General features: G+C 41.9%; 1 protein-coding gene across 4 annotated transcripts; it reads right to left on the bottom strand.

The window, feature by feature from the left end:
* Positions 1 to 34517: 34517 nt before the first annotated feature.
* Positions 34518 to 53673, bottom strand: tle3a (TLE family member 3, transcriptional corepressor a). Of its 4 annotated transcripts, none has more exons than XM_044356517.1 (21): positions 52991 to 53673; positions 52285 to 52447; positions 51674 to 51774; positions 51478 to 51541; positions 50010 to 50054; positions 45847 to 45909; positions 45509 to 45583; positions 41714 to 41918; positions 41304 to 41311; positions 39653 to 39775; positions 39513 to 39563; positions 39264 to 39416; positions 38662 to 38794; positions 38374 to 38546; positions 38160 to 38233; positions 37821 to 38070; positions 37030 to 37277; positions 36757 to 36904; positions 36495 to 36645; positions 36195 to 36271; positions 34518 to 35893 (listed from the first exon to the last, which is right to left on the bottom strand). In XM_044356517.1, exons 2-21 carry the CDS (start codon positions 52306 to 52308, stop codon positions 35786 to 35788), a joined length of 2274 nt encoding a protein of 757 aa, XP_044212452.1. In that variant the 5' UTR covers positions 52309 to 52447; positions 52991 to 53673; the 3' UTR covers positions 34518 to 35785. The 4 variants fall into 4 exon arrangements, with proteins under 4 accessions (XP_044212452.1, XP_044212450.1, XP_044212451.1 ...); XM_044356515.1 differs by having other exon boundaries at positions 45479 to 45583; positions 52991 to 53672; XM_044356516.1 differs by having other exon boundaries at positions 38374 to 38549; positions 52991 to 53669.
* Between the last annotated feature and the right edge of the window lie 18416 nt (positions 53674 to 72089).

Genomic DNA, 72089 nt, shown 5'->3' with positions numbered 1-72089 from the left:
CTATAAATTGATACTGCAAATAATATACATAATTTTCCATTTTTTAAAAGACTATAAAATTGTTTTTGGACATATTTGTGGAAACTAAAGCTTCAGGCTTCTGAATATGTGTTTTCCATGGCAGCAGCTGACTGACATTTAAGGGGCCGTGGTCTTATGAGACGCGCTGTCAACTTCCGCGGTTCGTAACCATGAACATTGATACGAGACGAGAAAAAAGGGTTTTTCCCCTTTTTCAACAAGCCCACATAGTGCTGGTTATGTGATTAAAGACATAAGAGTGAACCCATTATGGTACTAAGTTTGTATTCCACTCAGAATGAAAGTGCAAAGAGGAAGCTAGTTAACATAGCTTGCTCATATGATTCCCACTAGATGCTACTTTTGGTTCATGTTATTTCAACACCTGCTAAGTCATCAGCAGCTCCCACACACTTACCTCCACTTCAACCAGCTACAACATTAAAATGCGGCTGATAACAAAGCATTTCATACATGATAATTTTAATATTTTTCATAATGATTACTTTCACTTTTTGTTGATAATACTTGTGCATTTTTACACTACGGCATTCCAACTTTAACATATATGTATGAATGAATGTATGTATGAATAGCTCCTCACCAGCTGCACAAAACAGCACATGCACAATGCACATTAATATATCATAGTGGTCTGTTCGTGCAATTTGTATTCAAAGAGTAACTGATGGCTTTGGCGGCAGATGTAATATGCACTTGTAATGAAATGGAAAGGCCTCCTTGAATTCCCCGGTGTGGAGGGGTCTCTTCGTTTTCTTGCCTCTTGCACCTCTTGCTCTCATGTTTATATAACAGTATAGTCTCAATCATTCTCTCCAGCTGGTTGAAGGTTAGCAGGGGCAAGAGGGGTAACAAATGGGCTCTGCGCACCATCTGAGAGCGAGCAGGCTGAAGGCTGGATAATGGCCTGTCATAATGGACAATATAGGCAGAACCCTCCTGAGACCAGGAAACCAAAGAACAAGTAGGCTGAATTATTCATGGTTACCATGGCGGCCCGCACAGCTGCATTACATTAGGCTCTTCATTAGCTGTGCCGTATTCTACAAAAAGCTTGAAACTAAAATATGACCAATATTTCCCATCGAGGGAAGACATTATCATAAGCTCTCAAAGGGGTTTATTCCTGCTTAAATGTGCCTGAGTGCTGACCTTCCTCACCACGGTAGGTGGGGATTAAAATGCGATTCTATCCACGACAAGAGCTTCTCATGCTTATTCTAATGATAGCTGCACTGTGACAGCTTGGGCTCGTCTGACACTGCAGTCATTTTCCACTAATAAGACACTTAACACAGGGCCTCTCGCTCCTCTTCTCTCTCTGAACACCGCAATGTGGTAGACATAAGTAGGAAGGAAAATTGCACTCAGGGTTATATTTGCTTTTCACCTATGTACAAATCCTTCTGTCATTCAGATTACATTTAGAAGATAATGTGGAGAGTGGTATAACAGTGCCCGTATTAGAAAAGGTTGTATGCTTTCTGTATGCATACAGAGGGAATGAAATCAGGTTTTTGACATAATTTTCACAAAGAATGAATCCAGAGAGAATCACTTTCTAAATTTGAAAGTGAGATTAGGCAGAGTATTTTCAGTCCTTTGCAGGATTTTATGACAATCTTTAGTTTATATGTCTACAAATTTCAGCGGCTCTCAGCCAATTGTCTGTACTCTATTTAGTTGTTTTCGCATTTAAATCTGAAGACTCATCAATGGCCTAAAAAAGTACTCCACCAGTTCTGCACTCCTATATTGTCAGACTCACGATGGACAGTTAAAAAAAAAGATCAAAATCCATGCAGCAGAATCAGAGATACCATTTTTTATTCCATTTTCTTTCTTGTCAAAACCTGACACTTACATTACCCATAATGCAACTCGACCTCCAGCAGTTCAGTCAGAGATTTGGGTGTATGTGGCTAATAGCAGCTAATGTAGCCTCCAGCAGCTAGCCTTGAAAAGAGATGAGAAGTGGGCTACAGAGGTTTGGTTACCACACTTTTTCTAAAACCACACCCCCAGATTTTTTTCATTTTCAAATTTATAATCTTCAGCCCCAACCGGCGCTGCTAATTAACCAGATTTCAGGCAACTACCTCTGGAGCCACCAAAGTCTTTATATGGCTTTTTAACCTATATGCTCTGCTTATATAACCAACCCCCAAGAGCATCACCCATAAACCTCATTCAAGAATTTTGATTTTCATGCAAATACACCGCCACTGCCTCAGGACAGAAACTCTCCTCCCACAATGATGAAAAACCAATGTGGGACATTTATATAATTTAGTCATTTGTCTTTCAAGAGATACAGAAATTTCACTCCGTGGGCCCAAATGTTTTTGGAATCTATCGATGGCTACATAATGAATAAACAGCTTATATGTTCATGAATTAGACACATAACATGTAGTTATAAAGAGCAAAACCCACAAAAAGCTAAAAACTTGCAAATTCAGTTTTGGGCCTTTCGATAAATAAGAACGTGATTATGACATCTTTGAAATTATTCTGATGTCATAAGTTTTTGTTTATTTGTAGAAAATTTCCCAGCTCCACTAACAATTTATGCAGTGTCCCTGGTCCTCTACTCAAAGATTTACACTAAAGAAGTGACACAGCTGAACTTTTCTTGGAAGAACGCCATGCTTTAGAAATCAAGGTGATAAAACATATTCAAAGTGAAGCAAAGCTGAAAAAAATGACCTTAGGCTTTGATTTGATGACATATGTCATACATCCTCTTACTTACATAATGTACACTCTGCTGCATACAGTATGTGTATTTTTTTTTTTTACGTAAACTTTTTCATCAGTTGATCTTGTTAAAGTGAAGTTGTGTGAGCAGCTTGCACCTCCCAGCTGCTGAAACAAGGGAGAGATGAATTCAGTAGCACGTCAGCAGTGCTGCTATTCCAGTCATTGAACGTTGCACACACAGGCCATGATTTATTCATAAGGGGCAGTCTGTCAGAACAGGCTGGATCATGTTGGCCACTGTGCCTCTAAACCTGCAGCTCAGGACCATTGAACAGCCAAACAGGCAGTTAAAAGCTTCGTATGACCTGGACAGTCAAAGTGACAGGTCAAAGTCAGGTGGCTCTCAATTACCAAAAGTATCTCGTTTTACAACCACAAAACAGACTGTTTTAATTTAAGCAGCTGGTGGGATATTTGACAGCAAGACTGGGACAATCAGTCATCTAACGTCTGATTCAATTCCGTAAATGGGACCCAGACACGTGCACACACAACAGAGATGCCATGTGGAAACATGACCTGTCATACGTAAACAAACGCACACATTCAGACACAAAAAACCCAGCAATCCTTACAATCACACACATTAAACAAAACATATGCCTTTTGTCCCCATTTGGACAAACTGTCCCCAATTAACTGATCCTCAGTCTGAAATTTGTCCCCAAAAGTAGCCTATGACAGACCACACACACACACACACACACACACACACACACACACACACACACACACACACACACACACACACACACAGAGTTAAGGATCCATTTTCAGGGGAAGCAAAATGATTAGCACTGCTGAAACATGAGCGGTTATTAAAAAGTCAATACATTGTCATTATAAGTGAAGATTGTTCCCTCAGAGTGAAGATATTGATCCATTCATGTGCTTACTGGTCATCGATCCGGCCAGTAATTTGCTCCCAAACAGATTTGAGATGTGAGGTTTCTATTCCATGATGGCCTGTATCTCTGTTACATTCAGCTAGAGCTGAAAGGGTTTCAGTGATTCAATATAATGTAAATATGTCTGAGGTTAGAATCCCACATCTAAGTCAGAGGACCAATCACGCACTTATGGCACGTTACTTTTTCAATTCATTTAATTATTTACTAGTTGATGAGAAAACAATCTCACCTCAAGGTCCATTTAGTAGCTGTTTATGCAGGTTTTGATCCTATCACATAATCTTCATCAGCAAAGTCTGCCTGGTCGTCATGGAGCTGCAAATGTACAAATTTACAAATTTACATCGACATCTACAATCCCACGTCACCAGGGTTAACTCCATTTGCTGATGAAGATCATATACTATGATCAAGAACAGCTACTAAATGGACCTTGTGGTGTGATTGTTTTCTCATCGGCTGTTTCGAAGATCAAAAACAAACCTCAGTTATTAAATTTTATTGGTTACTGCAAATTAAAAAAGAGGAAAAATAATGTAAGTTGTAGTTTTCATAGGCAATGACTGAGTCATCTCAGTCAATAAGTTAGAAAAACTAAAGTATACTACATATCACTAATACTACTCACCTTTTATGTATGCATTGATACTTACTACTACTTAAAGGAATAGTTTGAGATTCTGACATTGAAAATATGTGAAGTATGCCAAATATGAGGCTAGAGTCAGCAGACAATTAGCCTAACTTAGCACAGAAACTGGAAACACTTAGCATGGATCTGTCCAAAGCTAAAAAAAATCTGCCTACCAGCACCTCTAAAGCTAAATAGTTAACATTAAATATCTTTGTTTAATCTGAACAAAAACTGAGGTGTAAAAACGTCAACTTCTGGTTTTACAGGTAGTTAAGTGCTAGAGCTATTTCTTGGCCGTGCACAGTGACTTCCTGGTGCTGATTTTACCATTGAACAGAGCCATGCTAGCTGTTTCCCTTGATTCCAGGCTTTTTGCTAAGCTATGCTAACAGTTTCTTGGCTCCAGCCTAATATTTAGCGTACAGACAGAGTGGTATTGATCTTCTCATCCAACTCAGCAAGAAAGCAAATAACCGTATTTTCCAAAATGTCAAACTATACCTTTAACTCTCCTTAAATACATGTATTACCAGACCCCATTTGTAAAACAGTGGAACAGAATAAAACTCTGCTGGTTGCCCCAGAGGAAAGTATACACTACACAATAGACCTTTCTCAAGGTAAACACTTTCACTTCGTAACAGCTGAAAAAGCCTGGATGTAACTAAATTATATTAAAAAAAATATATAACTTAATTCTATTTAGGTGACCCAGGAAGCCATATAGTGAGTGTTCATGCTCATAAGCAGGTTTGTTACAATGACAAACAATGGTAACCATTGTTAATGTTTTCTTTTACACCTGTGGTTTTCATGCTGTGACTTGTCAAAACGTCTACCATGAAAAAAAAATCTATTGCAGAAGACTGTCAAACAGAGCCGCGTTTCAGTTGTTTTTCAAGCTTTGATTCCAGATCCTCAAATATGATGATTTTCTGTCATCGTATTTGACAGTAAACTGAATATCTGAAGGTTTTGGACTGTTAGTCAGACAAAACAAGCAAATTGAAGACATCACTGTGGGATTTGGCAAATTGTGAATGCCATGTTTTCACAATTTTTGAACATTTCATCGACTAAACAATCAATTAATTGAGAAAATAATTGGCAGATTAATCAATAGAGAAAATAATCATTAGTTGCAGCCCTACTCTTAAATTAAACTGTTAAATTAAAAGTGGAGATTTCACTTATACGTTTCTACAAATGTTTCATAATGTTTACAAAAAAGAAAAATGTCTAACTGTACTCATATACAGATGTATACAGTATATAGTACCTGCCCATATATTCTCATATACTCAACTGACAATTTTGTCTTTTGTTGTTTTGTTTTCTATTCAGATGAATGTCACTTCAAAATAGCATGTTAGTATTTAGAACACTCAATGAGGATAAAGTGTACTATTTGAGGAGACAAAGCTTTTACTCAACAATTGTGCTGTCTTTCAAAACTCAGCAAAAGGCTCCCGAGCTGTTTGATCAAATGAATCCCTCTGCAAATCAAAGCGAACCGATTATCTGTGGACTTCCACCTCCTGTGCTTTCACTCAGCCTCTGTGACAGGCCTGTTTGTCTTAGAAACAATGCATTATTTAATTGGATATTATTCAGAGGTGATTCAAATGCAGTCCTCGTCATGAGAGAGACCTTGGAAGATTTATGTTTGCCTAATCCTTTGAATTTGTGTGTGCTATGTGATTCAGCAATGCACTGGAGCAAAACCCAATCATTTGAAAAGAAAAAAAAAGCCCTCTTTAATATTTATAATCCCTTTTGAACTGTAAACTCCATCTGTAGTTTAAAGTGATGACTCATTCAAAGCATAATCTTAATCCTTTTTTACGCAGCTTAGTTCTGAAACCAAAGGGAACTGGGGAAATTGAAAGCTGCCATCAATGCAATAAACCAGAATCAAATACAACCAGAAGGGCACAGTCTAATTCTCATACAAGGGCACTAATACTGTTCATCTGAGTCCCTCACTGCAAAGCAATGTATTGTTACACAAGCTGAAAACATATCCAGGGTCTCTGCATTAGAGCATCAGTTTTAGTACAGTTCTGAATGACGTTAAGAATCCAACAGACACAAACCATAAAAGTTTCCAGGAGGTTATTGTGTTTTTACCTTCCTGCTGTTTGGCTTTTCCTCAAACAGTTGTACTACTTTTTATAGCCCAAAGGAGACACTGGATCATTCAGTTTGTTTACATGCACTATAATAATATAATCCAGTTGTCATGAAAGTAATCTACTTACATTAAAGCCATCGTAAGTGTAACCATGATTTGATTATCATGTTTAGATTATGTGGCAATTTGAAATGAATTCAAGGTGATGAGGCAAAATGGCTTTTATGTTACAACACAAGTCATAGAGCTTGTAGATTAGGGCTGCAACTAATGATCATTTTCATTATCAATTTATGTGTCGATTATTTTCTCCATTAATCGATTAGTTGTTTGGTCAGAAAGCGTCCGAAAATGGTGTCGATCACTGTTTCCGTCCCAAGATGCAATCTGAAATATCTTCTTTTGTCCCGACCAACAGCCCACAACCCAAAGATATTCAGTTTACTATCATAGAGGACTAGAAGAAAACATAAAACACATAAACACATTTAAGAAGTTGGAACCAGAGATTTTGGCATTTCCTTCTTAAAAACTGACTAATTTTAATTAATTTTCAGTCGATCAACTAATCGATTAATTGAATAATATTGCATTGTTGATAACAAGTCCTATAAATTGATCAATAAATATAAATTTACTAATACTACTGGCAAAATGTAATAAGACAACCACACATCCTTCCCAGCATCAACACGACTATCAAACTCATATACTGTATATGCAGGTTGTTGGGGAAGTTTGGTTTCTATGAATGATGTCAAACTAATGTCATTATTCACAACAAATTAGTCATTTATTTAAATGTAGCAAATACTATGAGTGTTCAAGGCTGGAGTTAACAACAGTTGTAATATCCTTGTGCTAACCTCTTCTTCCTTTGGATTATCTTCAAGGATCCCTGTGGGTCTCTGCACCACACTCCGGGAAAGCACTGCTGAAATACTAATGCAGGTTTGCTTATTGTGGTCGTTGTTATGCCGTCTGATCATTTGGGAGGCTCGTGTCTCTTTGTGGTGATGAGTGGGCTCAGTAAACAACACAGGTGAAAGTCATAAAGCCGTCAAACAGCTAAGAGTTGACTCAAGTCACTACGTCTCATATGAGACACAAAGTTATTTTTGAACTCGACATGAATGCAAATGAAGCATGAAGGAGCCTTGAAAATGAGCAATGACTTTCTAAAGCACAAGTAGTGTCTTGTATCCGGATTGAAAGCAATCAACAGCCGCTAACAGCTAGCCGGAGAGTGAATCGCACTCAAACATTGGGAAACTGAGCCAACAGGAAAACGCAACAAATTTATCATCTCATCCACTGATTCGGACCAGAGTGAACAAACTATAGATTTAAAAATGCCCTCAAATGCATCTTGAATGACAACCTGTGACTTTACTTTCCTGCTGAATATGCAAATAACCATGTGCACCGCAGAGCAGAAGAGTTGACTGAGAGCTTCACAAACAAGGAGTGTATTGCTGCAAGGTTGTTATGTCAGATTGTATCATATGATGTATGTAGCTGTTTATGTTCTGATTATCTCATGTATGTGGTCTTCTCCGTTCCTAACACCTGACCGCTTCCAGCGTGATTGAAGAGACTGGATTCCAATGTGTGACCGATCCAATCAGATCACTCTAAACAAATTGCACCAAAAAGTAATGACTCATCTTTTACTAAACAATAAAAAAACAACTTTGTTTACTATAACCTCATCTCCATGTAACTAACCTGAGAGACATTAAGCAGGTCTGAACATTGTGTTGTCTTTATCTGTGTCTGTTTTCACTTTGCTTTGTGCGGTGATGAATGGAGCGCTGGGAGTTATGGATGGGTTAATTAGCAGTGAGAGCTCATCTCATTAGACAGTGAATGGCATCGGTGCTGAGTCTACAACATGCTGTCAGAGCTCTGATGACACATTCCTCCACAGACCTGCTGCGGCAGCTCTCCGTGTTTATTGGTCTCTTTATAGACGGTGACCACCTCATCACTGAGACACATCGATACATCTCCGTATCTCTTGTCTGCACTATTCTATATCTTCATTTACAAAATGACTTGATGTGAATGTTTGTGACAATTAATATTAGTATATTCCTGAAGGAAAGACTTTATCAGTTTACTTCAAGGCTGTAACAAATAATTGGCTTCTTTTATTGCGTACATATCCTAAAAACTTTCAAAAAATACATATAATGCATGAATAACACTTGAATTGAATGGGAGCAGAAAATGTCCCAAATAGGCAAATGATAAAAAATGATACAGAAGGAGCCACCAGTGAGAGGCCTGTAGCCTTGATATAGGACACTGTGGTTTTGTGGTTAGATCAGATTTATAGCAGGTTGATGTGATAATAGTATAGTGAAGTATAACAGTGTAGTAGTCTTACTTTAAGTGGCATCTGGGCTTTTCTACACATATATTATATCTACAATCACACAATGGGGGAGCATTGGAACATAGTTAAGACTTATAAATATCAGATTATATACATCACATCTTCTCTTTATAACAAATTGATGAGCAGAGATGTTCTTTCCAGCTAAGCAAAGTGAATTAGATGTACACAGGTGGGAAGTCTGCAGCAAGACATGAAAAGAAGTCCATGGCACAACACCATATCAAGGACAAAATGGCAAATGCTTTGACAAATCCTTTAGTCCACAGAAGGAATGCCTGAAATCTGCACAGTGAATAGCTGAAGACTGAGTATGAATGTATGAATCTCACTCCATGTCCTGTAACTCCCACAATGTGAATGAATAGGTTGACCATGTTTTAGATAAAACTAGAAATAGGAGCATTTTTTTATATATACGTACATTTTATACAAACACACATATACACACACACACACACACACAGAGTATATATACAATTACTTAAGAGCCAACACCAGGATAAATATATTCATTGCTTTCTGCACTTCTGTTGGGTTTTCTCCACTGCTGAGTCCACTAACATTTTATAGTAAACTCATTTATATCTGCCGCAATATATAAACACACTTACAGGGACCTTGTGAACATGCCTCGCCACATCTTTCGCCACGCCGTTCCACTAAGTAGAACATCAAATTAGAGCCAGATCTCACAGGAAATCTTTCTTTTTCTAACTGGAGGAAACGCCATTTTTCACATCATGTAAAATATGAAAGATTTATGTGGACTTACTGACATTTTCAAGTTGGTTAACTACAGCTAAAATCTTATCCTAATCTTAATTTAGATCACTTTCTCTAACAAAATCCAAAATATTGTAACCTAATCTTAATCTAAACAAAACTAAGATACAGCTGAATAAACATTTAACAAAAGTCATTTAACTGAAAAATAGGGGTGTCACTTTTCATTGGATATAATTATAAAGTGGTGGTTTTCACAGGATGAGTTATACAGCCTGAATGATACTGTATGTCGATTAATTGATTAGTAGTTGATCAACAGAAAATTAAAAACTACAATACCTCAGTTACCCAAAGACTCAAGCACTGAGTCTAATGGCCGCATGTGTTTTCACTGCAACCTTCTGTTCCCTCTGACTGATTTTATTTCCACAGATAAATTCCGGCATAAATGGTTTGATATCAGAAGCAAAATGTCTCCAATTTAGAATGTAATTAAGTTTGATCTGACTGAGTCATGGAGCAGGTGTTAGTCCCTCTCCCTCCACACCATCTGCATATTTTTGACACAGGAAGCAATCCAGCACTAAGCCACAGTCCACATCTCCATAGCACCTCGCTAACCATTTACACGTCTTAATAATTTAATGATTCTGACAATTGGACATTAAAATTTCTTATTTTGTAATCAGGAAAACCACAGGAGCTTTCTCCATATTGGTCAAACACAGATCATTTGACAAATCATCCCCCCTAGCAGGCTTAATGTCTCGTGCATATTCATAGCTTTTTCAGATTTCCAATCAAAGTGGCTGGCAGGTCTCTGGTGTGAGCAGCGCCTCTCGCTCCTCTATGAATCATTCATACTGTTTAGCTCACAGTTGTTTGGGTGCATCTGGCTCTGGGAGGTATGGGGTTGGCCAAATGGAGAGGCCACATGGCGGCTCCAGATGTTTTGCTTTTGTATATGCACAGCTCATCAAAAACAACAAGCAGTGCCACCCTAGAGTCCCTGCCATCTGGGGGGAGACCAGACAACAGCTTCTCACGTTCCCTTGTGAATTATTGGAGAGCTCTTTTGAAAAGATATGAGCTATTTTCAGGCAACCTCCCTAATGCCACATTCAGTATCTATGTAGACAGGAGCACCTAGTGTACCGTTGATAAAGTTTGGGCAGCAGGTTGTTAATTTGAAGACAGTTCCTTAGCTGGAGGGCCTGGACTCAAGTGATAGCAAGCACCAGACTGCTTAAGTGTACTTGAGCAAGACAGCCAATCCCTGACAGCTCCAGAAGATGTTTTGTAGCTGCTGTGTGTCTGACCTGCCTGTATAAAAGGGGGTAAAGCAAATAGACTTTGCTCCTCTGGGATCAATACAAAAATGATTAACAGTGCTAACTTGTCTTTCAGTTTTTATTGAATTACATATAGTAAATCAATCAAAGCAACGAGAGAGATGTTTGAGACCTTAAGTTCACTTTTTGCACAAAGTTTCTGAATATCTGTCAGGTTGCATTATTCTGAGTGCTGTGTGCTCTGTTCTCTGCAGGCTCTTTGTGTCCAGCCCCCTGTGCACATCACACCCGTCCCCAGATCCCTGCCACTCTCAGTAAAATCATTATTTAGTCCTTTTGTAAGCAAGCAGTGTCCCAGATCACAAATTAATCTTTCATATGTTTCCAAGATCTAGCCTTCTGTAATCCCATCTGTATGAGACACAACAAAGCACAGCGAGAGAGCGCCTATGAATTATTCATTCATCTCTCATGAAAGGCTTTCGTTATGTCTGTCATGTTTCACTCTTGCAAGGAAAATCCATTGATCCTTGCCTTTTCTCTGACAACAAGAACAAACAAGCGACATCGCATGGCTGTACATTTTCTCACACTCCGACAAATAGATCTGAGAAAAATGCACCGACAATGAGGCAATGTATAATATGCATATGTGGATAATGTGTACACACACACATTACAAACGCTCACTCACACATACTGTATGCGCACCGCATTAAACACATCTCCGTGCTCTTAACTAATAGCTTCAAGTGCAACCTCAGGGAAAATGTTTGAACTAGAACACAGCGAGGCACAGTGGATTAAGTCACATGTGCCTTGCCAGTAATCATTTATCTCCAGTAGTATTATAATCTAATGGGCATGTCTTCTTTCTGACAAGTTGCCTTCATAATTCAGTGCAACAGAATAGAGAAAACAGCATTGTTAACAAGAAAAGGCTTTAAATCACAAGCATGGAGTACATTTCCTGTGAAATATTAATGTGGAAAGTGTGTTTGTGTACAAGGAACAAAGGGCAGAGTGTTGTACATCAATGGGCTGACAGAGCTGCAGGCTCCACAGACCGGGCTCTGCTTACTCCAGCTATGGCACACTATGTATAGGGGGGGCTGGTGCACAGCAGGGAGGAAGAGAGAGGGTCATTTATAATGTATAGGCCTCTTGGAGCGTGAGGTGTTGGGTCTGCTTAGGTTGTGTGCATAGCTCTGTGTGGCTGGTCCTCACTCTGAGCACTTGCCTTATTTACTTTAAAAGCTTTCCTCTGGAGCCTTGTTTGAAAACTTGGGAGGCTGGCTGGATAAGACAGATCCAATTCACTAATACCTCCATTTTTACAGCAATGAGCCTATCGCCTTACAAGATTTGGGAGTAGGCACAACTCTCCCTTTGAAAGTTGCACAGCCTTGTAAATCCACATTAGTGTCTTGTTACCTGTAATGTAATGAGGTTAGTCGGGCGGTTGTCTGCGGGGTGCTCCGGTAATGCTCTTGGCTGCGAGGACGGAGGAATCCGACTGGATCCTGTTAAGAACAACACAGTGGCTTTATCTCCATTCACAGCAATAAACATCTGACATAAAAAAGCCTGCACATTAACTGTAGTGCACCTGTAGCTTGCTCTGTTCTTGTCACTCATGCTTATTTCATAGCACACTGCAGCTCTGATATGACAGGTTGCTGGTGCTGATTGTGTGTACTTGACTATGTAGATTATACAGCAGCTTGCAGGATAAGAGTGCTGTTGTTGGCCCAGGCAGCCTCCTCCCTGCCTGTCAGCGCCAAGCGGAGATGAGCTTGTGGCCCGTTCTGTCTGCTGTTAATCCTGCCTGTTCTGCTTTGTCAAAGCTGCTGTTTGAACAATGGAGCTGTCTTCTTGTCTGCTAATTTAGGAACAAACATTTGCCTGCGTAGCAAACAAGCTCTCCCAGGAAGTGCTATTAATAGGATAATTAAGCAGACGGTAATGAGCAGGATTACTGCTAATTATGACAAGATTTGTTTTGGCATTTGCCTGAGAGGCAGCGGAGTGTTAAAGTCTGCACAGGAGTTCATCACTGCACTGAGCGAGCAGGCACCTGAGTAAACAGACTGAGACACACAGGGGGCGGTTGGGGGGGAGGGTGCGCTGCGTGCATGTGTGCATGTGTGGGTGTTTGTGGGGGGGATAAACAGAGGGGAGATAATAGCAAAAGCACAACAATTCTAGCACAGGATATCACTTTGCAACAAGGTTAATCCAACCTGCCCCTACGACTTTATGTCTATGAGGGGCTGCCAGCTGACCCTGCACACTGTATCCATATCCTAAAGTTAGTGACACATGCTCATCACATTTCTCCAAGTCGCAGCTGACGTCTTCAAATGTCTTGTTTTGTGAGTCCAACAGTCCAAAACCAAAAGATATTCAATTTATAATATTATAACACAGAAAAGCAGCAGATTCTCACATTTGAGAAGCTGGAACAAGTCAATGAATAATGTAGTGTTTAAAGTTTTTAACTGTAGTCCTTTGTTTTATTTGTCTGACAGTTGCTGCAGACACACAAGCAATTTCCTCAAGGATAAAAAACAGCAATAAACTGATTCATGTACAACTGTTTTCCCGCAATAAAGACCTGTAAAAACAGCAACACGCGATGACAATGAAATCTGATTGACAGATAAATACGGAGTAAAACAGACAGTAGACAAACTCAGACACTGTCGTGGAACATCTGTTTCAGTTTTCATCATCTGTCAAGACAACATCTGACTATAAAGGATGATTCTAATTAAAAATAATCTGTACTGTTTACAGTTTAGGTACATTTTTTTGATATGGACACTCACATTGCAACCTTTACGTTTTCATCAAGATCACATCATCGCTGCATTCGTAAAGGTAGATGCCTGAATTAAGGAAGAAGGTAGATATGCGACCTGAATTTCAGGTTCTGGCTGTATAATCATTTTACTTGACTTTGTTGAGGCTTTTGTTCTTCAGAATAAAAAATGTCTCACTTGAAGGCGACAAAGAAAATGTGAGCAAAGAAGCCAATTCCTTTTTTCAAATGACTACACAGCAGCATTTTCAAAAAAAAAGCCTTGTTAACTAGCCGTTTTTCTGCCATCAGATGCTGAAGAAGTGGTGTCATGTTTGAAGAAAAACGTGATTTTATTTCATGTGTATAAAATCTCTGATAATTTATTTGTATCTAAAGTTTTGCTGCTTTTCAGCTAACAATGAGGGCTAAAAGGCTAATCTTTTGTCTTATGCTAGATTAAAAGTTTGATTATTTCTTAGTGTTTTATTGTATTATTAGCAACAGTAGTATTGTCATTCTCTCATATGACAAGAGATTAATTAGACTTTTATTTCCTGGGAAAGACAGTAGTCAGAAGAATTAAACAGTGGGGTGACTTTAACCGAGATGAAACCTTAATTCACAAGATTCAATCAAAAACTGACAACAAACAAGCCTAGTTGAGGTGAAGGGGAATCTTAATGCGATTGTAGCTAAAGCTCAGACAGTGAGCCGCCTCCATTAAAGCATGCCACACGGCCCAGCAGCTCCAGATAAGACAGCTGAGTCTGGGATTTAGAGCTCCGGCTTATCGTCATCTTCACACCACTGTCTCACAGAGAGCAGAGAACACGGCCCCCAAATCCCCTCCGACTGGGAACCAAGTTTGTCTTTGGGTTGTGGGTGCAGTCCAAGTCGGGCACAGGTAGGTTAATGGGTTCTAACTCTCAGATAGGACCTTGATCTCTTAGCCTCCTCAAAACGCACACCAGCTTTGGCACGCCATCAAGACTTTACATTCTGTGGCAGAAGCTGGGATAAGATTATAGAGAGGGAGAGCTGTGTGGAGTACTGTTTCAGAAATAAAATTGCTTTTATTCCACCCAACATGTGTTCAGTGAGATTAAGGCATAATCTTACAACGTTTAATAAGAGCCGGTTTGTGGCCTTCCGGCTGAGGCAGAAAAAGTGGAGCATGCCTGCTCTACTTTAAATCCTGTTTATTGAATTATAAAGAACCTTAAAGGATCAGGAATGTGAATCATACATTTAAATATTTTATGGTATTTTCATGTCAAAGCACATCATCAACTAAAGTATGCGCTATTTAAAAAAACTTTTTCTATCCAACAATTTAATTTTCTAAATATAGTTGAACTGCATTGATGAAATAAGAACTATAAATGGAATATTTTGGGGAATATAATATCACTCATTTTATGTAAATTCATGCAAAGGCACGGTATCAATTACCAAAGGATATTGGGAAGAACATGAGTAATGATCCCTTTATTTAAGATTCAACATTAAGGAGACAAAATGATAAAATATAGAACATTTGCCACCACAACCTACATCCAAATCCCTCTTTTTTTCTCAAACATAAGGCCATATTGGAAATCCCTAACCTCAATTTATGTAATCCAAAGCCCTTGCATGAACTTCAGCTTGAGCTCTGGCTTTCAAGAGGTATTTGGAAGTTAAAGTCTCAGATCAGATTTGGACAGATTAGAATTAAGAGTTGGAAGTCTGGGAGGGGTGGATATGAGGATTTGCACTGCTCCACGAGACGGCCTTGTCAGTGATAAGTTATACTGAGCCACGGGTAAGAGGATTGCCCAGACTAATCCGAATCAAAAGACATACCATGTGAATTACATCCCGAAACAGGTTCGCTTACAGAGATTAGGAGCCTGCATGTAAATCCTGTCATACTCTACTTGGCGCTGGAAGATGAGCCTGAAAGAACAAACACAAACATGTGCTTTGTACCCTGCTGCAACTGCTGGCACCAGGTCACCAACCGAAATCGCCTGTTTCCTTGATTACAGCTTTCTTTTCCCCCTATTCTTTAGAAGATGTCCATTGGTGAGACTATCTAGGCCAGGCGCACTAATTATTCACAAAACATCTAAGAAAGTGCTTATACTGAGGGTTGAGAATAATGCTCCACTAGTGAACTGACACCCACAGACACCCACATAGCAGCCTGCTCAACCCTCCCTCTCTCTCTCTTGCTATTCCTCCCTCCCACCATCACTAAGCTAAGCTCTAGTTCAATGAAGCATTTATTTCTCTTCCTGTTTGACATGGGTGATTCTATCAAGGCATCTGGCAGCAAGTGCTGTAATACAAGGCTTTCTGTTGAGATGTCAAAGAATGTTACTCTCCGCCGTAGTGAAAGGGGGAAAAAAAATAGCTTACATTTTTCTCTCTTTTTTTTCCCTCCAGAAGTACTGAACAAACAAGACTTGTATCCCTGGCCCAGAAATGCTTCAAAGAGCACATGTCTGCTGGGACTGGCTGTGAAATGTAGAGCAGTGTTGGCTGCTTAGCTTTGCATTTCAGCCAGAGCAAGCTCATAGGAGCACTGCAGAAATCTGGGCAGATCTGTAAACCAGCGAGAGTTGAGTATGAGGCACAACCTTTATCTCTCTGCAACATCTACAGAAGGAAACGTGGAAACGTGTTACTGCAATAAAAATAAAAAAAACTCCTGCAGTTTCATAACTTATCCACTGCTCACATATTTCACACACTCTGGACTGCACGCTCATTGCTGCAGAAGCCGCTGAGCTACACAAGGTCAACGGAAGGTCAACGACGTATAAGGATTTTCAACAGGTCAGCTTTAAAATAAAAAAAATAAGAATATTACTATTGCAATTGTTCAAACATTAAGAATATTGTGTACACATAAATTCATTTAAAAATTTTAAATGAAGTGATTTTAGTGTTTTGTCATCAAGATGAATTGGCCTTGGTCTTAAAAAAATGTCATGTTAAAATTAATTAATTTCCTTAACATGCATAACATTTTTTACAAGTTCTCAGAAATATTAAGTGTTTAGAAACAAAGTATTTGCATTTCTTTTGAGTTTTTCTGAATAATGATCTCATATTTTTGTCTTAAATGTAGTTAACTGATTTATTTTTCCTGTAAATCACATAAACTGATAAAAAATATTTAAAGAATACCATCGTTTAAGCATACTGTATCAGTGATTCATATTTCAGCCACAACTATTTGATATTTCATTGTGCATTGGTTGCACCACATGATGAGTAGTTGCTCCAAATCACATGAAGACGTCATATTGTTAAAAGTCTATTTAAAGAGGTCAATAAATTTCATACAAAACAATAGATTTAAACCAGATTTTATTAAAATGTCACAGATTTTTTATGAATGCAAACATTTCATAAACATTTTTTTAATAGAAATTCTCATCACAAACATTTATAAGTGTAGGAAACATTCACAACTTTATTTTGAACAAACATTTCATTTAACTTGAAAATGAAATAAATCAATTTTGATTATCAAATCACTTTGATCAGAACCATGTATTATCTAATCATGTAATCATGCCTCATCACAAACAGCTTTCATTCATGGGCTTGTTGTGAACAAACCTTTCATTAAACTTGCCAATCATGATACTGCTGATGGATATTTGGAATCTGAAAGTGGGGCACGTGGTGTTAAATGCAGGTGTTTCTTTAACCTCAAGCATTTCTGAACTTTGCCAAATCTTGGCTGCTCAACTTAGAGTAGCGTTAAGTTGCTGGTTCAGGTTCTGAGATGACAGCATGGACATCTTTCTTTTAGTAGAAAATGACATCTGGAGTTTGTAGCAACATGAATAAGTTTTTTTTCATCCAACTGCTGCATGGAGCTAACCTTGACTTCCTCTCCCACAACCTCAAGGACTTGGCCTATACATGGAAGCTCATCATAGGTTACAATCACAAACTTGCCACTCAAGTCTTGAAGACTAGTTTGTTCCCTTGGTGGCTAAGGAGTGCTTGAGGGATCCTCAGTGTGGCACAATGTCTACTTTTACTGGCTGGTAATGTGGGCACGTCTTCATTCCTGCATACTTGCAGACGTGTATCTTTAAGGTGTCCCTCACAGCTGTCAATTTGCCAGGAATCAGTTCATCATATTGCTGAATTCTCACTTTGCTTACCCAATGGTGAGTAATAGTTCATCCTGATTTTTTGGCCAGCATCTCATACAAGTTCAGTGGAGTCTGCAGCTCGCCTCCTCGCTGAAGGTAGAGATCTGCATCCCTCTTTACAATACCAGCAATGCCATCCTGGGCACCCTTTCCATGGGACTTTTCTGAATAGTTCCATGTAACATGCCTGAACCCAGAAAGGAAAGTAACAGTGCTAAGAAAGTAAAAGTTTGCTTTGTTCCTGTACTGTGTAATGGGTCCATCACTGATTACATGAAGAACTGTAATCTGCAGGCTGGTTGCCTGAAGCTCTTTAAGTATGGGCTGCAGGTGTGCCCACACTGCCCTCTCATCATGGCGGAGGATGTCTGACAGTGTTGCATATGATTTGGTGCCATGGAGTGTGTAGAAGACAGTAGTGTGTATTGTGGTCTGCTTTCGTCCTCCTCCAAAATGATAAGCTTGTTCTTCTGTACTCTTGCAGGCATAGTTTTCTGAAAAATCAATGTGAAGAACAGCTTCAGATTCAGTGAGATTTTGTTTTAGGTCACAAAGCTGTCATGTTTGGTGGATCCAGTTGAATTGATGTATGACTAAGGCTTCTAGCTTTTTGTGAAACAGCTCTTTTAAGTCCGGGATTGTTCCATTGTATGTTTGTTTGAAAACATTTGCAAAGATTTTCTCTCCATTTGTTGAAGTTACCCGCTCCCATTGTTCCCACAAAACCCCAGTACAGTCTGTCGCAGGAAATTCAACTTCATCAAAGCAGAACTTTGGACATACACGATCCATGCATGCTTTGTTTTTAGGGTCACACACAATCATACTCATTAACTCCGAGATGCTGGTTGTCTTCAAAAGCCCTGTCTTGGCGAGTTTGTTAACAAATAGCCAGATATTCTTATGTTGCACACATGCACATGTATCTCTATCCTTAGTCTTTGGCTCTGTGATATAAAAAAGGCCGTTTTCTGGCAAATTGTCTGTAAGACATGGAGACATGCTGCTCCAACTCTGTTTGATACTGTGCATGGAGCTCAGTGAGGGGCTTTGTTAGAACTCTTCTTTGCATTTTCTGTTTATTTTTGGTGATGGTATCTTTTTTTCCCAGCTAAAAGACGACCGTTTTCATCTCTGGACAGAAAATTGATAACAGCTTGTTTTCTCTCTGCTGACAGTTTCTTGCACCCCCTTCGCTTGAATTTTTTACTTAGGCCTACTCTTTGTCTTGCCGTTAACCTCTTCTCACTCTTTCTGAATTTATGTTTTAGTTTTCTCATCTCTGCTAGCTGAGATGTAAGACCTGCTTTTTCAGTTTACACTTCTCTTTCTGCAGTCTTTCTGCAACATTTCTCTGCTTATGATGTATTCCTTCTCTGATCTCTGTCTGGTGTGAAGGACACTGGTGGATTAAAATCCTCAATCAGAGGTATGGTGTTTACCACAGCTTGACCTGCATTTTCTGGCTAGTCCTGTGCTACTTCTACATCAACCAGAACTGGTGAAATGTTGTCCATAGATGGTGGTCATCTTTTTCCTTTTCTTGTAAACACTGGATGCAGCCCTCCATTTCTCCCTGTTTCTTTTTCTCACTCTTTGGCAGCTCACTTCACTTTACATGTGGAATCTGTCTCTGCTGTTTTCTTCACTGGTAGCTGAAACAGTAATGTAATATAGCATCATGACATAAATCTATGGTGTATAGTTTATTTTATTCTTGAGTAATGATAGCTGACAGTAGATGAACATTTAACAAAAAAATGCATTTCCTCAAGGTATGAAAAACACACAAGAGCAATCTGTACTTCATGTTGCTTTGTTAATAGTTTACATCTTTTAACATACTTTTCTCTTCTCTCCTAGCAAGGTACAGAATTAACTTGCTGTCTATGGCGAGCAGTTTTTAATTTGCTTGGCAGTGGCATCTGGTAAAATAGATCAAAACAGTTATAAATGAATGAATAAATAAATAAATTAATTAATTAATTAATAATAAATGCATAATTACCAAAGTGAAATTACGTGCTCTGAATTTTTTTTAAATTCTTCTCATGATATTGTACAAAGATTAAATATAAACTGTTGTTTCTGAAATATTAGAAAAAATAACTCAAATTGCATAAAAATCTATTACAAATAATACTAAAATAAAGTACTTCATGTATATAAATCACCAATTGAATAGAAAAGCACAAAAACTGCCAATCTAGGACCAATATTGTATCTATCATGGAAAACACTCTGTAATGGTCGCACCACAAGAAATTCAGTCAAAATTTACAGGCACAGAATGGGCCACCTAAACCAAACAAGCAAGCTTCCCACAAAAGGTCACTAAGAAATTTATAATCAAAATATATATTTGTAGAAATAACTTAATATTCATTGTTTTGTGAGGTCATACCACATGAAATCCAAAGGTGGCAACTACATACCAGCTGTTAAAAAGGTCATTTAAGCCAGGCTCAGAGTAAAGGAGTTTTGGGCCGATTTATCCCTGATTCACCCTCGACAATCAGATGAGAAATCTGGACTGGGACCTTGGTCAGCACTGATGTTCATCCCAAATTATCTGGTGATGTGAGGGGTTTACAGATCCACTGCTTGCAGACTCATCGGGTCGCCCCAATAATTTCAAACATGTTTAATATTTAGGATTTAAAATCTGGATGATTACGTCACTTCTTTCCGAGCAAGACCACAATAGCCAATAAGAGAGACAAGTCCACAAGGAGACGGAAGTGAATGAGAAGACTTTTGAAATGGCAACCGCGAAGAAACAACAAACTGTTGTGCGGATGTGTTGGACAGCTGAGATGGAGGGAAGGCTTGTCGACATGTGGAAAGTAGACTGCCTGTATAACATGTCCTCCAAGACATATCATAACCGTACGGACAAAGGGAAAAGCTTTACTAAAAGAAACTGTTGCACCATGTTATTCTCCATTTTGTTTATGTCTGCTTCCCCATGAGATCACGTCAGGTGGTGCATTGCTCTCTGGCTTGATAATCTTAATGATGCAGCATTATTTTCAAATCTTGTAGCATGTTTGAGATTGGAGAGAAGAACATCTATGAAGTTTGTCCTTATGTGTGTGACGCAACCCGATCTCAAAATCAGTTAGTATTATAAAACTCCTGTAGTCTTAGCCCAGCTTTACCAAGCCCCCAGGAGCAGCGCCAAGCTTTGAAACCAATTTGACATAGTGGCCAAACAGTGTAATTACTTCCATAGACGTCTTGTGATGCATGCTGGCCCAAAATAAATCAGCGGATAAATTTTTTTGAGCATCACAACCCCTGCGAAATGATTTGTTTTACTATCAGAATTTGATCCATTTGGTCCGATCACATTTGGAAAGTCTAAAAGAGCTGCACGATTGAATTATTTTAACCCCATTTAAGTTAGCAGAAACCAGAAGTTAGCCGGCTCAGCCAGTGGAAGTCTCTGGTGCTTCATGCACCACTGAGTAACTTTCATAGGAATGAACAGGGCCCCGCCTTCGACGCTGTATCCAGTTCTCTTTATACATCTATGGGCTTTGCGAACCTGCTTGCTGCTTCTATGGATCTTTGGAAAACTGGTATATGATGCAACTTCCTGTCTTTGAATGGATTTCAAAATAAAAGTCCTGAGGTGGTCGTTTCTTGATGGTTGTTTCACAACATGATATTTCAAAAAATGGACATCATCAGACAAAGTTTGTATATTACAGTGAAATTATAGATACAATTGTTTGCAGTTTCATACAGAACTACAAAACACTTTGAAATCATGCCAAATAGGGCAGAAAATAAATTTGAATAGATTTTCAAAGAAGTTTTTAAAACTGCTGTCATGGCCAGATGGTCGCACCACATGATATTTTGACACTTTAAATAATGAGAAAATTACAAATAACTAATGGTTTTTGAAAAGTTAAATTGAGTACATATATGGGAGAGGTACTACACAACTGGAAAAAATGCAGTCGGACAGAAAATTTAGGCATCACATCATTGACCCAGGTACATCCTACTGATAGAAAATGATGAATAATATCACAGCTTAAAGTTGAAATTAATCTGTTGAGCCTTCATGTGTATAGGGGAGATATACTATGGTAATTACTCTACACATCAGGCCTTGTGAAAAATGCAGCAAAGCAAAGCTATTTTGTTGTAGATTGAATGTATGTAAATGCTTTAGGGCACAGTGTAAATGGAAAGCACTGAGACGAAAGCAGTGGGAGACGGCATAAGAAAAACCATCAAGCAGTGGTGCAAAACTCTCTGCAGCGCTATGAAGCATGCCGAATAGAGGTCTCTCGCTGCAGTATAACGGCTCATAAAGCCGCAAATGGTATTTCCACTTCATTCAGTCTCAGGGCCAGGTTCCAAGCAGCTCCTCAACGACGGAATTGAACCCATTAGCAATCGATTAAAGAACCAGCAGGCAGTCACTACTCTGCCTGCAGGCTGACGGGGTCTGGCGGGGGCGGGGGGGTCTGTCGGCCAGCAGAGGCTCCTGGGGATTGAGGTCCAAATCTTTGTTTATGTAGAAATAGTGGCGAGCACTTTAACCTTGGATCCCACCCCTGTGGAGCAGATTAAGACGTGGGAGTTTTTGATTGAAACGTGATGTCACTGATGCACAAGGTACAACACATCCCTGAAATAAGACACCTGCTACTCCTCAAGAGATGGTGGGTTACCAATTTGATGAGCATATTCATAAGTCCTATTGAATGTTTGAGCCATGGATGTTTATCCAGACCATGAGACATGAATGATGAACAATTTGACCTTTGGCAACAGATTAGAATTTCAATCAAGTGACCACAAACCAATCCATAAAACTATATAAAAATGGAGAGCGGTGCCATGTAATTACCTCAGGCTTAAAACATCTTCAAATGTTCTCTCGGTCATTAAAAGCCCTTTTGGCACATAGTGAGCATACATGTAGAAAGATCTAAATTCACACAAGTGTATAAAAGAGAATTTATTCTACTGTCATCCTACTCTCCTTGCCCCAGCACTATATATGCTCCATACATAGCAGCCTGTCAGCTTTTATTCTTGGTGCCGACCTTTGTCTGCACAGGCCTCATAACTGACATTTTCAATTACACAGCAAACAACTTATCAATATGCATGGATTTCCCAGCCAATATCAGAGCAAACAGAGTCGTTTGGAGAGCTGAGTCTGTCAGGGGAGAGAAATAGGGCAGACATGTCAAGGTCAGGATTTTGTTAATGAGGGACGGGCCGCTGAATAATTGAATGGGCTGAGCAGTATCGACTGTTGAAGCAGAAGCGTTTAAAGCGTTGGCGATCGTTAAGGAAAATCCTCCCAGCACTTTATGTTCCATGGCAGTAATTTATGCACGGGCATCCAAGCGGGTGCCCTATGGTTCACAGCACTGAATGCACAAAGCAATGAGTGGATTAGCCAAGCACACTTTAGAAACAGCAGCCAAGCGTGCAAGTCATTCCTGTGGATGAAGTGATGGCTCTGGCAGTGCAATTATTCAGCTGTGCATTTTAAATACACAGACAAATGGCAACGAGAGAGGCGTCAAATATCTGCCCTGTGTACCTAGCAGAAACATGGAAAAATAGCTAAACGTGAACAGAATGTCGAGGCCGTAAAGTAATAAATCTGCACATTATGTGTCACATAAATCACACTCAAATACAGAATAGCTGCAGCACTGACGGAGGGCGCTCCATAGGAAAGCAAACGTAACATGTGATTGTATGCTGTGCTCTCTGTAAACATGTTCCTGAAGGGAAAAAACTGTCTGACAGACAACTCCCGCTAAACTGATGACATCAGCTGGTGCTGCCGGATTCTCTGGCAGACACAATTGTGATATTTGGCTGCAGAAAACAAATTCTGATAATTGTGGGATCAAAGCAGCAGATGTAAATGCATGTAAACATGCTAAGTAATACTACTTTAGCCAAATGCCCCCTTTTGTTTTGAACGCAATCTCAGCCATTTTTTAATCTGCACCAAGAACTGCTCAAGCTGTTGTTGTTGCGGCAACATACTCGAGCAGTTCTCAGGCCTTTAAGCCTCCACCCCTCTCTCCTCTCTGCAGGTTGGGAGCTTTGGGGGGGCTTCTAATCCCTCTATGTAATTACTGCTCCCTGCAATGGCCAGACCATCTCTGTGTAAATCAGATTAGCTGACCTAAATCGCTCTCGTTTCTCTCTACCCCATCAAACAATTCCTTATCTACACCCAGAGAGCTAAACAACACACAGACACCACTCCTCCCAACCTCCCGCCCCCAAAAGACATGGCCTGTTTATTTGATCAGTGCAGGAAAGCAAACAGTTTCTCCATGATACACAAACAGGCTGGGCTTGGCCGGCCCTGCTGGGTGGCCGGAGAACGAGGGCAGGGCTGAGTCACTAGCTGGGCTGAAGACAAGCAGATAACCACCTTCATCACGTCCACATCTTCCATATCGGGGCCATTAAAATCAGAGGAAGTGAGGCAGGCGCATAACACAGACAACGATGTTGCTCAATGCGTGGTAAATAAAGGTCACCGAACATGATAGAGATGTATTACTCCTCTCGGTGCTGCCTCCTTCCCATCCAATTTATTCCTCAGGTCATACATTTACAACTTTGAGAGAGTGGGAGGAGGGGTGGGGGTGGGGGTATTGAGAGGAAATGCTGCTCTTCAGTGGGAATAGAGACAGGCTAAAGTAAAGAGGGGGAACAAATGAGGTCTGTGATCCTGCCTGTCCCCTCCTCTACCCCCCTTTTTTTCCCTCCCGAGCCCCAATCAGGCTGAACCACTGCTCTCAGCGCGACAGCCAGGCCTTTGTTGCTGTCTGAATGGAGGTTAAATATCCCTCGAAATCAGAGCTCTTTGGCTTTCTGGACGCATAGTCAGAGACCCAGTGCCTTTCACATGCTAATGCCCGTGTTTTTTATTTCCTTTGTAACCATGGTTAGACAGCGGTATCATGCTAAAGGGCGATGAATAAAGCAGGGTGAATTTGTTTTTTTCTCAGCTTCTCTCTCTCTTCTCTTTTCTCCCATCTATCCCCCCCCCACCCCCTACCCCTCCTTTTTTCCCCTCTCTCTCTTTTATCACCATCTCTCCGAGCCAGCCCACATTCCATCCCCCTCCTGCAGGGGTTTAAAAAAGCACAGATGGTCTCTCCTGACCTGCTATTCATCATTGTGTCAAAAGCTTTGTCAGAATAATGCTCCCCAACAACAAGCTGAAGGATTTTATTTGTTTCTATTGATGAGGCCCGTTAATTTCACAGACGTCTCATTAGGCTTAAACCACCAATTAATTTCTTTTGTTCTCATTAAATGGCTAATTCTAAACATGAACCGCACTGACAATGAGTGCTGCTCAGAGCCAAAGCCAGACAGCGCTGCTCCCGCCACGGAGCTACTGGAGCGTGAAGCAGGCAGGTAGAGGGAGAAAATTGAAGAGCAGGAGGGAGCGTGAGATGGGGGGAGGGGAGGAGGGCAGGAGAATGAGAGAGAGAATGAGAGAGGGAGGGAAAGTGGTGGCAAGAGCAGGAAAGAACGAAGGAGAGCCCTGACAAAATCCTCTGTTAATTTGTATACGCCCTTAACACTAGGCATGGATGGCAACTCATTAACTGCTTGCAGATTTTTTTTTTCCCTGTCGGGGGATCAAGTGGCCCTCAGGGGTAAAGGTTGCAATCATCTGTTGGTGGCAGCAGCCAGCACTCAGCTATGAATAAAAAACGAAAATAAAAATGATAGCAGAATAAATCAAAATACAAATGGGAACAAAAGAAAAAATGAAAAGCACAGACTGGGAACCAAGGTAGTAATTTTTCTATTGGAAGTGTACTCAAAAGCTATCTTGTGCCTGCACTCCATTATAGCAGTGCAAGCTGTCATTATGGCCAAGGATATATGGAAGCCTCATAATATCCAGAGATTGGTAGTTTGTTAGACAGCACTGTACAATTTGCTGCAGCCTTGAAGGATCCTTGAGCCTCTCTTGACAATTTACCGAGGGAATTGCCGGAGCGTTGCCTTTTGTCTGCTGGAGACACAGGGGCAATTATCCAGCCTCCTGTAATGTTTCCCTGACTTTAATCTCCTGGCTGAGAGCGTAAAGCAGAATGGGTAAGGTTTCAGAGTGCCTCTGGGTTCTATTAACACACAACTGCTGTTTCTGTTCAGGCCAGGCAGCCAAGAGAGGACTGCAATCTGACAGACAGGCCTCCCCTGGGCTTTTAAGGAGAAAACATGATTATGTCATAATATATTTTCGAAAAGAGATCCATTTGAAAGATTGCCCCTCTGTCTTTTCAATCTAACATGGCTCTGCTTTTGTCAGGCACAGTGGGAGCACTGGGAATGACAGATGCTTCAATGAACCAAACAGGAATAGAAATAAAGTGTTTTACCAGAAAAAAAAGACACCAGAGGCCGGAAGTAAGGACAAGAAAATCCTATTTCACTAACAATTTCATCAAATGGAGCTCTCTGGTGTCAAAATTTACAGAGGATTATTCAAACGTATTTTTAAAAACCCTGCAGATCTGCGTAAATAACTCTATATAACAAAATATTACTTTACACTCTTATGTAATGAATTACTCCAGGTCCAAACAAGACTAAAGCCCCATTTAGATGGGATCAACGAATCAGGGGAAGGTGGGGAATGAAATATTCACTGTTCTCCTCTGTAATTTAACTCATCACTCTGGACGGAGTTTTCACCATCACAATAATAGAATATAGTCTGTAATAGACATGAACATTCAGCAGGACAAAGCCAGAAAAGAATACTGGTACTTACTAACCTGTACTGACCTTATTACAACAGCTTATAGCTCATTTGGTGATCCTTCAGGGTCTTGCTCTCCTGATGGCTTTAATTTTTTCCATTGTTGTATTGGTTACCAAATAGGCCTATATGTTGGTGCTAGCATGTTTGTAACACAAACATATATCAGATTAACAAAAACATTTTCGACCCCTCTCATTTTCACACAAAAGTCAAAGTTCACCCTGAGCTGATAAAACGCAGTAGAAGGAAAAGCAGCTCTTGGTACAGAAAGGATGTCGCTCTGGATGGGTAATTGCAGTTTATATTATTATATTTTTAATTGAATTATTATTACACATACACATTTTGAACTGGATTGAAATCAATGACCAGTGCAGGTAATGATATAACACCAGCCCCCCTGGAGAAATCAATCCAATCCAAATAGGGTTTAAGCATCTACAGCCATGTAGCGGCTCTGTGAAGCTCTATAGCACAGCGGTGCTATGAACTAATGCTAACATCAGCATGCGAACATGCTTACAGTGACAATGTTAACATACAGATGTTTAGCAGAGATAATGTTTTACCATGTCCACCATTTCAGTTGAGTGCGTTAGCATGCTGAAATTTGCCATTAGCAAAAAACACAAAGTGCCGCTGAGGTTGATGGTAATGTCATTAGTTTTGCAGGTATTTAGTCAAATGAAATGTTGAAACTGAAATGTTGAACAGATTATGGCGCTAGAAGACGAGTTAAAGGATCACAAAAATTATTAAAATTTAGCCGGGGGAGATATCGCACTCAAAACGACAAATGTTAACGTCGCTACAGTCATTAGGATATATCGTCTGGGAAACATGAATGACATAGAAGGGGTGCAATGATATGCACATCATGTGAGTGTAGGGCTATAAAAGCAGGCACCAATGAAAAAAGAATAACGCCCAAACAAAATGAAAAAGGCACATTTCAAGGTCACATTTTGACCTGATGAAGATCTGACTTGGATTGAAACATTGCTCTTTGAATTAAAATTAAAATTGCTGCTTTAGAGTAGCAAGTGCGGGCGTTACTTTTTTCCCCAAACATTAATGTCTGAACAAAATTTCATGACAATCCATCTACTAGACAACAACAACTACTCGTTGAGATATATCAGTCTACACCAAAATGGTGACCAAGTGAACCAACAGACAGAGAGATGTTGCCATCCATAGAGCCATAGCGCTAGCATGGCTAAAAGCTGTTTAATTCCTGAGGCCCAGTGTAGGTGTGTCAGTCCACTCCACTGAATGATAGCAAACATATCACTTTGAGGCTGAGAATAACACTTGAGTTTCACAACAGAGTATTTGGACAGGCTGAGCTCTCCAGCATAGAGATCATGCAGCCTCTTCACTACTTATATGTGTAAGAGCTTTACAAAATGCCAAGAGACAAGGGGGGGCTATCTTGTGATCAAAGTATATGCCTTTTAGAGTGTAGGCGACTCTCTGCACCTCTCCAGTGATGACTATAGCGCACTACAGCAATACTGGCATGAGAGTATTCGCTGTGAGGAAAGTAAGTCTGGTGGTTTTTGATAGAATATGAGAGTGTTTTCTTACTCAAATAATGTAAGTGATCTTTCCCCCGCACTAGTCAATGGACTGAAGTTCAAGCTGAGAAGTGACTATGAAATTATAATTAGGATATGTGTCCTGAAGAAGAAGTCTACCAGGACATGGATAACTTTCCTTCCTTTCTATGTTGGATGTGACTAAAGCTGCAACAATTTGTCGATGGACGGAAAATAATAGATAATAAAGATCATTGTTTTAGTCATTTCTTAAGCAAAACGTTGTTGTAGCTTCTCAAATGTGATGAGTTAATGCTTTTCTTTGTCATACATGATAGTAAACTGAATATCTTGTTAAGACTTTGTTTAGACAAAATAAGACATTTAAAGATGTAACCTTTGACCTTGGGAAATTATAATGGGCATTTTCACTACTTTTGGACATTCTATAGACAAAACGACTAATCAATTCATTGAGAATATAATCAGCAGATTAATCGATAATGAAAATAATCGTTAGCTGCAGCCCTAGATGTGAATTTGCAATCAAGACTTTAAGATAGGATTACTTTTGTCATGTTTACGTGGCAGCAGATAATCAGGGCCCATCATTTTTGGTTTTATTTGAAAAAAAAAAAAGTCAACATTATTTACAGGGGAAAATCTGATGAAAAAAACTAATTAATGCCAAATTTGGGTGGAAAGTAGCATCTGCAGGATACACATTATTTAGATCAACTGTATATTGTTTTCTTTGAGAAAAAATCTTTATAAAATAATTACTTGACTCTGGGGGCTGATCTACAGCTGTATACACAGTTATTTTGTGTTTTGTCTCATCGGTTTCTATTACCCTCATCAGGAGAGGATGCTGTTTACAGTAAAGTGCAGTTAGCAGCAGAAAAACAAACACAATATGGGATTATGATCAGATTATGATTACTATAAACATGGAGAAAATCTGTTTAAATCATTTGGTGTTTTCTTCTGTGAAAATAGGTTAAAAAAATGTTGAGCAACATTATTTTTCAAAAGAAGCTGAAACATGAAACATTCAATACTACTTGGGATGTAATGAACTGCAGCCATCATCAAATATTTATAGAGGTGCAATTATAAGTCCATTGTTAGTCGACAAGAAGATTAATTGCCAACTATTTTGATAATCGATCAATTATTTTAAGTCATTTTTTAAACAAAAAATTCTTAAATTCTCTGGATCCAGCATCTTACAATATTTTCTATTTTTTTTTAGTCTTCTATAACAGTAAACTGAATATCTTTCTATGTATTCAGACTACCGGCGACAAAGCAACAGGCTACAAGTCATTTTCATTGGAAGCCGGCGCTCGTAATGTGAACACCTCATTTGGGTTGTGGACTGATGGTCGGGACCAAATAAGACACTTTGGGGCGTTTGGAAACGGCAATCGACATTTTTCACCATGTTCTGACATTTATTAGACCAAATGACTGATCGATTAATTAATAAAGACAGTTCAAACTACTTTAAAGACCTGCCAACATCTATCATGTGATGAAAGCAATGTTGTCAGGAGTAATTCAAGGTATCCAATAGAGAATTGATCTGAGCAACACCAAATCCATCAATCTATTGATGTGATTGTTGATTTGACTTGAGTCAAGAAATGTTCAGTTCATCAGTTTGCTTTAAATGTATCTGGAGACATTCAAACGATCAAACACTCACCCTCTGAAGGTCTGTAGTTCACTTCTTAATGGACTCAGTAGTGGTTACATTTAGCTAGATGTCGGTTACAGTGGATCCCCTTATTGGTAACGGAAAAAAAGCACCAAAACATTCAGAGAAACTCATCAAATCATCCCTGAAGCACAATCCACTTCTCCACTGTCCATTTGTGTTTTTTGGCTTGTCGCTGGTAGTCATTGTTTTTGCCAAAAAATGGCTAAATACACCATTTCCACTTACAGGAGGCAGTTAGCTCGACACAGCTAGCTCAGTCCATAGCTGGAACATTTGTTCTAGCCTATTGACAAGATAAGTAATGTTAATAGAATATTCAACTCATATCTTATATAAAGGCTAAATGGAAACCACAGCTACTTAAATACTTATCATAAAACTTAACATAAAACTTTATAGATACTTCATTTATTTTGCTAGAAAGAAGTCTTTCTTGGTCACCAATAATGTTGAGCTGTGCATTTTTAAGATTATTAATAGTGTGTACATGTATTTAAAATATTAGATACTGTATGTACAGTATAGGGCTGTCACAAAACAGAAATTTGTACAGCATATTTATCAAACTAAAGAACTTTGGTCATATTGAAATTTAATCTATTGAGAAGGCATAAAAACATTTTTTTAGCCAAAATATTATAATAAGTACTGGTACTTTATGAAAGCCACAATGTGCCAATATGTAGTTTATCTTATGTAGAAAACAGTGATGGTTGCATGTTTTCCATTAACGTTAACTCCATAAATCTAGAAGAACCACCACACAATACTCCACAAATATATCCTGCATTACCAGTGGTGGAAGAAGTATTCACATCATTTACTTAAGTAAAAGTACTTAAGTCAGCAAAATGTACTTAAAGTATTAAAATAAAAGTAGTGGTTTGGTTGATATTAATACTGAAGCATCAGTGTGTATCAGCAGCATGTTGCTGTTGTAGCTGCTGGAGGTGGAGCTAGTTTGAACTACTTTTATACAGTTAGCTAGTTTAGTCCAGTGGTTCCCAATCTAGGGGTCGGGTCCTCCAAAGGGTCACCAGATAAATCTGAGAGGCTATGAGATGATTAATGGGAGAGGAAAGAAGAAAAAACAAAGTTCTGATACACAAATCTGTTTTCAATTTTTGGACTTTTTCTCTAAACTTTGATTTTTGGTGAAATATTGAATCATTGTAACATTTATTGAAATGAAGCCATGTGAGAAAGTTAGAAGGAAAAATCACTATTTGGTGGAGCTGTTAACAACTGATAAACATCTGAAATGTGACCCCGACTACACACTGCTGTAAGATGTCAAAAGCAAAAACTGTTGGAAACCACTGGTTTCATCTTTAGCAATGTGTTGTATTTTAAAAGCTTGTTATATTATCCATTGTGTCAAATATTCATCTGAAAAGTAACTAAAGCTGTCAAATAAACATAGTGGAGTAGAAAGTACAATATTTACCCTAAAAATGTAGTGGAGTGGAAGTATAAAGTAGCATCAAATGAAAATACTCAAGTAAAGTACAAGTACCTCAAAATTGCACTTAAGTACAGCACTTGAGTAAATGTACTTAGTTACTTTTCACCACTATCCATTACATGAACAAATGAATACTGTTAAGTATGAAGGTAATGCAGAGAGAACAACAGACCTAAGGTACCATGTAGAGTCACCTGTGGAGTAACTAAGTTGAGTCCCTGACTGTATTTAATTACATGGTGTTAAATCAACTCAAACAATATTAACTGACATAAACTGATAATTCTGTATTACCTATTTAAGAAAACCTCTGATATAAACTGGACAAGCTTTTTCTAATCCATAGTATGTGATCATGTTGTTAATCAGCTTAATAAAAATAAAAGATATCTTCCGAGTAAACAGGCAGAAGAAGGGGCCAAAGGGAAATCCCGCTCCTACCACTTTAGCTCAATACCACCATTTCTTCTGTAATTAGTCATGTTGCTCATACACCTCCAGCTGTGCCTTAATCAAAGAATGTGTGTGGAAATATAATTAGCATGTTAGCATAATGCACATAATAAAGGAGTACTTGTAGTTGTCTTGATCTCAACATCAAAGAGCATGTTGGTTCCTTCTTAGGGCATTAGCATCATACAAATCTAATTACTCTGGGTATTGAATTACTGGATTTTAGTGGATACTTGGAACAAATACAAAGGAATGTCCCAGAAGTACCCTGGCCTTCCAGTGAAAAACAGCCATTACCAAAAGGGCAGACATGAGAAGATGGTGAAACAGCATACTGATAATGTGTATTCCAATTCCTCAGGACACATCAGGAGGAATTTAGTTTTGCTGGCTTCACAGCCCCCCAGCTGCGGTGACACAAACCTGCGTAGTGCAGACAGTCCCTTGACCTCAATATCTAAAATAGCATCCAGTCCATTACTGCACCTCTGACTAAGCTCTGAGACTCCACGGGGTGAAGTGCAACATCAAGTTCACATGTAGAAAGTCCTGTGAACATCAGTAGTCTGAACACAGCGGCAGCAGCACAAGCAGCAGCTGTGGCGGTGGCGGCAGCAGCAATCCAGCCTAATCCAAATGAATCCGGGTCTCCCAGGTTTGTTCATCCTGGTTGGAGGGTGATGACTGCTCTGCTCTGCTGGGGTGCTTATCTGCTGTCAGTGGTCGGTGGCTGTACAGGCCTTGTGTTATCAGGGCTCAGCCTGCTCAGGGATTGGAGGGCCCATGGAAAGTAAACATCGAACCTGTCCTTTGCTTATCTATCCCAGGAGGGAGTGTGTATCTGTGTGAGGGAAAGAGAGAGAGAGAAGCTTGTTTCCATGGCAACCTCCTCCTTTAACCCCCACCACCACCACCACCCCTCCCCTCTAGAGGAGAACCCTGGTGGTCTTTGTGTAATGCGATTCCACTAGAATGCACTGTGGATTAGAGCAGCACTGCCTTCGGGCCCTAGGCAGGGCAACAGTGAAGACATTATTACCCAGATCAAATGCTGTAATCACTAGGCACTGGGGGCTTTCACATCCATTGCAGATAAAACCCAGGACTGGCAATACTCAGGTGATTAGGGGATTATTATTCTGCATTTCAGCACGGTGCCAGTCCCTCGCTGTTGGAGAAAGAAAACCCAGATTCTCTGTGTGATGGATGGGGGGAGGGCAGAAAACAGAATGCCAGCCAAAAGAACCAGCCAGAATTCTGGTGGACTGTGATCAATGCCTGGCAGCTAAAACTAAAAAAAAAAAAAAAAAAAAAAAAAAAAAAAAAAAAAAAAAAATCCCATTCACACAGTGGTTTGCATGTGCAAGCCCACATATTGGCATTACAGACCCCCCTTGGCTTTCTGTAGAGTCCTGGCTCCAACAATCCAAGCAGAAGTAGAGAATTGGACTATTTTCTTATGTTTAGAGCTGCTGTAAAACACTTAGGCCACTCTAGTTTCTTAGTCTGCACTGTAGCCCTCCTCTAAATAGAACAGGGCAGCATGGGCTTTCGCATGAGAACCTGCTGAAAGCCTTCCATTGAGAGGTAGATCAGCGGAAGGCGAGACAATGACCCCCTCAGTGTCCAGCAATAGGCACTCAGAGGTACAACCTTTCATCTGCAGATATTTTACTGTTTGATTAAGTGAGGAAGAAAATTCTACTTGAGCAAGGAGCTTACGCTACAAATGCACACAGGAAGTACACACTTCAGTGATGTGGGAAAAGAAAGACTATAGCCTTTAACAAATGAGCCCGTGAGAGCGGAGCATGGCGGCTGGCTCCATGCTGAAAGCATCCGGCCCCGCTTTTATAATCTAACAACAACATCTCTGAAGAGGCAGCCATATGAAGGGCTCACAGCTTCACGCACAGAGTCCTAGAAGAGCCTTGCTCTGGAGTGGAAGGACTGGGCCATTCACCCCATCCTGCCTAAAAAGTACTCAACTACCAAAAGACCACTCAAGAGAACTCAAGAGCAGTGTTTGCGTCATATTTCTGAAGTGACACTGCATGAAAAGTCTGCCTTATTTTATCACTTCGAGACAGGCTTTGTGGTTTCAGTTCTGCCTCTATACAAGGATACAACCCTAAAAAATGTGGAAGCTGACAGTGACCACAGTTAGTTACAGTACACTGTGACTCTGAAACAAGTTCATCCCTCAAATATTAATGCTAACTCAGTAATTTCTGGGTTAAAGCTGCAGCCAGAGGCCTCTAGCAACTTCTCTAACAGCACCCAGAATGTCTGCAGTTCTCCTGAGACGGTTGTCAACTCCTGTCTGGATGCATTTACAGCCATTTACTGATGTACTTCCATTTACTGTCAAGAGCCTATGAATAAGTCTGTATGTACTGTGCAGGTAGATGCAAACTAGAGCAAAGAAGAGCCCTTCCCAGCAGCACACAAGATGAGGAAGAGTTTGAGGCCACAATTTTGGTTTACAGAAAAAAGCTCAGGCAATAAAACTCAACAACACTGATTAAACCAGTTCACACTCCCTGTCCTGATTACTGCACAACAATTAATATTAATCAGCATCTATAAATCTAAAACTGCCCAACACTTCATTCATGCAAGAGTAGCAAGGCACCAGCACTAGAGAAATTCAGTCATGATGATTTTTATATAAAAACAGTTTATTGATTTATCAACAACTGTCAACTGTACAATCCTTAGGGATAATGACACGTGTATGCTACACAGTCTAATGTGTTTATGCAGAGACCATTCCTGTCTATGAGAAGGTTTGTAGTGGAATATTATGAAATACTGAAGAAAGCAAACAAAGCATACCCAAAATGTCAGATGTGGTACCGGCTTTGCCTGCCACCTTTATGAGTAACTGTGTCAGTCTTGTATATCAGTTACAGACAGTCAAACAAGAGAGGCAATGATGAGCTCTTATAGACTGATGACTAAAGTTTGATGGGTGAAGCAATGAAGAGTCATACGATAGTCGAGTCAAAACAGGCTGAAATCAAGTCACAGCTGCTTCTCCATGAAACCCATCAGTCCTCAAGTTGATAGTTATCCATTTTCATGTTGAAAGCAGCCAGTGTTCAGGGATAGGTCTTCATCTCAATGTTGAATTTCTGCTGAGCAGGGCCAAAGGGTAGATGTAAGTGGAAACCATGATTTTCTTCTTCTTCCAGTCTGAAAAAAGAGCATTTCCAGAATTCTCCACTGCTAAAATCCATGGGACAAACGTCTGTGTTCTGTGTTACAGCAAATAGCGAAAAAAAGGCCGTTGTCAAGGAGAAAAAAAAATCCAAATTAGATTTCCGAAAAGGTCATCCTGGACAACGAACATGAAAAAAAAGCAGAGGAGGGAAAAAACTGAAATAGAATATCCTCTTACAAAGTCCTAATCTAATTTCCATCCCCAGAGGGGACAGAAAATCACGGAGAGAACAAGAAAGAACCATCACAAGCGTAACTGGACACCAAAATATAAATCTATAAAAGGCCTTTTATTACTCCATTATGTACACTTTTCACAGGACCTCCAAGGAGAAGCTCCAGAGCGAAGCGCCGCTTCTAGTTGTGTCATGGAACTTTATCTCCACATTAAAAAGGACGAATAAAAAAGAAATATCCAACAAACAGAAAAACAGCAAGACATTATTTTCTTCTTAGTGCCTTTGGGAACTGCACTCGCTGTACAAGTGTTAGTCGTATGAGTGAGGAAGGGCAGAGCCAAAAGGACACAACATCCAGGGCCACAACAGCGCCAACATCCATTTCAGTCTGGCACTGCCAAACTTCCCGCCCATCCATCCCGGGGCTGCAGGCAACATCCATGCTGTCTGTGTGAGGGAAGGTAGATGGAGGAAGAGTCTACTGTTCCTGAGCATCAGCATGCTCCGATACAAAGCAGTCTGTTCTAGTAGATCACTTCATATACAGTGGCCTTCTTGTCACCAGAGCCTGTCACAATATACTTGTCGTCTGTTGAGATGTCACAGCTCAGGACAGATGAGGATTCCTTGGACTGTTTGGAGAAAAGAAGATTAAAAAAAAAAACATTTTAGTCTTGGAGGCAGTTAACATGCTCAACTACATTTGAAGTTAAGTGGGGAAGATTAGCTGACTACAGGGCAAGATTAGATTGCAGTGACATCAAGTTCTGGCCTGATGCCCCTCAAAAAGACTTCTTTGTCAGGTCAATAATCCAGGTTCAGTTTTCACTGATAGGAGAATCCTGTCAGACAGCGGTCGCTGTGCCCTTCCTCTCAGAGACAACTGTGCATACTTTTGGACTGGCTGCAGACAGAGAGTATTGATCTGCATACCTGGAATATGCTGGCGCCATAAGGAGTCCTCCAAGCATTCAACAGATTGTCCTTCCCAGTGCTTACAAACCATTTACCTGCAAAGAAAACAACAGTGCAATCAGGTCTCCTTGGACTAATAAGTGGTGGAAGAATACCTACAAATGAAAGATTACTATAACCATGAAAGCACAATAGGCATTCAGACTGTAAAAAGCGCACAGCAGTTTAAGCACTAAATAAAATAGGAGAGGCAGAGCCCCTTTCAATTAAGTAAAGTAAGCATTCTCTTCTCCTTTCTATGTGTGTGTGTGTTCATACCACAGTAGGCGAACTTGAGGGAGAGGACGCAGCTCTCGTGCAGGTGGAGCTGATACTTGTCAGGCTTCGAGTGGTGTAGCACCTCCACATTGCTGCTCTCCATGCCCACAGCCAGCCACTCGCCAGTCGGACAGTAGCCCAAGGAGAAGATCTGGGAACAGGACAAAGCAGTAATTACTGACAGTTCCGGTACTCATGTGAATCCGCCCTCCACAGTACGTCTGTGTTTGTTGTCCATCATCTCAATTTTACATGGTTGTACCTGTGAAGTGAAGTCATGCTGCTGCAGCTGTCGACCCTCCCTCAGATCCCAGGAGCGAACAGTGTTGTCGAGACCGCCTGTCCACAGCTTGGTGCCGTCATGGGATATGTCAATGCAGCTAGCACCATCCGTGTGACCCTGGAATTGCCTACAATCAAAGGAACAGAAGGCATACGAAAATTATTGACATCCTCTTTAAAATTACTCACACAACATCATTCCTGTTGTGGGGCCAAAGCCCACACACACTGTGAATAAGTGTCTTCTCCCAACCTAACGAGAGTCTGGTTGTGGAGGTCCCAGACGGCAATGTTTCCATCGCTGCAGCAGGAGAAGCAGACTTTGGCGTCGGGGCTGATAGCCAAGGCGTAGCACGCCGGGGCTGAGGAGGTGAGCTCAGCCTTGATGCGGGGTGTCTGAGAGGCCAGATCCCAGATGGTCAATGTGCTGGCCTCGCCTCCAACAATCAATGTGCGGCCATCAGGCAGCAGCTTACAGGAGCGGATGTAGTTATCCCTGTTCTGTTGCACAGAGGACAAAGCAAATCAATACATGTTTCAGGGCAGTGGAGCTCGAGAGAGATTTAGGAACAAGTCGGTGGGAAAGAGGATGAAAATCCTGCCATCATAATAAACCAACCAGAGGGCATTTTCAAACCTAGTCTGTTATGTGATAAACACGGTGAACAAGGTTTGTAGTTTGTTGAATTTACACAAACTTTGTTATGTTTATATTTCAAGCCAAATGTAATTTATTGGAAAATGTCGTGTGAGAGTTATTGTTTCCTTCCTTGGTTGGAACTTTGCTGCCAAAAGTACTTTCATCTACTGTACACAAACACTGAGTAAAAGCTTCAGCTGCATTTGTGTACCAGTGCATATGCCGTCAGACTGTCAGTGGGGTGTGTGCCTGTTGTGGTCCACATGTATAACAAAGGATCATCCCATTGTTATTGGAATGAGGTTTTGTATCAACAGTTCATACCTTCCATAACAACCACACAAAAACAACAAGGTGTAAGAATATTGTTGATGAGTGAAACATGAATCAGCAGCAATACTCACCAGACAGTCCAGTTGGGACACGGGGCTCTTGCTGCCGGGTTGGCTGATATCCCAGATTTTGACACAGCCTTTGCCACCAGTGTAGACATGGCGTGTGGGGTTGCTAATGGTAACAGCACACACAACCTCGCCGTGGCTCAGCGTGTTGATCTGACGGGCGTGGCGTGGAATACCGGGGCCGATCAGAGCATCGGGCGGGAAGGGCACGGGCTGCATCTGGCCATCTGCGCTGACATGGAAGGAGTAAGCCCTGAAGGAAAAGACGGAGCCATGTTAGTGTTTTGTATCCTTGCTGTTTTTAAAAATGTATGAATACAGCACATTAGGTGAGATACTTACGGTTTGCCACCAGAGATAGATGTGAGGCTGGCTGGGAGGCCTGGGGCTCTCATGTGGGTGTGAGGATCAAACCCCTGAAAGATGACAAAACATCTGAATAACAGATCTGCTTTTGGCCAGCACTCACAGTCAAATCCACGTGGTATTCTTAACTGTACTGTGCTTTCAGGTGATCCTTTATACAACCACATAAAAGAACAGGAAGGGGCGTTACCATAGGGGAGCGTCCGTAGGCTGCAGCTGCTGCAGCACTCATCTGAGGAGAGATGTGTAGACCAGCATACACACCAGGGCTAGTCAGGCCTCCGTTCATTTCATGATGGCTCATCATGGCAAAGGGGGTAGGGTAGGATCCTGCGATGGACAGAGGGGTACGCAAGGCTGGGGCTGCTACAGACAAAGACAGGAAAACGATACTGGTATTTAACATAACAGTAGATCAGGGGAAACGGATGGAAAAAGATTATCTCAGTTTCTAGAGAGGAAAGAGAATGGTACCAACCAAGAGCCTCCATGCCTGGTGGTTTGCCCAGGATGGGTCTGAGCCCGGGAGTGGAGCTGGTGCCAGGGGTTGGGGCATCGTTTCGTGGGGTGGGGGTGTTTGACTTGAGGCCAGGCGTGGAGGATTTGTCGTTCTGTCGAGGGAATGAGAGAGCAAGCACATTCACAATCCCGGAAAACCAGGCACTGTGCAGACTGACAATTTGAGAGCAAACTGAACTTAATCCAATCTAATTCTGACAACCCTCATAGTCCTGCAGAGCCATAAACTGCTATTTATTCTAAAACCTATTATGGCCACAATGGAGATGGGGCCGTTTTTATCCCCTTACTACTTTGCCTTTAATCTTTTAGTGAGGCAGAGGGAAAAAATCCTGGAATAGTTAAATACATTGAGCTATTAACAGAAAAGACCTGACTGATCCTGATGCGGGACAATATTATCCCTGACGTTTAGTCATGCACTTAAAGCACCGACAGCCATTCCTAATCCACTGCAGAAAACGTCCTAGATTTATTTGCACATATCCCTTTGCTCTCTCTGCCATTTTCATTTAAACCCCTTTCTGGCCTAGTTTGTTCCTAACTCTCTTGGTGTCTTACATGACTGAGCTCCTTGGCCTTGGAGGACGGGGTGCTTCCAGAGGATGCCACTGATGCAGGGCTGTTGGGTGTGTCCTTCTTTGGGGGGCGGGGCTTATCAATGCCGTTTTCAGGAGGGGAGTGGGCTGGGCTTGCCCGAGGGGTGGCGGGATCCTGGAGAAACACAGCGATAGATTTGGATGCTTATGTAACAGCTTCATCAGAGCGCATGTCAATATGCAATTTATGATTACATGTTGTAACGCTCACCTCATTAGACACATCCACCACCAGGTCATCGCTCTTCTCTCCGTCGCTGTCCTGTAAACGTAATTAGCAAATGAGTCGATCTCTTTAATGAAACCTTCAGTCTTTGTCTCAGACCACAGGACGACTTATCAGTGACTCACATATCTGCTCATGCTGTCCTTTTCCTCCACTTTACGTTTCTTAGAGTCCAAACTGTAGTCAGAGGAGCTGCGGTGCTTCTCACTGGCTGTGCGTAAGCTTTCTGACGGGGATATGGAGTTATTCTGCAAAGAGAAAACCAAACAAAGGCTTTATTACCATTTCGTCTTCCATCGTAAAAGAGAGCAGTGAGTCATTCATCTGTTACAAGTTCACAGAGAACACACTGTGCCAATGCAAACACTAAAAATGCCTCATTCACACAACTATAGATGCCGCAGACTCTTAAAATGCAGCTGTAGGACAGCTCCAAACAGTACCCTGACACCAGCCAAGCCCAATCTCACACACAAGCCTGTCCCTGGCCACACAACAGAATGGGCCGTTATCTGAACTGAAAGGAGGAGGGCTTGTTTTCTAAGCTGGGCTCCCTCCTCCTCATAACTGGACAACAAACAGCCTCACAGGGACATGAGCAGTGTGTTGTGGCTGAACAGAGGGCCTTTTCTCCGGAGTCAGTCAGGCTAAGCGTGAGAGAGAGAGAGAAAGAGAGAGAGAGAAAGAGAGAGAGAGAGAGAAACTGTATGTTGTGGGCATTGATTGCTGTAGCGTACTTGGGCACCATGTCAGCTCCGGCTTTGAGCTCTGATAAAGAAAGAGAATCTATATCCTGCCAGTGGGCACGGCAGCGTGGGACAGACTGGTGCTTCTTCATGGAGCTTGCCTGGCCACACAAGCTGGGACAGCTCACTCCAAACGCCAACAGAACGGGAGGAACTGGGCAAGTGTCCAGCGGCTTTCACAGGAGTTTGTCATTTGCCTGTAAACTGCCAAGTCCTCCTGATTCCCTCTGTCCCTTCCTCTGAGGACCAAAGCAACAACGTGGACTAAGTCAGCGGCAGCCCAGAGTACTGAACAATGGCCGATGGACTAGCAGCCTGGGCAAAGGGCCACTGTCTGCATAATGGCTGACCTTTAAAGAGATGCTTAGCGTGACTCATTAACCAAAGTCACCACTCTGCTATCAGATGACCTGGGACAAGAGCACAGAAACAAAACAGGCCTGCTAATCGCCCCAGGAGTTCCATTTCTTCAGACATGACTGCACCCATTCAGCTAGCCCAGTCTACAGAAACACAATCTCACGGGCCCATCACAAGCCATCAGAGATTGCAGCCGTTCAAATAAAACGCTTTAGCAGGTCCACCCAGACAGGGTGGAGAAGAAGAAAACAAAACAATTCTCCATTTGTGATCATAAATATTCATCACATGCCAAGGAGGAGAAAGAGTGAGCTGGTAAACAAGCGAGACAGTAGAAGGGATCAAATAAATCCTTTAAGAAGGGGAAGTCCAAGTCTTTCTTTAATTGTGATGAAATTACAAGGCTTCTAATCTCTCCAGCATGATACCAGTCATTTCCCTTCTGGATTAAACACACAGGACTTATATTCCAAATCTCATTTCCCATTAATCATTTTATTGAAAGCTGATTACAACAGAGCATGAATTTGGTGCTAGCATGTGGTTAGCAAGAATTTTTACTTGACGTTTGCAGTGGAGATGAAAATGTGATGATAAATTATGAAACCAACAGGCCCTGCAACAACAACAAAAGAAAAAAAAAAACAAGGTTGCAGGTTTGGTCACTTACTGTGTTTTCTGTTTCGTAGACATCACAGTTGCGGCCGAGGTGATGATGAAACCGAGTGGAGCAAGGAGAAAAACAAGTCAGTTAGCATATCATAACAGATGCTTGTGGCTAAATGTGTGAGAATCAACTGTAGGGCACAAGGCCCCTCTTATCACCGTGTGTTAGAGCTGTTGAATAGCTTATACAGTCATGGGCTGGGAATGTACCAGCTCATTACCCAGACAGAATGTGAACAGACAGGATGAGCTCCTCACCTAAGGGCCCTACGATTCTGCTTTAGAGACTGAGAAGCATGTCGCAATAAATTGTTTTTTCCCCTGTTTAACATCTATTCTATAGTATTCAAATGAATATCAATTTTTCTGAATAAACGGGGTTAAGCAGCAATACGCCTGAGCTTCACTCCTCACCTCTGTGTTCCAGATCATGGTGGTTCTTCTCATCTTTCACTGGGAGGTGGGCTTGACTGCCGAGGGCACCTAGTGCTAGCAGGCCTGATCCGGAGCCTGTCACTGGGGGGATGCCGGGCGGCTGCAGGCCTGAGGGGTGAGGGGGCAGCTGTACTGGAGGCCCGTGAGCAGCGTGGGAGAGGTGCTGTGCCTGGAGCTGCTGCTGCTGTAAGTAGACAGGGAAATGGACAGACAGACAACAAGTGGGTTGGAGGGAAAAGGCAAGGAGAAACCGCGCACTAAACATGAGGCTGATCAGTTAAACCCCGGATGATATTAGCACATTCACACATCTATTACTGTCAGGATCAGACAGCAATCCCCCCCTCCATGCTATTTCTATACCGGGCCAGGGTGGCATAAGCCCTAGATCTGCTCTGAGGAGAGCAAAAGTTATGACTAACGATCAACTGCTCAACACGTCTAATGCATGAGACACAGGGATCGAGACACTCAATCATACAGCACTAGTAGTGTATGTGGAGTTACATAATAGGACTATTTATCATACTGCATTAAGGACAAACAGCAAAACTAAGTTTGATTCAACCAGCGCTTAGTACAGAGGAATCATTTCACTTCAGGTAGTGTATCACAAACTGCAGCACCACAGCTCTCCTGTGCCATCAGTGAGTTGAGCAATCCTCTTAAGGAACATGAAGCTGTGTAGGAATCTGTCAGCCTGTGGGCTAAACAACTACCTGCTTTCTAAACGCTTCAAAAACACAACCAGCGTCTATTTACTCCTCTCATATTCACATTCCTGGATTAACAGAACATGAATCATTTGCACAACCCAACTTAAAAAGACTGAAGGAACGCTAAGTGCCAGGAGCTGGCACTCCTTCCCTCTCACTCTGAATATTTGAGTGTGTGTTTGTGTGCGTCTGGAAGGCTGCTGTGGGAGCCAGGACCAGGGGTCCCATGCTGGCACTCAGTCAACCCTCCAATATTCACTATCAATATTTGAAAGGCACAGGGAAATGGATGGGAGTTAAAAGGCACTCAGCATGGAAGTAAGCAGTTTAAAGCAAGGTTAAATAATACTTAGCTAGACACCAATAAAAACATCAGCAATTTATTACCCGTCTACGAGCCAGCTGAATAATTCAGCTGCTGTTACAGCATGCACCTCCTCTCTTTTACAAGATTGACTTCAATCATTGACCATTTATTGCCATTTGAAGAATATTACACATTTGTAATGACAGAGGAGGTGGAACAACACACACTACACTGTGGTGGACGTGCCTAACACACATGGTTAAAAATACATTATTCATTCAGATATTCAGTCACCAGCCTTACAAAAGGGCACACACTACCACAATGTGTCCTTAAAAATTCTGTCTGGAGGGGCTTTATAATTGCTTCTATCCTTCTGGATTATCTGCCCTGTAGGTAGAGAGGACTACATTGGAAAAATGGTGGACAGGATTTTAACTTACAACCTTGTCCTTTGCTCCATCGGGCAGATGTCAATCCAATTACAAAATGTACCCAGGACAGAGAGAGAGAGAGAGGGAGAGAGGGAGAGGAGAGCAAGAGAGAAAGAAAGTGTGTTATAATATTGTGTCCATGAGGGAAATTAAAGAGCCAGTTCATTGGCAGGGGAGAGCCATCCTTGCTCATTGTGTTTAATGAGGCACTGATGGGTAATATGCATGGTTGATCAGCAAGAGCCCTCATTAGAGGGCCATAAATGAAGACAATAATAAATAAAGAAAGGAGTCTGGCCTATTTCCTCTAATTTAATATTCTAAGATAAAGACCTACTCTTTGCCCCTTTTTTCTCAGACCGAGTATAGCTACAGAAAAAAAACACAGACACACAGGCAAAACTGAGCAAATGTATTAGAGTAATCTCCAGCGTACCAACTAAACTAACTACAAAGAAATGCACAGCACTTAGGCAGGAAAAGTGCTGTGCAACACGCACAAGCCCTTCAAACCCAGAAATCCATTGACAACAGCATGCTACATACAAAACTGAGCCAGTGTATGATATTGATATTTGTGGATGCCACTGACCATGACAGCAGGGTGGGCAGCTTGCTGCTGCTGTAAAAGAGGGCAAAACGTGGTCAGGGCTACAGCTGCCCTCTCTCCATTATTATATGCTGTAATTAATGGTGTAATGGACAGAAGAAATCCGTTTAACACTCTTTAAAAAGCCATTATGAAGCCTTCTCCAGGTGGCCACTCAATGGGCGATGGCTTATCTGAACTACTTCTCGGTCGACTTCGATATTTTGTGTTTTTTCTAATCAAACAGGAACCGCCACCAGTCAGGTTCATCTCAACACATGCAGCTGCCCTAGTTGCATCCTATTAATGGCCCTCAGCCCCATCAATAAGACATGCAGCTGGCTCCTGGATGCTGCCTGTCTGCCTGGCACGCTCTTTCACCCCACCTTGCCTTACAATATGCATGAGGATTTTGGCATGCCTACAGAGCTTCTCCTCGATGAATAACTAATGGAAAGGTATTCGTAAAACATACAGTAGCTACATTTCCACCTCCTCTGACATGAGCAACCAGCGTGACGTGGGTGGAGGTCTCGGTGTTTCATAAAATAGGTCAGGTGCCAAGAAGGACCACACTAAAGTCATGAAAGGGCCTGTCCAATATTTCATAAAGGGTACGTTTTTTAATGCTACTAACTGTTAATGAGAGACAAAAACCAGCACACAGCAACAGTGAAAGTATCAAAGCCAAAAATGCCAAACGTAGAGCAATATTCCAGTATTATACTGTTTCAAATATGGAAATCCCACACGCACACAGGAAGGAGCCAAAAATCTGATTTGCTTTTCTAAAGGAACAACTGCTGCTTGCAGCTGGTCGGCTTTAGTCAATGTGTAATAAAGCATCTGCTTCAGTCCAAAAAATAAAAAAACAAACAGCTCTCCATCACCTCACCTACTCAGACAAATTATAGGGAGCAATTATCCTGGAACAAAAGGTCACCAAGGGGGCATTAATTGAATTCCAATATGTGCCTCCAGTCATCAAGTCAGCCTTTAGCGCCGGCCTCTTACGCATGTTAAAGACTCTGCGATAGCATGAGCTTTTGGATTGGAGAGTGAAACCAATCACTTCTGTTTTAGGAGAGCAGCTGATCAATGAGGAGCCGTTGGTGTTTTGAAGCAGTGATGAACACCAGCGTTACACTGCTGTGGTGTGCGATGAGAGCTGCGCAGCAGAGCTGTGATGGCTGACTGCTGTCTGTACAGCCTCGGCTAGCTTGCAGCGCTGCCTGTGTTCTGCTCACCCTCAGCCTTTTAATTCCCACAGCTATCCAGGTCAGCAGTGAGGGATGAGGCTCCTCGTTAAAACCTTAGCCAATTAATGCAATACAGGCTGCGAAGGGGATTCTCAAGAGCTCTCAGGCTTGCATTTATAAACACACAACAAGGCAGCGAAGATGCCACTGAGACCAAAGCTGGAGCAACAGACCAGCTCTTGAGATCTATACTTTCTGTGTATATAGTTTGAATTTATTGCTTAAGAATATATGAGAGAAATATATTAACACTTTTATTTAAGAAGAGGCAAATCTGCATTATTACTTTATATCACATAAAAATATAAATCAACAGTTCAGACTACTCGGTGCATGCAAAAGACAAACTAGAAAAAACATATTTAATGCAAGTGACTATCTTGAGAATAGGTTTACCCTAGACAAGGTCAAATAAAGGAATAAAAGGGGGTATACACACGGTGAGAGGCAGATTGGGAAGTCCACGTACCCCGATGATGGCATTCAGCTCGGTCATAGTCACCTGCTTAGCCCGCTCCACTGCCTGAGCAACCTGCTGTTGGTGCTGTGGGAAGACATTTACAAAAAGAAGATTGGAACATCTATCACACACCCACACTCACTTATCTGTGAATTTCACACTTCATTTTCATAGCACTGCTGTAATTTTAAAAGTGGGGGCAAATGCCACACACAATTACTCGAAATTGCTTAACCTGAACATTTTTTTTTTTTTTTAAGTAGTATCTTTAGAATTCAGGCAACAATAAGAGACTTTATTTTAGCACTAAACTGTGACAGTGTTTGGGAGCCGCATTCACAACTCACCTCTTGTGACAGGAAAGGCATAATTTGAGCTAAAATTGCGTTGAGCCGTTTGGCAATCTCCGTCTGGAAAACAAAAGAGGAGCAAAATGAGATGGTAAAGTATGAAACAGACAGTGACTTCACATAACCCCGCCTTTAATGTTTACACCGATTAAGTCAATTACTGCAGCAATCAGAACTGCTTGACTCAACATCCTCTAAACAGCGTGATATTGACATTTGAAATATTTAAAACATTAGGAGAGCCCAGGGGGATGGAGCACAGCTGTGCTGAGAGTGCACTCCATGCTAAACGGATATGAGCAGGCAGAGTGCTGCTGTGTTGAGAGGATCTTCTCTCACTCTGCCCTCCTTCCCCTCATCTGCAACTGTGCTGTCCTGCAGTTAACCTCAGAGTTAAACCACACAACCACACCCCAGGAAGTGAAGCCCACTAACCAGGCATGACTGTTTACTTACATGTGACGCTGTAGGCAGTTTACATTTAAAGGTTATAACTGTAGATTGAGCAAAGACTAGAAACCAAAATGACCTCAAGGTTAACACACCTCAAATCTGTGATCAATACCATTAGAAGACAGCCCTTAAATGTTACGAGTGCAGTCTGCTACAGCTCTGCCTTTCCAAGACTGAGGCCTGGGCACATTACTCTCTGCAATCATCCGCCCAACCCACCACCCTCCTAGCCTCCCATCCATCCACCGAGCCCTGCCTCCATTCTTCTGCTTGTCTACCAACTGCCATGGCAACGGCTGCAGCCCTATCTTGCTGGGATCATTATGCAAATGGCACCTCTGCTTGACCGTAACAGGCTTTAAAATCATATTACGTGCTTGGAGGCAGGTCATTAAATTGAATTTTCAGCCTGTCGATCACATGAATGCAGCAAATGAATGGTGGATAAAAAGAGCAATGGGAGGAGGTGTGCAGAGGAGGTGGGGTGCGGTGGGGGGGGGTGGATGTGATCTAACCCCCTCCCCTGTAAAAACACTGCACAGCCGGCTTGCTCTGCCTCCTCTCTTTCTTCCAGGGATGGGAGATGAGGCTCTCAGGTTCAAGCTCTGCACTGGGAGCAGAAAAATAACAGTGCCAAAGCTACATCATCTATGGAATTTATGAGCTGCAGTTCAACCAGGGCCACTGCGGAACACAAACACATCACAGGGATTTTCTCAGATTTTTCATTTTGGAGCAGCACACACAATGTACTTTGCAGACCGCCAGCTTATTTATTACACATGGCAGAAATGCCAGGCAGTTTTGGCAGCCAGACGTATTACCTCTGAGCAGAGCCAGAGAGATTGGAGAGTAATGTCCAACAGAACGAGACCTGCTGACCCAGGCTGCAACATGGATAGCCACTTAGCCGGGCAAGCCAGCAGGACAAACAACAAGCCGAAGATAAAATATCCGATGAAACAAAGTAAAGCCTGGGATCAGAGGCAATAATGTGAAACAAATATATGGCAGCATGTCATACAGAGAGTACAATAGTCCATAAGATAACACTGTTGATTAATGTCAGCGGACGAGAAAGACACTGAACTCCATTCTCATCTGACACACAATAAATGTGACCTACAACCAATAAAGCAATGAGGGGGTTAGATAAAGGTTTTATGGGCATTAGTATTAATGCAATGTAGTAAGTGCTCTAGAAAGAGCTCAAGAAGGCCCTCAGAAACGGTTAAAAAGCTACAGAGCCTATATAATCCATGTTTGTTGAGATAAGCCATGTCAATAGCAGTCGAACATTTGACAGGATTTGTGAAAAGGCCTTGAGCGCACGGTCCATTCCTCTGGAGCTTAGTGTCATGGTGACAGCTGGCTGGGAGAGGTCAGGAGGTGACTGATCCACTGCGCCCTAAACAACTGGCAGCCCCTGCACTCTCACAACACAACATGCAAATACATGGAAAAGGCATCGAACTCAACTCACCATTGCTGTGGGAGATTTTTTTTTTTTTTTTTGTTCTGCTGGCAGATAAAAATGGGGCTGTTGTCACTTTAAGTAGATGACAGCTTGGCCCTTGAGAGGCCAGCTTTGCGCTGCTGCTACACAATTACAGGTACTCGGACCTGTGTAGCACCACTTTAAGAGCACTCTCAGGCTGGCTTGTCAATGGTGTGCAGAAAGGTATTTGCCTGTTGCTATCAGCAGTGGGAAAATAGAGTCGAGACACTGATGAGTATTAAATACAGCCGGAAAACAACTGGTAGCTCTGGTCACATGATCCATCTATAAACAATACTTGACTAGTCAGATTTAGAGGGCCCTTCAATTTGTCCAAGATGACAGCGTTGCCCGTTTCCTGATTTTTCTAGTAGCAAGAAAATTAGAACAGTACTTCACTCGTGTCTAAGCTGAAAGTGACGCATGTTTCCTCCAAACTCAGATGTTGCACAAAGCCTCAGTGCAGAATAAATGTCTTTTTGCTATTTTAAGTAATCCCTATTGATCTCTTCTCAGTAAAGCCAAAAATCTGCCTGAATGGATGCATAGTTTACAACTAGGATTAACCTTGTCAATCATAGCAGTCTGTCAGGTGATTTTCTTGTACAAAGGAAGTCTGTGATCTTAAAACAATAAACTCATTCTAACACAAACAGCCCTCTATATCATGCCTTATCATAAAACACAATAACTCTCAGTTTATATGAGTGGACTTGACACCCAACAGTTCACACCCTGAAGTTATTATAATGCAATCCAGGATCACTGGATATGGGAGCATTGATGGCTTGGCTCTATTGTATGACCACTGCAGACAGTCCGCTCGCTGACCAAGTTTTTTTTGGCCCTGGGTATGGCAGATAGTTTGCTACTTAGCAAATGATTCCCGCAGCCGTGGGTCTCATGTCTGTGTTACGACTGCAGGTAACAGCCAAATCTGATTTAGCCTTACCAACACCCAAGCCTCAAACCCTGTGGAGCACTTGGAAACAAGCACCAGATGATGGTAATTACCGGCTGACATCACGCGGCAGAAATTAGCCGTTTGCTTCTACATACTGTCACGCCTGTTAGGGAGGGATCAGATAACACTGCCACATCAGTCCATCTGAGCCGTGCTGGTGTGTGCATTCTGAAATCTGAATTATGTCCCTGCGCAGTAATGAAAAAGGCACAGTTAGAGGAATGGATTTCCTCACTATGGAATAAATCTCCTGGCAGGAATATAATATGCCTATGTGCATCCAATAATCCATCCCAACTCTGCCTGTTAACCACTCCCCGTCTTCTCCTCCTCCCCTGCCTGAGCCATAAGCTGGGGGAGCTGCAGGGACGGGGCCCACACTGTTTGCTCACAAACACGCCGTTCAGCAGGTTAGGGCCCCACTGATGAATTATTCAAGCGCTTCCATCAGCTCTGTTGAGGTTCCTGATAAAAGTCAGGCGCTAAAATGGATCAGTCGATTAACCTGTTTACACAGAGCTGGGCTGTCGTCCCTCCCCCAGCTCTATTCTCCAACTTGTCTCCGGCTCCCATCCCCCCCCCCTCCCTCTTTCCTCTAGTTGGCGATAAGTGCCTGACAGAAGCTATCAGAGCGACCCGAGCCCTGACAGACATGTGGCAGTGTGACACACGGCCTAGACACTGATGGATCACCCTACCACACCAATCCGCCATGCCTCCAACACTGTCATTAACCAAGCCGGGCTGCTGCAGGGGAAGGGACAGCCTCACTGGTTTAAGAGCAGCATGCATGGGAATCTACTCACTCATACAATCATTATCTCTTCAAGCATCAATGTGATTGATCTATGAAGCAATAGGAGACAGGATCTTCTGATAACGATAAGAGCATAAAAGGACTTTTGCCCTCCTCCTGTAATTACTGATCATCGCTGGCCTATCAGCAAATGCTTCATCATTAAGTCAAAGGCCAAGCTTGCCAAAGTCTACGTTTAATCTTATCAAAAGGCTGAGACAAATCAAGGCTTTACACCACTGGTGAATGTAAATGTAACTGAACAAGTGGTGGTAAAAGTTTACCATTATATTGCCTTGTTTACGTGCGGTAGATGTGTCAGTTTACAGCCTATTACCGATGCTCGGCTCAGTTCACAGCCTATGAGCGGCTCCTCCTGGGTCTCACATCCCCTGACGCTGTGGAAAACCGCCGAGCTGAAAAATATGAGGGAACATGATGGTACCTACCTGTTTGTGCATCTCTATGTTCAGCCCGTAGGACATCTCATAGTACTGAAATGAAAGAAGAGATTTCAACGTGATTAATGAAGTCAACCATTTACTATATGTGCTATGTGGGCAATTAATTTCCTTTTTTCCCCCGTTAAACATAAGTAGCTTGTTTTTTTTTTTACTCATAATCATGATTTAAATGTAACTAACATGCTGTCTACAGCCACAAATCAATATTTTAAATTGATCACTACACTAATTACATCATCACATGGTGTTGAACATTATGATTAAAAACCTAAATACAATCCAGCATCTTTGGGCAAACGTGATAAACTTTAAGATCAGACACAAAAGGAGCTCTAAGAGCAGCTGACAGTGGATAGCCAATAAAACGATATTTTATTTATAGTGTGGGCGCAGAGAAGAAAAAAGGTTTAGATTTATTGATCAACATCTTAAGCCCTCAGATCTCCGGGATGTCTATTTACTTAACGTAACGTGATTGCTCAACACTCTTGATATTTCAAGCCAGGTCAGTCTGTCTGGCTGAAATGTAATCCATGGAGCCCACAAGTGGCAGCCAGGGCAGAAATGGCTTTCCAGTCAGCGTCTATTTGATGAAGCCAATGCATTATTCAGTCCATTAGCTTCTTCGAAAATTACTCTCAAACAAGAGAGCCATTCTGTCTGAGATCAGAGCCCCACAGCCGTAGCGTAACCTGACACCCAGTGCTGGCTGTGGGATACTTCCCTACATGTTTACCTAACCTCCTCCCTGTCAGGCTGACATGTTGTTTTCCTGTGAGAAGAATGTTTAACTTAAGCCTGCATGTATTGGTTTAAGTCATCCGCAGTGTGTTTACCTGGGACAACAGAGTACACTAACACAGAAGAGCCCTCTGATTGCGTCACGTCTGCACTGAATTCCTGCATCACAGGCACACCTATGTTTTTCTAAAAGGCTGCTAAAATAAAAGCTAATAATTTCGGTTTACACAGAAACTGAGGTCGACTTAGTGCAAAATAAACTGCAGCATGTTCCACGTCCTCCATTTTGTTTGCCGTGGTGCATTTTTCCCACACACTGCTCTCTCTGGCCCTCCACCATCAGCTCACACCTAATTTATGGCCATGCATATGTCTGAGTGTGGAGTCTCCTAGGAGAATAATCAGATCAGCACACACAGAGGGCAAGCTGCAGTCGACCCTTGGAGATCTGGGGGCGCGCTATAATGGAGCCTCAGCCCACTGCCGCCTGCCTGTCAGGAAGAGTTCCTCCGTAACAACCAGCTACATCAAACACCCCCCCCACCACCCCCTCACCCCCCCGGGGGCTTTCACAGGCCTGTACCTGACACTCAACCCGCCCTAACCACCACGCAGGTGATCACAATAGCCTGTCTCGCTCCACCCCAACTAGATCTTCAACAAGCCTTGCAATTTGGAACCATAATTGCTCCCTATTGTAACACAATCTTACCATGACATAGTGGCGCTGCATCTCCGTCTTCTCATTGGCCAGTTTGTCATACTCCACCTTAAGACTAAAATAGGAGACAAGGTGTCAATTTCAGGCGTCTCTATCAATGTCAATACCTCACTCACACTTAACTACCTGACAGCAGAGTAAAGAGGATTAAAAAAAAACTGCAATTGAAAACAATTGCAATGATTACCTGTGATACTGGGCTTGCAGGAACTGAAATTCATCTTTAATCCTGTCACAAGACTCTGCTACGGTGAATTTGAAGCCAGGCTGTCCAGGCTGATGTGGAGCCTGAAAGAAGGTTGTTAAAAAAAAAAAAAAAAACATCAGTGGAGCCACAGTACAAAGTTTTAATCATTTGTCGAAGGGAGCTGAATGGTTCACACATTAGACTTGTCAAAATAATATCTCCTCTGCAGTAAGTAAGATACTACCACACCAAAAGAGGAGCTACTATCTAACACCTCTAGCATATAATAACACATGAATGAGCGTTCACACTGAAAATGAATTTCATAACTGAGATAAAACCACCACCTGTCCTCATGTTCATCATAGTTACTGTATGGCTGAGTAAATATTTCCAGGCATGCAACCCCCTTTGCATGAGTGCAAATCCTGGTGTGCAAGAAATGCACTGTAGTATAAGCATACAGAAATTTGATGAGCTGCGTTAAAGGGTGGAAAACGCTTTGCAGGGCAGTTTTCAGTGGGAATCGACACACTCAGGAGCCATGTCAACACCAGTGTTGTCAGATAAAAATATGTAAGCTATATAAGTATGGAGGAAGCGCTTCTTACCGGATGTCGGCCCTGTGGATACATCTTGAAATGTATCCTTTGTTTATCTCTCCAGTGTGTTCAGGTCCTTTGGAAAAATGGTTGAAATGTGCTCACAGCCACACACCAGTCTCAGCAGACAGGGGTTGGGGTTGGGGGGGGGTGAGGGGAGGTCGTGAAAATCCTGTGTTGAAAAATGACGCGGTTTAATCTCTGGACGGAAAACACACAGTAGGCTATAATACAGTTCAGGTTGTTTGTCACCAAGTAGCCAGAACACCAAACTCATCCTCAATTATTAATACTGCAGTCAGTCACACACAATGTCAAAAAAAGCAGCAGCAGTCCAGCGCTCCTGTCTTCTTTAATGACCTTATTCGGTCAGTGGTCAAGCGATACACACACACAAATCTCAATGTACAGTTTAAACTGATGCAAACACGACACAGACTAAAACTGAGTGGCTACTTTTCGCTGTTCAATTTAAACGCGTGCATTAAAATCGTTTGTTTGTTTTTTTTGGAGAGTAGGGGCTCTAATCTTGACTGATGTTCGACAAATGACCAAAACCCCGCTCTCGGACGTCTACAGGCAGGCCACGACCGACAGCAGCTGGCTTTCACCTAATGTTTGATCCGCGGAAAGCGATGGAAACGGTGCGCTGTTGAGCGTACGCCCCAGAAAAAAAAGCAGAAAAAGGGAATCAACAGCTCTGGTAAATACATACCCGTGCGTGCGTCCTATCCGTCCGTCCGACTTTTGTTACTGAAGAAAAAACAGTAGGCTATAATTCATGCGTTTAATCCCTCCTACTGTAAGCGTGGTGGACGCAGATCTCGACAAGCATCCTCTCTCTCTCTTTCTCTCCCTCTCTCTCCGGAGCGCACCCAGCCAGACTGGGGGAGCAGTTGGGAGAAAATTTGGTGCGGTCGGGCTCGATCAAACTACTTTATTCTCAACCGCGAACCTCCGAGGAATGTGCGCCTTTTGTGGCTGGTTAATCCCAAAAAAAGAAGAAAAAAAAATCAATAAATATGCTTCCAAAATCTGTCTTCCGACTCGAAGAGGTTGGAGATTCTTTAAAAGCGTAACATGGTACTCTCCACAATCTCGCATTTCCCCCAGTTGTCCAGCTTACCCCGGTTGCCACACACAGGCAGCAGGGCTGAACTGCCGTGAAAGCGCCTATCTGTCCAATCGGATTACTCGGAAGGAATACAGCCACATCTGCCTATCAGAGAGCGACAGCCCCCACGTGGGGTGCAACGATACATGACATCATCCCGCGGATCCACAAGGCATCATCCGTCCGTCCCACCATGTACAACAACAACAGCAGCAGGCATTGATGTGCCGACGATGATATCCACATTTGACAGAGACGGCACAAATTCCACATCCGCGCTTCATTAGGTGTTTTTTTCTTGTTGTTTTTTTTTTTTGCCCGCGCAAATAAAGTTGATGATTTTGTTTTGGGTGAGACCACCATCGGCGGGACGGGGAGGGAGGTGTGCGGTGCAACAAGCACTTTTAAAATGTGTCTCCCCATACAAGGGAAAAAAGGGGGGCTGTGATGGGTTCTTGTTTGTACAACGTGGTTGTAAAATGTGAAACGATGTTCCAGTGAAATATCCAAAATATCTCCCCAAATTAGAAATGTTCGGGTTAAACTCTCCCCCACCACCTCCTCCCAACACATACACGCCGTGAAGGGCACAATAATGACCAATCGATCGACGATATGCACTAAATTGAAGCTATACGGGGCCGATATAACACACATTTTTAGCCTTTAAGCTTCGCGTGATTCTTGTGCAACACACCCGCGCGCCCACCTATCAGCATTTTGGGTGATAGTTGCACTGCGGGGAGAGAAGAGATGATTGCCTTTGTCTGATACGAACATCAGCCATGTCTGAGCGCAGCCTCTCCGCCTTGTTTTGAAGGTTCAACTCTACCCCCACGTGGGACTCCTCTGCGGCTTTAAGGCCTCTCGTCCAATGGCAGCGCGGTGCACTTACTCGCAGGCTTCCCATTGGCCCGCTGGCGTCGAGCCTGTCATTCACGGAGCAGCGTTGTCAATCAATACCACGCGGGGTCAAGCGCTGACAAATGCCTGTGCTCCTCGGTCCTCTGCCTGTGAATAGAGCCTGGAATGGCTGCTTAATTAGCTTCGAATGGCTTTTCTCTCCAGTTCAAACAATCTGTTACCACCACGTGGTAATGAGAGCCTACATTAAACAAAGGAAGAAAGGAAGCATGCAAACAGTTGTAACATTACAACCTGTAGTTTTCCTTTACATACGGGCCCATGTAACTAGCAGACAAAAGGATTTTGTTTACCTTTATCACAAAAAGCCAATCGACGTGTTCTAACATTAAACATGGGTGAGAATATAGTCATTCTGTATGTATGTATGGATGTAGTGCTTCCACAATCAAACACCAAAAAAATAAAAAAAATAAAAAGGCACTTGTCTGCTTGTTTTTATTGTCAGCTGTGATAACAAGCCTGTGAAATGAAGAAAAACAACACCAGATGCATAAAAAAGGCAGCTTAATTATATTATCTCCAGTCTTTTATTGTGTAACACACACTTCTACGCATACAATACTGTACTTATGGTCATGCTGATAAGGCAAATTTAAATGGATGTCATGAGGCTGGTCTTATAGTTCACTAATTTGGTCTGTGAAGTGACTAAAGTGGGAAAACAACCAGCCATGCTTCACACTGGCTATAGTAGTAGTAGCATTTTGGGAATGCAAAGGTCATTTTGTCATGTTAAGGTCTGAGATTGCCCAGCAGTCGTCTACTTGTCATTCTTGTCAGCCACCTTGAGGATGTGGGATAACTGTGTTATTTCCAAAAGTATGGAGGCAGTCTGTGAGAAACTCAAGCACACACAAGAGCTGGCGGGCTAATCTCAGCCAGGCACCCCCTCATGCTTTTCAATAGAGAGTGCTTGGATTAAAGGCAACAAAAGGCCGGGCCAAACCCCAGGGAGAGGGGGCCCTCCGCCCACTGAGACCCCCACACTGTTTATTTACACGGAAACCCCAGCCTCACTGAAACTCCCACCCTCAGGCATTACACACTGGCCTATTTGCAGAGGTGGCTCTAATTCTTGACAGAGCAGGGATTGTCCTCACTCCTGCCACTTTGAACTGAGTAGAAACCCGCTTTCCACATAGCTCAGATATAGCAAGTGAGCAAATATTTTGCTTCTTCCACAGAACAATTACTGCGGGGTCATATTGTCCAAAGCCAGCTATAATTTTCACACCCCGCATGTATTTCTGTGGAGAAATTGCTCGTATTCCTCTAGGCATACTGTGTGAAATCATGGTTTTGCGGCCGTAGAACGAGAAGATCAACGGTACGGTGGAACGATTTATCATGAACCTATACTGGATGTTTTTGGAGATTACACAGTATTGGCTCATTAATGTGACTCGCAGTTAATAAATGACTGGGCCATTTTTCTCTCTCATGCAGGCTTACTTTCCTGTTCATGAAGCAGAAAATGAGGTCCCTGTTACTGCAAAGGCTGGGGTAGTATTGCGATGACTTACACTTCAGGGTACTGGCATGCTATTTATATGGCGATGCACACAGACATACTGCACATTCACAAACAAACACACGCATGCTGTGTATCACAGGTGGCGTCACTCACAGGGAGGAGGCAGAAATTCACAAAAACGCACACACGTGCATGCACACACATTCCATGCAACAAAGGGCCTACAGTGTGTAGTGGCAAGATGAATTGCCTCTACTGTATTATCAGGGTGACTCATCAGACAGTAACCAATGAAAACAGGATGAAAGTCCTTATCAAAGGAGAAAAATGCAGACATGGAGAGAGTCTCAAAACAAAAAGATGAGGTCTTTGGCAGGAATCCTGAGCTGTACTTAGCCTTCGGCTGAGGGGGACAAAGAGCCAATTGCTACTCACTACTTAATATTCTCTGCTATCAACAGTCCCTCACTGATAAATATAAGTACGGACATTAATAACAAAACTGTGCATTGTAGATTTTCCTTAAAACTCAAGTAGGGTTAAATATTTTCTCTATAAGTTCATGTTCCCGAAAAATGTGTCTTGTATGTCTTTGAAAAAAGTGCAGAAAGTGTGTTTCCACAGCATATTTCACGTTACAATTGCAAGTCAATTAGCACTGTACTGCTAGTTAGATTTGAATAAAATAAAATTAGACACATTGTATGTAGAGTTAATGCAAATGATTACTAAAAATAGTACGTGCTCTATTATGTGTTCATATATCAGACTCTCTTTTGTTGCTCTCTGTGATGCCCTTGTATTGAGTTGTGGTGTGAATTCTGTCACATCTAATTAAGAAAACATGTCAGTGATGAAGAAAAAACTCATCTACACACGCTGACGCTACCACCAGAAAACAAGTTGATTAAACTGACAGCACAATGTTAACATCCAGGAAAAAAAAGTCTCAGTGTGTCTTTTGAGCACATCGTGGCTGTTTGTGTTAATCTACCTATGTTAGTAACCATGACACCCTCATCTTTCAGTTAATGTTTACTCATACAAACTGTGTTTTAATCCAGCACAATGTTCATGATATTCACTACTATGCAGTCCATACAGGTAAAAAAAATATGCAAAAAAAAGAGAAGTGCAACAAAACACAGAAAGCCTCAGATGTTCTGTATTCAATCTGTAACACGTCTCAGTGCTGAACCAGCAGGCCTCACACGGCTGATACGTGAACACCTCTTCCTCCGCAGCCTCACCCTCATATACAAACTTGTTGTCTTGCTATGCTATTATTGTCCTGTGTCCACACACACAGCAGATCTGGAGGGCTGCCAGTTGTATTCTTATCCATTTACAGTCAGCAAGCTACTTTCACAGAGGTGATGGGGGACAAAGTAGCCCTTCTAAACTTCCCTTTTCACCCACACCCTTCACACTGCATAATCAAGAATCAGAACTACCATAGTGAAAGCTTGTTCAACAGGCCCTCAGCTCAGGAAATGCATAGCTGCTTGATTTCTATTTTAAGTGTGTTGACAACAAACTACAAATTACAGCTAGTTATAGGCTGCAGAGGCTGCATAGCTAGTCTTTGTATCGAATTATTCCTCGCCAACAATCTCTTTCTGGATGCGTTCCATAATTCAGGACACAAATACTATGAAAAGACTCAACATTTAACTGATCAGAGGATCAAGCGGTACCAGTTGATTGAGAAGACCTTGAGCTGCTCAACAAAGATTTTGTTACTCTAATCCAGTTTGCTAAATGGTTAATGTGATTAAAAAGATTCTTTGGGCCTAAATTCGGTTATGGTTCATGATTACATTCACATGGCATGGGAATGACTTCACATGACTGGCTCGAAGAAAATATGTTGTCAAGGTAACAACCCATGCCAGAGAAGTGCAATTGCTACTGAGGAAAGAGTCTGTGGATTGTTTGTCTAAGTGTCTCATGAGAGCAACATTATATTCACTTACATCAAACAGAGCTGTAACCATCTACAGCAGGACAAAACATCACAGTGAAAAATGAATTTATCACTGCGTGCAATGAACGGTAAGCAGAGCCCTTTAGCAGGGTCCATAATAATGACGTGAGCTATGTCATATCTCAGAAATCTCCTTATGAGACCGCAGGCTTCTCCCCTCATATACTGCATTTCACCACTTCTGCCTCACCACTTCTGCCGCATTTCATATTCCCTGGCACACAGTAATATAGCTCTGCTCCTCCATGCCAAATTGACTCCACAAGTGCTCCTATACCTGCTGACTGACACATGCTCGCTTAAAATGATTCCTTCACCTGCAGCCAGCATTGCTGCTTGCTCTGGAGGGGTACTTGGTTCCATTATTAAGTTGAAAAAGAGAGACAGAGCGAGGGGATGGGGTAGCGCGGGGGGCTTGACTGGGTAGAGAAAAGAATAATAGAGAGCTGAGGAAGTTATCAGGGCAGGGGAGAGTGAGCCCGCTGTCTGACAGCAGATCAGAGAGCTCCTCCAGCTGGAACCCCTGCTCATGAGGCCGGCCGAGCAGAGCCCAGCAGTCGACTGGAATGATGAGCTCTGCTGTACAGGACAGGTCAGAACAGTAACACCTATACGTATCAACTCCAGATCTACAGCATAACACACTACTTCATCAGCAGTGGAGGAAGTTTTCAAATACTTAAGTAAAAGTATCAATATCACACTGTAAAAACACTCCATTACATGTAAAAGTACTGCTTTGAAAATCTTAAATCTCAAATAAAAATGTTATCAGCAAAATGTAATTAAGGTAAAAGTACTCATTGCAGAAAAATGCCCCCTGTGAGTTTTACACTATTTTATTGGATTATCATTACTGATGCATAAATATTAAAGGGGATATATGATGCTTTTGTGATTTTCTGTCATTTATATACTGTTATAATATCAGATATCTATGTTAAACATGGTTAAAGTTCCAAAACATGAAGTGAACGTATGTAAAAATGTCGCCTTCAAGTCAAAAGCCCAGGTTTCAGCCTGCTTTGAACACTCCGTGGCCGTGAAACCTACGAAAAACACGCAAGGCCCTCTCTGGAGCCAGTGTTTGGTTTGTCCTAGTGTTGGGTAGTTTAATCTTTAACAAAGCATCATATTTTATGAACAGATCATATGGTTTACATGTAAAATCTTAATCTGAACTACTATGTCAAACAAAAAGTACAAAAAAACTACAATATTTCCACCAGGACCAGAGAGTGGAAATACTCAAGTAAATTACAAGTACGTCAAATTTGTACTTAAGTATGGTACTTGATTAAATGTACTTATTTACATTTCAGCGTGTTCACCATATAGCATCCTTCATATCAGCAAGTAGCTTGGTGATCAATAGCCTCTACACATATCATCAGAGTGATTGATGGTCCCCAGAATATTGCTACCAGTGCATCTTTGTTCCCTAAACAAGGACACAAAAGGGTTAAAGAATTATGGAGACAGAAGCCCTGAGAGAGTAAGCGAGACCAAATCAACAAATTAATGCCTGTCCTATGAGAGGCTAAGCCTCTTATTTTTATTTCAAATGAGGATAGAAATTGACTTCCTTATTAAATCTAATTATTAGCCGGTGCCCTCCAAAAGTCTTCTGAAATCGCCTAGAGCAACCAGGCTATTAGCATAAACACCACCACTGGCAAGCTTAAAACAAATGGTATATTTAGTCAGTGTTAATGGGATTAAAGTGTTCTGGATTCAGGAGCAGTTCTACTAACAGTGAGCATCACATCTTCATTATGGATGCCCTGACTTCTCCATTTCCACTCTCTTTGTTTGCATTTCATTCCACTCTGCTGCCTCCCGCTCCTCTCAGTTATTCAACAGATTGTGTTCAATCTTGATCCAAAAATCCCAGACAATCATAAATAATAAAGGATTACACCAATCTCTGAAAAGCTGGTGGCTTGCCAGCGGCAATGCACACACAGAGAAATAATTGTTGGCCATCTGTGCACCAGATTGGTAAGAGAAAGGGTAAACAAAGAGCACAGTGTACCTGCTAAAGCTTTCTCCCCTTCCCTCTCTCCCTTTAGCCAGGAAACATGAAAGGCTTTGATGATGCTCACCCCTGCAGAATCCACTGGCTCGCTCCAAGAGATTTTTTGATTAGGGAGGTTTCAGAACCACAGACTGACAAGCCGCGCCTGTCAGGAATCTAACAAGGCTTGGGGTTATCTCTCTATCAGCAGGCAAACAGTGCTGAAACACTGCACAATGCCAGCCAAATAGAGTAAGGATGGAGGATAATTGACCAGGCAAATTATCGCATTTACATGTCATATACACAGCTCTCCAGGAAAGAAAGTGAAGTCATGAAAGCTCACCCTCTGCAGTCTCATAAATCACTCTACTGTGGGGTAGACTGGATTTACTGGCACATAGTGTTACTTATACACTGCCAGAACCATTGTTGGAGATGGACAAACCTAGACCGACCATCACTGATCCTTATTAGGGAAAATTGATCTTGTTGCTAAAGATTGTCCTGGGGTCAATCAATGCATTTTGATGTGAGCTGTAAAGTTAATCGTGATATGCTTTTGATTTATGGGTCAGAGAATAAATCAATGTGAGATGGATTTCACATGGGTTCCACCATCTATTCAATAACCTGATTGACTCCAATTTACTGTTTCATAATTATGACTCATTTGATATGAACCACACATTACTGTTTGGATTATCACAGCCAAATACTGGATTTTCCACATGATACACACATCATATAACACCTCCCTTTCTACCTTATGATGTAAAACTAAAACAGAAGCCTGGCTTTTTGTATGCTTTTGCTGTTTGCTGCTTCACAATCTGCGCAGGGAGTGAAAAATGACCTCCCATCTTCTCATCCATCCCAACTGGAGGATTACGGTCTCATTATGGTGTGAGATTTATATATGTATATGTAGAGATAAATAGTGTGGGATTCTGGAGCAGGGAGGAGACAAAAGATGGGGCAGAGTCATAATGAGCTGTGTTTATGTGCAGCGTTGCTTGGCCTGTTGACAGCGGTTAATGAAGTTACAGTTAGTGGGGGGATCTGCTGGCACTAATTAAACTCACTGTCATTAGCAGTGTTGGAAAGAGTAGGCGCTGCAGCAGGAATGGGAGGAGCAAAGACAAAGGCAGATCCATCAGAGCAGCAACAGCAGTACACACACAAACACACACACACACAAACAGGAGCTGTATGTGACAAGGGGGATTAGATATAACTTTTTTTTAAACACAGGAAACTCCTGACTTTGCATTTAAGTTTTATACGATGATATAAATCCTCTTACGAGCTGTCTTACTCAAAAACAGAGGTTGTTTATTTTTTAAAACAAAAGATGAACAATATATCTTCTACAGAAAAACACAATAGAAGGCATAGGACTAAAACATATACTCTATCAAGTGCACAGAGAAATAAAGTTAGCAGAGTTTATATTAAACAGCAGATGCAGGAAATATTTTACACCTAACTGAGCCTACAGTGTGGATTGGCTCCTGTAGAAGCCACAGCTCTGACATCTGGAAATGTTGCAGTCACCACTGGGCTGTTAGAAAGTGGGAGAGAGCTCGATTGACTGTCACAGAGTCTGAGTGGAGCTCAGTGTGTGCCATCTCAACCACAGCTCCATCGTAGCCTGTAATCCAGCTCACCACCAAAGCCACTGCAGTTGGCTGCCTGCGCAGACCAAGCCTCACTGTTTGTTTATGCAGCACGTAGACCCGGCCATTAAAAGTGGGAAGCCTGTCAAAAATAAAAAGAGACTTTTCATGTTTGAGGGCTGCAATTGTGGCTCTTGTGTGATGTTTTTCCTCCACACTGACCCCGAGCTTTGAGGTCGGGAAGCCGCTTAACCCTGGGCTGTGGAGCCAGCCGATTGGCTGGGCCAAACACAGTATTTTTGAATGTGGTGGCATAAAGGGTGCCTCCGGCAGAGGTACTGTGGTTGCGTGCAATGACTATGGCTGTGTAACCAAGGCAGCCTACACATCATTATAATGGCTCCTCGGGCAAAGAAGCCAAAGATCTTTCATAAATGTGCACATCATTTTCCTCATTATGTCCTAGTTACCTTTCCTCATGTTCCTCAAATCTCACTACAACACAAAGTTGACCACGCACAAGCGCACCAATGGCTATAGATTGTACCAACAGAAAAATAAAGGTATAGCAACATTCTTGTACTTAAATACTCAAATAATGTGGATAAATAGCTCTCAACAAACTATAACCTCCCCAATACAGAAGCTGCTTACAAATGATACAAGCTGTTTAAAATAGCTATTCCCAGCTCACAGCCATTCAAATACTAAAGCAGCGCAGGGAGAATGTGGAAATTTGCTATGTAGTTAACTTGCGACAGCCACCAATTAGGTTTACGATTTGGGCGCCTTTGGGCCACTGTCGCCAGGCCTCAGTCTCCCTCTGATGTCATTACACAAATCTGCTCCAGTCTAACAGAGCAACAGGGCTGTAGGACACAGGGGGAGAAGGAGAAGGAAAGTTGGCTCGGCTCCTCTCCTCTGATAGCAGCAGATAAGCCGGCCTTGGGGCCTCTTATCTCATCTGTGGATCCTGTGTAAATGTAAGTTTTAGTCTGGCAGATTACATCAGCAGAGCCTGCTGGGGACAGAGGCCAGCCGCCAGGGGACCATGATGACTCCCCTCATGCGACAAATGCATACCCTCCACCCTTCATGGAGTAACAAACCAGGACCTGGGTGTACTGTGGGAGATGGCTCCTCTCAGACAGTCAAGTGAGTCCCCAAAGGAACTGGAATTAAAACTGTCAACCTCCATTTAGTCCAAAATGTTCACCCCATAGCATTTGCTTTCACTGTCAGCTGCACACTGTGTGCAGTGATAGTGATATTAGTGGACAGCATGCCTCACTTTGGATAAATGTCTCTATTATGCTGTGTGGAGGTGTGTGTCCTGACAGGAAAAGAACCAACCAGCTGACATGGGACATAACCTCTGCAGTCCAGAAGCCACAAAGGTGCCATGTGACTGTGAGAGGTTCATTTTAGGATACATAAACACTCCCTCCCTGTTTGTCTACATTTCCCTCTATGTGTCTACTGTATGTACAGCACATTCCAGACAGAAAGACAGACAGACAGACAGGCAGACCGGCAGACAGACAGACAGACAGGCCACATCTGGGGAGCGACCAATGGGAGGCCATCCCCCTTCCTCCTTTTCTCCCAGCTCCCTGCGTCTGTCATCCCACCCAGAGAGGGGAAGTGGTGAGGTTGGAGTGGTTGGCCAGACGGGGCCAGCTGTGTGACCACAGACCTCTGAGTGTGTGTATGTGGGAGGGAGGGAGGGATCCACAGGCCTTATTACAGACCCAACTACACACTGGGCCTCACAAACAGCAACTTCACAGCCAGCGGCCGCCACCAAGTAGCAGCAGCAACACTGCAGGATTTGTACTGTGACAGCAGAGAATGTATGCTCGTGTGTTACCATCAATCACAAGCATATCTAGTATCTAATGTTTTTAATACATACTTAACTGTGCGGCTGGCTAATGTCTACACAGAGAAATGAAAATAAACTTAAACTTTGCTGCTTCATAAACAAATTTAACAAATAAAGTCTCTGAAATGACAAACTCACTAAAGTGATACAGATGTTAAATAGCTCTGGCAGTTTTGGGTGGAATGTGTTGTACCACAGTCTGCTGCCAACTCATATCAGCTGATAGGGACTGTTGCTGGACTGCAACGTCAGCCAGATCACAGGACAGAAGGTCTCGGAGTGATGATGTCACTGTTTTGCCTTGGTCCCCAGGGCGGTGATTTATGAGCTAATCTGGGTCTGTCTCCACAGATTCCAGGTCTTTCTCTCCCGGGGGAGCTGCTAATGGGACAGTGGGATGGAGCCACCATGCAGCAGCAGAAGTCCTCTCAGCTCCCAGGCCCTGACATCCATCTCCATGATCACATACTACAGAGAAAAAAAAAAGAAGGAGAAGAAATGAGAAGCAATGTTGACTTCATTTTATAGCACACGTACAAGCATTCACACACGCACACACACGGACCAGCACACACATACTTGTACAGAAGCAAACACAGAATAAATGAAGTATAGCATATATAACCTTGGCTATTTGCAATTTGTCATGCAGCCCAAGAAAGATAATTGAGGCAACCTCCCAGTATGCAAATAGAATGATAATCAGCCTGCACCACTCTACCAAACACATATGCACAGAAAAAAAAACAGTTACATTGTTAGCAATTTCTAATAGAGGACACCTATTGACCCATTTTCTCTTGGAAAGCAATTTGTCCCTCCAAAATAAAACTAATAGGTGGCAAGATGAATGGATTAGAGTGGGCTAGACTGGGTGCACCGTGCCACGAGGCACTAAATCACCAGATTATTAGTTTTATGAGCCAAGCCCATGAGAGAATAATTGCTAATGTTCCCAGAGTAACCAAGGGAAATAAAGGTAATGGAGCAATTTATAAATTCTGATTGGTATACATAGAGAACTTCCAGCCCATCTCCTTTGTTATTTTACTGCTCTCGATAAAATACACCCCGAGCCACACAAACACTAGGGCCAGCTATCAAAATCAATACAATCACAGAGCTGCGAGTGCTGCTTCTGCTCCTTTGTTATTTTTAGTGCAATGCAGCCTGACTTGCAGTTATAAATCAAAATAATGCGGAAAGCAAAGGAGGGGAAAAAAAAGCACGAACATTAACTTCCATTTGTTAACTTCATTTCGTTTGTCCGGAAGACGTACAGATGATGATTCACCCCAAAACATACTCTGCATATGTGGGAGAGCTGCAGTCTCATATTGATTGATATTGAAAGATCTGAACACAAAAATCAAACGTTTCAGTTTGTCTTTAGTGTTCCAGTGAAGTTAAGATTGTTGTGCAGTGATGCAGACAGACAGACAGACAGAGGAAAGACAGAGGAAAGACAGGGTGCTGAGGCAGGCAGGTGTTCTATTTAATCCGCCCAGCTCAGATGAATAACTGTCCTTCACTCATCCTGTTTTCCTAACCACACAACTTTCCATCACACAGACCCAAATCCCTAATTTCCACCTCTTCACAGCTCTCTGATGTTTAAATTGTAAGTTGCACTAAGTCCAAACGTAGTCTGAAATGTTCTGCAGATGTACAACCTTCTCATGTGGTTCATGAAAGCAGAGATTTATCTGGTTAGAGAGGCCTCGTTGCTTTGCGACCACAGTCTTCCTGCCTCACATACAAGTCATGGTGGGTGGTCTCAGTGTCTTCTCATGTCCAGTTCTGAGGAGGAGAGTACAAACAGCACACATAGTCTGCAACAATCAACTCCTGTTGTTTTGATTTGAACAATTATAACTTCATTAAAATCTAAACAAGCCAGTGTGCTGTTTAAAGTAGACATGCAGTTATAGCCTCAAATGTAATTTGATCCACTGCTATATTGAATTACACATTGAAGTCAAGGTGAGAGGAGCTAAAACAGATTACGGGTTGAAAACAATATGGCAGGATGGAGGCAGGGTTAGAGTGTCATATCAGCTCGGAGCAGCTCGACTGTTGGTGCATCTGTGATAGATTTGCTCTGCTGGAGTGTTTGCAGCCCAACAGCACTGATGTCTTCCCGTATGCAGACACAGTATACACAAACACACTACGTGACCTTTCGACAGCGGTGATGACAGCTCACAAACTCCTCTTGTAACAGTTAACTGAAAATCTCCTTGTATGCTTTCCATCCACTTCTTGTTTTTTTGGTGGCGAAACTGCGTTGCTCACTTGTGTTTTTCACTTCCTTGTCTTACGGGTAAGAAATAGCACTGTGAACTGTGACAGCGCTATGTGTTCACACTTATTGACTTGAGGTAAGTATCATTTTTTGTGTATTTGACAATTCATTCCTGAGAGGGTGATTCAGCAGAGACAATTTACCACTGTCCTGTGGTCAATACAAATCCAGACTCCCACATATCTGCTCTTTGTCATCCCATCTGTGCTCCTGTAGTCCCAAAGAGAGGGTGCTTTAGGGTCAGATTGTTGGTTCATCATCACCTCACATTTCCTGTTATGAAATAGCACGACACCCGACACATTGTAAAACAGATCATAACAAACCATGAGAGCGGAAACTATGTGGGATGGAAGTTTATCTCGAAGTGTTAAGATTCAACCCCAGTGTTATTTTTTGTCTGATTTTTATGCTGACATTTAAACATTTATTTTTCTGACTCTCTTGCATCATTTAAATTAAAGTGGTTTTTAAAGCAATTCGCTAGCAACCTCAAATGTCAATTTAATTCCACACACAGCTTTCAAGAACCACTGACAGCAGGACGCAGGCTGAGACATGGAAATTGATTTTCCAACGGATTGATTCCACCCCGGATCTTGCGCTGATCTACAGAGAAAGAAGCCGTAATGACACATTCTGTGATCCCACAGTTTCTATACAATGCGGTTAGGTTTTATCCAAATGCGACAAGGCCTGTAATAAATCTTGTCTTCCTTCCATCAGCTTGCCAGCAGCTGGGAGCCGTCAAGGGAAGCCACCCCAAGCAAAATGTTATTCCAGCTTGTTAGTGTTTGAAGTCACAGCAAGCTGGGCTGCAGAAGCTGCTGCCTGTGGTTTATGGCTTGTGGGGTTGCTCAAGATATGGAGTCTCACTTTCCAAGTCAGGATGTCTCACTGCCATTGAAGCCACAACTGTAGCTGTGAGATAACGCAGGCACGTTGAGAAGAAAGGACTTCAGAGCAGACATGTGGTCTTGACTCAGTGAGTGACAACACTACAGTGTGTGTATATGTGTGTGTGTGAGTGTGTGAGGGTGTGTGTGGGTGTGTACGCGTGTGCACCTCAGTTCATGTTGTTTTTCCACATCCGCTTACTGATGCAGTACTGCAACCACTTGCTGAAACACTATTGCTTCCTCTTATTGCTACTTTCAAATAGTTGCTTTTATCCAAAAACATGTGCGCATTTTTTGCAAGTTTATACACTTGCCAGGTTCTTGTCAGGCAAAACATTTTTTACTCTCCTTTTTCATTTTTAACAGTAAATAAATGAGGCAGTCCTGACAAACTGGCAACATTAATTTATTTGTACTGAATGAGTAATGAATATAAAAATGGACATTGAATTGTGTTTTTGTGTAGCAGAGAGGGATTTTTTATATTCCACTACAAAGCCACTAAAGCTGCCTTCAGATGATAAGAAATTTGCTCTTTGCTCACTGCGAGGTAGGGAGCAGAGTATAGTGCAGACAATTGGTGCAGAGGCAAAGCGCAGCGCAGGTATGTCATCAAAAAGTGCGCAAAGTAGCTATTCACCATGTTTCTAGGCATTGGATTTAGCTAAGTTCATCACTAACTACACGCCTATTCACAAACCTGTTTAGGCCCATCTGACTGCTAACATTTCGCCATGCATTACATTTCCTGGCGAGATCGTCGTATGTTTTTAATGTTGTGTTATAGAGTTTGGTGAGTTTTTCTTCCATCACTCTCTACCTCCCTCCTTGCATGTGTCGCTTCTGGCTATGTCACATACAGCTGCTATCTCATTGGTGGGCACTTTGAAAGGTCAGCTGCCATCCAGGTCAAGGTTGAAATAATTTGAACTTTGAGCAAAGTGCTTGGTGGCGATTTTGGGTGGTGCACCACACCAAGGGTAGCGCCTCCGCCTAGTTGGGTGCGACCGCTCTCCACATAGGAAAACAATGGCACAGCCAGCGCAGGGTGGTTTAACTGCTGATCATGCGTGGGCACCTTTAAGCCACACAGCTCCTTTGATTTCTGAAATTCAATTTGTCTTGAAAATCTTGGCTCAGATCAGTGTTTCAGCATTACAGCAGTTGTATTTCAACCACAATAGGCCAAAGGTTGCCAGTCACCCAGTGTATCCACTGCACGGCATCCACTCTGATATTTTTCATGTAATCCCTCATTGTTGCGCTGTGGGACTAATCCCTCAGATTGCCTCACAGTCACAGCAAGGACCCTCAGAGACTTTCAAACAAACAACTCCTGTATAACAGTTTACAACCCAGAGCACTTTCACTGTGCAGTATGTTTGACAATATTTTATTAGAGTGCATAAACATTAGTGGTAGAAAAACTATTCAGGTTTTACTAAAAAAAGAGTTGCAATGCCACAACATGCCAACAACAGAAGTACAAGTGTATCAGTGTACTTAAGCATAAAAAGTACACACAAATGTACAAATGCAAAATATAATCTTTGAGCACATTAAATTACTGTATATAATATTACTGATTATATATTGTATATATTATTACAGTATTTGAGGTGGTGCTTTATTAATGTATCATATTTTAATTAGATGGTCAAATGTTTTTTATGTGAATTTTGCAGTAAATTTTGAAGTAATGAGTATAGCTGTCAAATAAACATAGTGGAGTAAAAAGTGCAATATCTTGAGGTGTAAAGTTACACAAAATGGAGTTAAAGTAAAATACAAGTATCTCAAAATTATTCTCAAGTACTTAATCTATTCTGTATCAGTTCAGACCACAACAAACAATCATTCTGATTATCAGTTATTCTGACGATTATTTTTGTTTTGTCTATAAAATATGTAACAAAATCTCCTTTACAATTCCCCAAAACCCAAGGTAGCAATTTAAAATCTCTTGCTTTATCCGACCAGTCCAAATCCCCCAAATATATTATTTGATTTACTATCACTGAAGTAAAGACAAAGAAAAACAGCAAAATGTTGCTGTAACCAGAGAAAGTTTGCATTTTTGCTTAAAAAAATGACTGAAATAATTAATCAATTGTCTAATAGTTGCAGTTTAATGTTCTGATGACCAACTAATTGATTGATTGACTTCATACAGGTAGGACTGGGCTCACTGGGATGAAGACTCCAAAGGTAAGAGGAGCGCAAAACAGAGGCAGCTGGAAGAAAGTACTATCTGTGAGAGTGACGGGGGAAGGATGTGAAAATGTCTCCTATGTACTACTATGAATAAACCATTAGAGCTTAAGTGAAGGACATGCAGATACTAATTGGATATGCCTGGTTGATTCTATTACACCATAAAGATAAGGTTAGGCAGAAAGGTCAGGAGGGCAATGTGATGCTCCATCTGATTCAGTGATAGTTTTCCCCATTCACTCTGCCAAACCTCCCTCCCCTACCCTCACACACACGCACACACACACACACACACACACACGCACACACACACACACACACAGTCAGATACATGACCTGAGGGTCAGCTGTCGTGACTGCTGCTCCTGCTCGTCCCTTAGGGACAGGGGGCGGACAGGCTATTGATCAGCTGGACTATTATCAGAGCTGAAGCTGTTTATCATGCTGTCTGCTCTCAGCAGGGAGCCTCTGTCTCTAATGGACCGTGGTACGGCGCTCCCCTGCACCTGTCCTTGTCACCCCCACACCTTAAGCACCATCGATCCCTACGTCACCTGTCCTTGTCCCACTGGTGCCCCACTCTCTGGGGGAGGGTGGCTCCTCCTGCACTGTCAGCACTGAAATATATTTCTCATTGGTGTCGCCCTGCTGATGAGTCTTTTGTCTGTCCTTTTAGAAACCTCAATAACCCTGGTAACTGCAGTTTGGAAACAATGATGTACACATTATCATACTCTGACCTTTGACATATTCATATTTATCCTACTCACATAAGCAAGAAAGAGTTTTAATGCTCCTCTCTATATCATAAAGTGCGTCACTTCCACAAAGCTGGGTTTGTGAGTTAAAAAAGTGCAGTCAAAATTGAAACATTAAAGGCTGAGATATCCTGACTTTTAATCCCAAAAACACAAGAACCTGAATTTCCCAAAAAAACAACAGCAACAGCATTTTCCTTTAGACCCTCCCTGCCTGGTAAACACAGAAGTCTTTCAAACTCTACACCTCTAGTTTGAAACACAAACTTTCTGCCTTAAATAGTGTCATGGACTAAACTTAGATAACCCCGATGACATCACTATGACATCATCAGGGTTATATCCTCACTGCGGAGCGCTCCCTCATCCACTCATCCTTGAGGACATTATTCAACTGTTTCACAGGCCAATTAGGACTATCCATGACAAGTAAACTGATCTTTGAGTGCCCCTTTAAATTTACCCCAAATTACGTAGCACATGCAGGTTTTTTCTCAATCAGCTTGTAATCTATTTTCAACATTTGCCCTGATGACATAGAGAAAGATACAGCCAAGTGGTAACCATCAATGCTTGAGGTTGAAGCCAATGTGAAAGTACCTTTTAGTGCACGGCTGGCTCCAAAAAATCCCTGGCTCCAACTGACTCCCACTCATCAACGTCAACTTCTCTCTAGAAATACTAAGTCAATAGTTTTTCAACGAGTCATTATGGTCTCAATCACTAAATTCAGAACCTCTAATAAGTGTGCTTGTGGTCATTTTGGAAATTATTGCTCCGTTAATAAGATTTGAAGACTTATAGTAGCTTTGATGTCTGCTGTGTTGGAGTTGATTGACAGCTGTGATTAAGAGTTCACTCGCCTGCTGCTCTCCCTGGCTCAAGGACTTGCTCTGAGTTGGATTATTGTCACAATATTTAGTTTAATGTCACTTGATTATGAAACCTGCCCTGTTAGCACAATTTAGCTAATGTTAGCCCAAGTGTGCACCTCCCAGTGTTCCCAGTGAGCTAGTGTTGCTTTGATCCGAGGTAGCATGGGCGTGTTTCCAGAGCGTGAAAGGCAACACCCCACACTCCTATTTGGAAGGTCCTGGCTCTAAATGGAAAAGATGGTGCCAACCTTAAGTAGCAACTCTGCGCTTCAAACTGGCTCCAACGCAAACCAATGGGTGACCTCACATCTCACTACGTCCATCTGTGTGTACTGTCTATGGGTACCGCCCATGTGTGCTGACAAAGCTTGAGTGTATTTTCCACTGACAGTAGGTGACCTACTATATGTGCCCACTTGATGGGATAAAACCGTGTCCAGTCACACACTTTGAGGTATTGGTCAATATCGGCTCTGTGTACAGCAGAGCAGTTACACTGGGCTATTAAAAAGGAGCCAGTAAATGTCAGACACCAGAAGCTGGGGCCATAAACAAGCCAGTGGACAGTGGTTATTCAGAGGTCACGCAGAGTGCTCAGTCGTCTGTGGCGGCTGGCCGGGGGAAACAAAGTGATGAGGATTTAATGATATCCAGCTTTGTGGCTATTGATAGCAGAGTCAATGGGCTGCACTGTGGGTGTCTCTCTGATACACCAGATTAGCAGCTCTGTGCCAGATGAAAACGTCAGAGATCAATAGGACACAGGGGAGAATCAATAATCGTCCCACTACTCTGTGGCTTTCATTTGGTGGATTGCTCTGGTCCTTTATGGCCTGCCGTGCTGTCAGCATGCCATTTACTGCATTCATAAAACATGCATCACAGATCTGTCACGGGCATCATATGTTAATGCCTGCCACTAATGAATATGAATGCTCTGTTCATAAGCCAAGTCTCTCTCTCATTACATTGCTTTACACCTCGCTGAGCCCGGAGAGCTCGCCTTGGATGAAATGTAAATCACTGCTTTATTGGGGTAAAATGCATGACTATCATACTAAAATGCCACGCAGGTGAGAACAAAATAGACTAACTTTGCAGTAGATCAAATGCTTTGAAGCCAATAGTCTTGTAAAAGTGTGAGAAATGAGTGGGCTAATTGCAGCATCATCACCAAGCCTGGGATGTGGAAACAACAGAGAATATTCAGTCATGTCCTAAATATTATAATCAGCATTACCTGGCTTGTCGCGCTTCATTATAGTCCAGAGATCTTAGATTAATTAGCATTATTGTGCACAGTGAGTGAGAGAATTGGACAGTAATTACATTAACCTTCTGGATCACACCTTGTCTTTTTACAAGACATGTCTGAACAATAAAAGATTGCTACTGCATAGATGATTACTCTTATCCTTGACAGTGTCTGCCTTCCAAATTGATCCAATTAGCCATTCAGGGCTAATTTAATTACTCGGGGCTGCTACAGCCTCTCTATCTTTCTGTCCTTGCCACCAGGTTAATCATAACTCTGAGCACTGGAACAGATTATCTTTAGCACATGCATGAAGAAAGCAAATTTAATCTGATATGGGAAAACATGAATTAACTGTCCCACTTACAGCAACTGAATGCAAGCAAAAATATCACTTTTTATTCTAATTTCTTATGTATTAAATGCCTTCTTAATAACAAGCTTATTATTCTTTGCAGGGGAAGATAGCGAGCAGCAGAGGTTAG

Source organism: Thunnus albacares, chromosome 7 (assembly GCF_914725855.1).
Source record: "Thunnus albacares chromosome 7, fThuAlb1.1, whole genome shotgun sequence".
Taxonomy (NCBI): domain Eukaryota; kingdom Metazoa; phylum Chordata; class Actinopteri; order Scombriformes; family Scombridae; genus Thunnus; species Thunnus albacares.
Note: the sequence above shows the minus strand (reverse complement) of the source record. Positions and strands in the feature narration are given on the sequence as shown.

Bases quoted from the DNA above. Each gene is read 5' to 3' on its own strand.
- tle3a (XM_044356514.1), bottom strand. From the start codon at position 52,308: ATGTATCCACAGGGCCGACATCCG. The intron at 45,910-50,009 runs GTAGGTACCATC...TTTGTTTTCCAG, and splicing joins ACATAGAGATGCACAAACAG to ACGGAGATTGCCAAACGGCT. The intron at 39,564-39,652 runs GTGAGTCACTGA...TTACGTTTACAG, and splicing joins AGGACAGCATGAGCAGATAT to GACAGCGACGGAGAGAAGAG.